General features: G+C 32.9%; 8 protein-coding genes and 1 pseudogene across 16 annotated transcripts; 3 read left to right on the top strand and 6 right to left on the bottom strand.

Moving 5' to 3' along the window:
- The first annotated feature begins 5824 nt into the window (after positions 1 to 5824).
- LOC107907174 (profilin-2) lies at positions 5825 to 6975 on the top strand. Its single transcript, XM_041093107.1, has 3 exons — positions 5825 to 6164; positions 6256 to 6393; positions 6483 to 6975. Exons 1-3 carry the CDS (start codon positions 6036 to 6038, stop codon positions 6615 to 6617), a joined length of 402 nt encoding a protein of 133 aa, XP_040949041.1. The 5' UTR covers positions 5825 to 6035; the 3' UTR covers positions 6618 to 6975.
- A 2128-nt stretch (positions 6976 to 9103) lies between these two features.
- On the top strand, positions 9104 to 11213 carry LOC107907176 (profilin-2). The gene is made up of 3 exons (XM_016834430.2): positions 9104 to 9618; positions 10141 to 10278; positions 10788 to 11213. Exons 1-3 carry the CDS (start codon positions 9496 to 9498, stop codon positions 10920 to 10922), a joined length of 396 nt encoding a protein of 131 aa, XP_016689919.1. The 5' UTR covers positions 9104 to 9495; the 3' UTR covers positions 10923 to 11213.
- Positions 11214 to 11424: 211 nt separating this feature from the next.
- On the bottom strand, positions 11425 to 14213 carry LOC107907175 (glucan endo-1,3-beta-glucosidase 13). Its single transcript, XM_016834429.2, has 4 exons — positions 14066 to 14213; positions 12003 to 13355; positions 11877 to 11900; positions 11425 to 11705 (listed from the first exon to the last, which is right to left on the bottom strand). Coding segments are annotated over exons 1-4 (1434 nt in total). The 5' UTR covers positions 14121 to 14213; the 3' UTR covers positions 11425 to 11703.
- Positions 14214 to 15283: 1070 nt separating this feature from the next.
- Positions 15284 to 22967, bottom strand: LOC107902834 (glucan endo-1,3-beta-glucosidase 13-like; annotated as a pseudogene).
- Positions 22968 to 25872: 2905 nt separating this feature from the next.
- Positions 25873 to 29757, bottom strand: LOC107907178 (glucan endo-1,3-beta-glucosidase 13). Its single transcript, XM_016834431.2, has 6 exons — positions 29619 to 29757; positions 26787 to 28043; positions 26670 to 26693; positions 26282 to 26545; positions 26171 to 26194; positions 25873 to 26076 (listed from the first exon to the last, which is right to left on the bottom strand). Coding segments are annotated over exons 1-6 (1623 nt in total). The 5' UTR covers positions 29671 to 29757; the 3' UTR covers positions 25873 to 26074.
- A 2722-nt stretch (positions 29758 to 32479) lies between these two features.
- On the bottom strand, positions 32480 to 35636 carry LOC107907179 (arginine--tRNA ligase, chloroplastic/mitochondrial). Of its 2 annotated transcripts, none has more exons than XR_005913582.1 (11): positions 35474 to 35636; positions 34913 to 35091; positions 34475 to 34559; positions 34079 to 34262; positions 33828 to 33897; positions 33639 to 33708; positions 33339 to 33428; positions 33111 to 33179; positions 32921 to 33025; positions 32597 to 32790; positions 32480 to 32555 (listed from the first exon to the last, which is right to left on the bottom strand). XR_005913582.1 is itself a non-coding variant. In XM_016834432.2 (11 exons), exons 1-10 carry the CDS (start codon positions 35621 to 35623, stop codon positions 32619 to 32621), a joined length of 1113 nt encoding a protein of 370 aa, XP_016689921.1. In that variant the 5' UTR covers positions 35624 to 35636; the 3' UTR covers positions 32480 to 32555; positions 32597 to 32618. The 2 variants fall into 2 exon arrangements, 1 of the variants encoding a protein (XP_016689921.1); XM_016834432.2 differs by having other exon boundaries at positions 32597 to 32729.
- Positions 35637 to 36401: 765 nt separating this feature from the next.
- On the bottom strand, positions 36402 to 45580 carry LOC107907180 (glucan endo-1,3-beta-glucosidase 13). The gene is made up of 6 exons (XM_016834433.2): positions 45466 to 45580; positions 37314 to 38666; positions 37197 to 37220; positions 36809 to 37072; positions 36698 to 36721; positions 36402 to 36603 (listed from the first exon to the last, which is right to left on the bottom strand). Coding segments are annotated over exons 1-6 (1722 nt in total). The 5' UTR covers positions 45521 to 45580; the 3' UTR covers positions 36402 to 36601.
- A 2684-nt stretch (positions 45581 to 48264) lies between these two features.
- Positions 48265 to 54204, bottom strand: LOC107907181 (arginine--tRNA ligase, chloroplastic/mitochondrial). 7 transcript variants are annotated; one of them, XM_041093105.1, is made up of 19 exons: positions 53955 to 54201; positions 53625 to 53682; positions 53403 to 53473; positions 53176 to 53315; positions 52943 to 53018; positions 52738 to 52839; positions 52383 to 52598; positions 51984 to 52064; positions 51494 to 51577; positions 51301 to 51405; positions 50725 to 50903; positions 50287 to 50371; positions 49891 to 50074; positions 49640 to 49709; positions 49451 to 49520; positions 49151 to 49240; positions 48923 to 48988; positions 48730 to 48834; positions 48265 to 48538 (listed from the first exon to the last, which is right to left on the bottom strand). In XM_041093105.1, the coding sequence occupies exons 1-19, from the start codon at positions 54072 to 54074 to the stop codon at positions 48428 to 48430; spliced, it is 2013 nt and encodes a 670-aa protein (XP_040949039.1). In that variant the 5' UTR covers positions 54075 to 54201; the 3' UTR covers positions 48265 to 48427. The 7 variants fall into 7 exon arrangements, with proteins under 7 accessions (XP_040949039.1, XP_016689923.2, XP_016689926.2 ...); XM_016834434.2 differs by having other exon boundaries at positions 48923 to 48991; positions 53955 to 54200; XM_016834437.2 differs by having other exon boundaries at positions 48923 to 48991; positions 53403 to 53477; positions 53955 to 54091.
- A 4828-nt stretch (positions 54205 to 59032) lies between these two features.
- On the top strand, positions 59033 to 67271 carry LOC107907182 (serine/threonine-protein kinase VPS15). Of its 2 annotated transcripts, XM_016834439.2 has the most exons (11): positions 59033 to 59567; positions 59749 to 59871; positions 59969 to 60014; positions 60113 to 60273; positions 60587 to 60666; positions 61179 to 61284; positions 61514 to 61690; positions 61776 to 64934; positions 65356 to 65603; positions 65689 to 65788; positions 66768 to 67271. In XM_016834439.2, the coding sequence occupies exons 1-11, from the start codon at positions 59295 to 59297 to the stop codon at positions 66942 to 66944; spliced, it is 4650 nt and encodes a 1549-aa protein (XP_016689928.2). In that variant the 5' UTR covers positions 59033 to 59294; the 3' UTR covers positions 66945 to 67271. The 2 variants fall into 2 exon arrangements, with proteins under 2 accessions (XP_016689928.2, XP_040949038.1); XM_041093104.1 differs by lacking the exons at positions 59033 to 59567; positions 59969 to 60014 and having other exon boundaries at positions 59743 to 59871.
- Positions 67272 to 69556: the final 2285 nt, after the last annotated feature.

Raw genomic sequence — 69556 nt, 5'->3', positions numbered from 1 at the left:
AAACGACGAACAGAAAACAACAGATTCTGAATTTGATATGTTTCAATCATAGCCATTAATCTTTTTTCTTTTAATAAATCAATGGAAGTGATCGTAGAAAAATTAGATAATTTTTTTAAAATAATTAATTTTGAATGATCTATCATTGCGACTTTTGATCCATTGATTTGATTTAAGATGATAATGCATTGTTGAATTTTATTAAAACAAACAAGGCTATCTAATCCAACTTTATTTATTAAGAATCATGGTATGATTGAAATAAAATAAATGAGATTTTTGTTAAAATGATAAGTTATAAAAATCTTTAAAATCATAATATTTTATGTTTAAATTTGTATATTTTTTAGTTTTAATATAAAAGATATAAGAGTATTTTTAAAATAATATAATTTTAATGGTAAAATAACGATATTCTAATTATTATCAAAATGAGTTAATTACGATGAACTTTGTGACAACATAATATAATATACATTAAGCTTTCGCTGGTATTGTTTTTTATATGAAAATTTCAACCACAAAAACACCAAAATATAATGACCCAAAGTCTTGGATCAAATGCCATGCAATCTTCACTTTTACCCTTTTGTTTTTTTCCCACCTTTCATGGAACCCCAGTCTTTTGGTAATCCCAACATGATTATTTACCCATTATTTCACCTGTCCTTTTTGCTTCTTTTTCAAACCTTATCCCTTTTATTTTTACCTTTAATTTTTTTTCTTCCATAATCTAAGACCGACACCCAACTATTTGTTCCATTACGGTGTATGTGGGAGGCAAGCGTGAAGGCCTAGCATGAGCATCCCCCCCAATCCCCATTGCTTCTTTATTAACTCTTTTCATCCCCCCCCCAAATCATCTTTGTTTCGTTACTACGCTACTATATGCTTTCATATTGGTCCATCCTCAATTTAATTTAGAAATGATAACCTTTTTAATTTTTTTTTTTTTGCATTTTTCCTTATTTATCGATGTTTCAAGAGTCTAGTTGAAAATGGGTGAGATTCATATTGTAGAATTTGGGTTGAGACTTGATAGAGGGAAATGGTGGGTCACGTGGGTGTCATGCATGCGTGGCAAGATGACATGGCAGGATAGGATTGGTTATTATTGGGAGTTTGTATGGACTATTGCTCGTTTGATGAGGGACCAAATTAAAGGGGATATATCTTTTCATAACTTGAACGAAAATAGTAGACTAGAGAATTAATGAAAGGATTATTATCCATGGCCCAGTTGCCCCTACCTAGGTCGTTACTTTCACTGTTTCTTCTACCACTTTCCCTTCCCTTTTTCTCGAGAAAATAGATTAATACTTGGACTAGTGCTATCTATATCTAACTCAAAGAAAAATAACTTCTCTCAGTTAACTTTTCATGTTATCATCAATGCACCAGTTATTTTATTCTTGATTATTTGTTTTCAATCTGTTGAAGTCTTATCAACTGTCAAATTATACAAGAATTTTACCTCATAATTATAAGGGTCGGTTTATATTTGATCCAGTAGGTACACATTAAGAAAAGTCATCAATAAATTAATAATTTTTGTACTAATAGGTGTTATCTTTAACCTATCGAAGTAAAACGAACGCAGTAGAAAATATTGCAGAGAGTGAAAAATTTTGTCAACTGTTCATTAAAATATGCAAAGTATTGAAGAAGATATAGGACATTACATGTGTGCAACATCAATGGGTTTTTTTTTTAACGTTGTCAAGCTTCACATCAAGACAATATACTTTGTCTTCCCAAAATTTCTTTTATATTTTTATTTTGTTAAACCAATTAGCTGTCTGGACCCATAGGAAGATTGGAGAGAGAAAGCAGGAAATCTTGTGCAAAAGTTGTTTTAATTTGATCTGTATTATGGGTCTATGCCTCTCTTCTCCGGTCGTCGTGTTTGGTCGTTCTCTACGGTCCATAAAAATCGCAACCCGACGAGGGAAAAAGCAATGGTAAAGCATTATTAACATGATGATACCAGCTATGAAGCAAAACAAGGAGTTGGCGGACAGGCAAGTGGTGAATTGGGTAGTATCTTATAGTCTGATTTCGTGCAACAAAGAGAAGGGTCCCTCTTTAAATATTGGACCTACCACAGTCAATTATACTGATAATCATGATCTTAAGGGTTGGTTCTCTGTTTTTATTTTATTGTTAAGGCAAAACATAAATTATGCTGCTTTTTTATTAAAAACAAAGATGAGGGGGATTCTCTCTTAAGAACTCTCCATGCCGGGCTGTTATAATCATAATTTGGTTCAACGAATGTTGCGGTCTTAATCTTATAAACATGTAGGGCATACAAAGTGAAGAAAATAGTGAAAAAGGAAAAAGAAAAAAGAAAATCTGTTTATGAATGACTTGTGTTACTTTAAGAAAAAAAATCATGGCAAAAAGTGAAAGATCAAGTGTCGAAATTACAAATCATAATTGCTTCGATTAGTTGCTTAACGAGGTCAAGCTTTCATTATTTCACCATAGGAATAGTCAAATAGAAAGCTATAATACATCGAAAATAGTCAATTCTGTTCGCTTTTATTGATGGTAGATTTTCATCTGTTCCTGATTTCTCGGTTGGTTATTTAGAAACTCAAGTTACTAAGAGAAAGAATTGTATGAAGCTGTGATTTTACGTCATTTTTATCTTTTTCTCGGTTGGTTATTTAGAAACTCAAGTTACTAAGAGAAAAATTGTATGAAACTGTGATTTCACGTCATTCTTATATTTTTCTAATAGTAGAATTACAAATCAGATTTTCAGTTTTTTCCTCTTAAAAACAATTTAAATCCAACTAAAAATACTAAAAATTAGGAGAAAAAAATCTAATTTATCATTCTGCTATTGGAAAGTGATAAGAATGACATAGAATCACAGTTTCATACAATCTTTTCTTAATTACTAAATGCGGCTTTTATGTATGAAATAATATTTGTGGTGTTGGACTTGGAGCTTAGGCTCATACTCGTGGAATGGTGACCTGAGAGGCATCAGATTTTAGCCTAACTAGCAACAGAGTTGAGAGTAAAAAAGGTTTCAGGCCTTTTATCTCTAGGGTTTATATGCTTAAATTATGTCTGCATAACAGGCCAGTTGTGGTAACAAACAAGAAACAACTTACTTTTGGGCTCTTGGACATAGTAACAACTAAGTTTTTCTATTATTTGGGCTTTTGGACCTTGCTTTGCTTTGGGCTTAAATATAACTAGTTCTGGGTATAATTTGTAATATCCAAGGATGGGTAGATTTTTTTTTTTGTTTTTTTTGCAACTGATCATTTCATTCTATAGAAATTAAACAGTAAGCCCGAGCAAAAGGAGACTAAGGACTCCAAATAGGGTAATTATCAAAATTATATATGAATTTTTATTTAATAAATTTTAATTTTATGTAATTTTATATATGAAATTTTGATTTGATTCAATTTTCATAAACTATTGATAACATTATTGAGTCAGTACCGTTTTATATTTTATACTGTTATATTATATACCCAAACAATTATAATAATTTAATATAAAATAAATATATGCATTCATGAACCGCAGTTTATAAATAAAAATCATTACAGTAGTGAAAATCATAAATAAAACAAAAAGAAAGATCGACAAGCACAACATTTAAGAATTAAAAAAAAAAAACATTTCCTTTGATTCAAATTCGAAAACAATCAATGCAGAAAATCTCTTTCACTCAAAAATAAAATAAAATAAAAACCCTACGCAACAAAATCAAAACTTCTAAAAAGGAATCACACAAAACTCAAAGAACATTTTTGTCATTTTACCTTGACAAGTACTCGAGTGGAAGAAGCAAGGGTAGATCTTTTATGTTTAAAGTTTTGATTCTCCATATAAATGGTGAGATCCCATTTTGTTTATAAACATCATATTTAGTATTATTTTTAGTTTTTATCAATATTGTTATACAAATAATATAAAATGCTTGATATGTTGGCTCTCCGCTACCAATTTGAAGAATTTGCTCGTTATTTTTATGGTTTTACCTTTTTTTAAGAATATTATTTAAGATATATGTAACGCATTACACCTAACTACCTCTAACACGTCACATCAGTGAATCGTACATTATATATATATGTGAATGAATTAAGGGGCACAGTAGAACAAATACTCAGCAAATATAATATAAATAAATAAATATAAAATTTGAATGGATATCATTTAAATACCAAACAAAAACTCTATTTATTAGGTGAAATTCTTTTTAGTCAATCACAGGATAATTCTCTCATAACATGCTCATATTTTCTAAACTGCAAGTTTAGAGGATAAATTCTAACTTCATTTTCACAGGGCAAATTTCCAATCAAGTTTGGTCTACACCTTTTAACGATGGATCACTTTTTTGAAAACTTTTCTTTTTTCGCGACACCTTTTTAAATCTTACAATCATTTCAATAAGTTGAAACCAAACATAAATAATATATTATAATTACATATAGTTTTATACAAAATATAACGGACTAAAATTTAAATAAAATTCACACATAATTAAATCTAAATCTCATAAGGTAGGAAATATCCTATTATTATTATTATTTATGCAAATAACAAACTATTATTATGTGAGACGGATGTAATTCTTTAATTTAAAAAAATGGTTATCGAATTAGTGTCGATCTAACAACCACACAAGCTTATATAAAATTATTTTAAAAAATAAAATCTAATTTAAATTATAATAATCAAATTTATTGCTTAAAAAAAGAGCAATCAAATTTATCTATTGTCTTTAGTCTATCTTCTATATTTATCTTAACTATCTACTTATAACATCCAAAAAAAATCACAAATATTATTATCTTTTAAATATTTTTATATAATATATCTTTGAAAAAACTTAATCAGTTTTCTTATAGAAACTACATCCTAAAATATTTACAATTTTTTAAATAGAAAACAACTACATATTCTCAGGAAAACACTTTCATCAAAAATTTAAAACCACCAATAATTTAAAACTTTTATATGCATATCTACATATACGAGATAAAGGATTAATTTATCATCCATGTACTAAATGCAAGATATTCTAGTATCTTTTAAATTAGGGTGAATTTCACTCCAAATTATTAAATTATTAATAAGTTTAAGTTTTGATCATTTAACTTCAAAAAGATATGAAATGGTCATTGAACTATTCAAAAAATTTTATTTAAGTCACTGGACTGTTAAAATCGATATTTTATGACATTCTCTATTTGTACCGCCTGTACTAATAAAAAGTTTTCATTCTCTTTTCTTTTACAATTCAATTTTTTTTCAATAAAATAATTTTGAATGTCATGAATTTGCGAACCAAAATCTAAAAAGCTCTATTTTCCAAACTTTGATATTAATTGTTAGATTGACTTGGATTTAAAAGCTTGTTCTTCTACTCATCGATGGGTATTAATCCATCATACCAATCACCCAATTGATGCTTGGAACTTACTAGCCAAGCTTTTTTAAAAAAAAATTAATATACCATTAACTTAAATAAAATTTTTTGAATATTTCAATTATTTAAATGAAAACTTTCAAATAATTTAATCACTATTTTTTAAATTTTTAAAATTTAATATTCAAAATATAAATTTATTAATAATTTATCAACTATGACCAAAATTTCCCTTAAGAAATGGTGCAAATGACGTAAACGTAAAAATAGAAGAAAAGAATGTGGGCAATAAGACACGTGAAGAGTCAGAGAGAAAAGGAAAAATAAAGGGAAAAAAAAGTGTGGGGAACTTGGGAAGGGTCTATGGGGGCTTATATGGGTTGCTAAAATAAAGGCGGACGTGACTGGTAGTAATGAAAATAAGCAAAATGGACGGTTGAGAAATCATCAAATCAGCTTTTTCAATGCCCTTCCACCTATCTTCGCTTCCTTATTTATCGTCTCCCTCCCCCCCCCCTTCCCTTCCCCATTCACCATTACCCTTCTCCCCCTTTCCTCCCATATTCCTCTTTCCCAATACCCTTTCACCCTTGCTAATAAAACCACCTTATTAACATACCTAACCATGTCGTGGCAAACCTACGTTGATGAGCACTTGATGTGTGACATCGATGGCACTGGTCATCACCTTTCTGCCGCTGCTATCGTTGGTCACGATGGCAGTATCTGGGCTCAGAGCTCTAACTTCCCCAAGGTCATGATCACTCCTCTTTCATTATTTATTCCCCATCTTAGATCATCATCATCGTTATCTGGTTTAAGTTTTCCTTTGGTTTCGATTGCAGTGTCAGCCCAAGGAGATCACTGACATCATGAAAGATTTCGACGAACCAGGTCACCTTGCCCCTACAGGCTTGCACCTTGGTGGCGCAAAGTTTATGGTCATTCAGGGTGAGCCTGGTGCTGTCATTCGTGGAAAAAAGGTGATTATATATACATGCATGCTAGCTTTAATATATTATACTACAAAAAATCTAAAAAAACTGTGTGTTTTAATATATGATGTGGGCAGGGATCTGGAGGGGTGACTATTAAGAAAACAGCACAAGCACTTGTGTTTGGGATATATGAAGAACCAGTGACTCCGGGGCAATGCAACATGGTTGTGGAGAGGTTGGGCGATTATCTTGCAGAACAGGGCCTGTAGTCGACCACCTAGCTTTTCATATTCAATGCCTTAATTCCCCCATATGTTTTTGTTTCTTCTTTTTTAAGTCTTGGATTCCGAGTAATTTGCGTTTTCTTCCATTGAAAAACTATATACGGTTTGATAAGATGGTTTGACTGGCATTTGGACTTGGGTTGATCTGAGTTGTTTTCTTTTCACCATATCCGTTTGTTTTGTTTTCTTAATTTTTCGTTCTTGGGTTCTGTTTGTATTTATAATCCCCCATCAGCCATCAGTGATTGCGGGGTTTTTGTTTTTGGTTTTATTTTTTTCCTTTTGGGTGGCACTATTTGATGCCACTATATATATATAAAGAACGTTTGAACTTTTTTGAATATTCCCCTATGTTGTTCGGAAGAAAAAAAAGAATATGCCCCATGAGAGTATCAGATTTCAGGTTCCTTGATCACCATTTCTTCCACCTCAATATCAATGTTTTTTTTCTTTATTTTTATAGTCTGTTCCACGTTTTGACTTCTAATTTCCGAGAATATCTGGATTTGGATCACTTCAGAAAATACCATGATAACTTTCCTTTCACTCCCTATATATCAGGATTCAGTTAACTGATATTATAGATATTGGTGGCTAGGAATACATTTCCAGCCTATTTTTTTAATCTTTTTTTATATCTTTATAGTATATTTCTCAATCCTTGAATCTGTTTTGAAATTTTAAATATTATCAAATAATTTTTTATAATTTATTTAATTATATTTTATAAAAATGAAAATTTTATGATTTTTTATTTGTTTTTTTAAATATATTTAAATACATTATCCTTATTAAAATAAAAAATAAATAAAAGCATCAAGGCTGGCTACTTACCTGCAGGACTTAATTCACTACCATCAACTTAACTTTCTTACAATTTAAATTTGCATCATTAAAATTATTAATATCTCCTTCTTCCATTTACCCTTTGAAGTATGAATGGTCTCAATTTCACCTATAATTCAAGTTATAAAAAATGCAAAATGCCATTACTAAGGTGAAGTTAATATGAAAAATATTTTTTTGGAGCAACAAATGTTTCTCAACCACATTTCGAAGCATATGTCTCAAATTAAAGAGTTTGTGAGCTATCTATGATTCTTTGTGTCTAACCGCATTCTCTTAAATGGTATCATACTCCATGATATAGTGTAAGAAAATTTTTTGTATTTTTATAATTAGCATCAATCTTATAATATTTGGGTTCACAATTCAAATAGTATGCAGCTTTAATTATAAAAATTTATGTAAACTTAATTTGAAAAATACTTAAGCTAGGTTATATCTCTTTTTACAATACATATATTAAGTAAAATGTAATATTTAAATTTAAATTTTTCCCACTAAAAATCAAAGCCCCAACAACAACTAATATTTAATAACAAAGATGAAACAAATGTAAATGCAAAAAAAAAAAAATGTAAATAGTATTTTTATAAAAGTATATGACCATGATGACGATGAAGAGGAAGAGGATGTGATTAAAATGATAAAATTATAGTTTTGGAAGCTTAATGTCTTGGATTCAATTATCAAAAGACATTTTTTTAGATTTATTTGAGGTTTAGTTTCTCTTTTAAATTTTATATAAAATGTAAAAAAAATATTATTGTCCTAATATTTATTACCTTTTAGAAAAGAAATAGTTTTTTAATCATTTCCATAATTCGTAGTACCAATTCAGCTATGTACTTAAATATAGAGGTATATCAAGAAAGTTTAGATCGAGTTGTTTTAAAATTTGAATTATTTTGAGCTTAAATAAGTTTGAACTTAAATTTTTTAAAATTGATTTAAACTCAAAATAATTTTTTTAATTAGCTCGAAATTTGATTTTATTTATTAATATGAATATACTTTTCCAAATAAAAAAACAACAAAATATGCATTAAATATTTATTCATGCACATATTTTAATCAAAACTTCATTATAAATCTGATAACAAGTTTTATTCCTTGTTCGTTAGAGCTTTACATTTTGAAAACTGGCCTTTATAGGTGTAAAATGTAGGGAAATCACCAATATTATATTTGATTCAAAGGGATGGTGCGGTATAATTTATGAAAAATAAATATAAATTGGATATCATTTTCTAGAAATAGAAATGAATGGACCCCATAACCAGAAGAATTGCAAAGCAAGTTGATAACTACATGGGCCATGCATTGGGTGTGAAATTCAACCAAATATAACCAATCTTATGATCTATCTATCTTTTGGACACTGACGCTAGATCTGTCCCTGGAAATATTAACATTTTCAAAAAAAATATAAAAACCACATGGATAAAAAAAAAAAACTCAAACAAGAAAGAAAATAAGGGATTCAAAACTCAATTATTCTGGAGAAACTGAAATTCGAAAATAAATAATTTATTTTTTTAGAAAATATGTATACCTAAAGCTCGATTCTCTTTTTCCTTTAACAAATTTGCCTTATTATAAAGAAGCTTAGCTGTTTTGTTTGCCACAACTCTTTCAAGTTTCCACTTGCTTTTGGGTTTTCCAAAAGAATAAATAACTAAATGAATTTAAGAATTATGATATAATCTTGGATTTTACAATAACTCATATTCAGGATTATGAGTTGGAGGTAATAAATGTTTTTAAAATTGAAATTAGTTGTTAACAAAATCAGCCAATTTCAACCGTAATAATTTCCATATTAAATAATTTGAAAAATAATTAAAAATCACTGTAGCAGATCTCGTTGTTTTAACGCTATATCCCCGTGTCTCTCTGCCCTAGCGCAGCGTGAGTCAAATACTTTCTTGGTCTTCATTTGTTTTCCTCCAAAAGGAACAACAGAGAAGAAAACTTCATCAAACAAGGAAAAAACTTGAAGTAAAACAATTGAGAGAAGATGTCGTGGCAAGCGTATGTCGATGATCACTTGATGTGTGATATCGAGGGCAACCATCTCTCTGCCGCCGCTATCATTGGCCAAGACGGCAGCGTTTGGGCCCAGAGCTCCAATTTCCCTCAGGTTGTTTTCTTCTACTTTTTAAACTCTTCCTCCCCATATCCTTTCCTTTTGATTTCTCATTTAACTTGAAGGTTTCCAAAATGCTTTTGAGGAAGGAGATCTGATTCTTAATGCTTGAAATCTCTTTTTGCATGATTTTCAAGCTGATCTGATTTGCTCCTAAGGATTGATTTTTGTTCACTCTTTGCTGAAAATAAAATTGTCGCTTTTTTATATGATTTATTAGTTTATCTATTATGGGGATATTGAAAGATTGTTCTTTTTTCATGCGTGGAAATTCGAAAATTCCTTATAAGTATGATTTCTGGGTTTGTTGCTGTTTGTTAGTTTTATAAGTATTAATCATCATTTTAGTAAAATGAATTAAGCTTTGTAAATGGATCTCTGCAAATGACCATAATTTTAGCAATCATGATAAACAAAATAAGCGTGAAATTTTCTGCTAAAGACAATGAAAGTGAAATTAGCAAATGACCATAATTTCTGCCAATCATTGTTTCTTTGGTTCTATGTTAATTTCAGTTCAAGCCAGAAGAAATCACTGGCATCATGAATGACTTTGCTGAACCTGGATCGCTTGCTCCGACTGGATTGTACCTTGGTGGCACAAAATACATGGTGATCCAAGGTGAACCCGGAGCTGTTATTCGAGGGAAAAAGGTGATGCTGTCCATTTGTTCCAAATTTTATTTTGTTTATGACACTGAAAAATCTCATGCTCACATGCATTCTTACATTTTGTTTAATACAAATAGATTTCTTACATTTTGTTTAATGCAAATGGATTTCTTACATGTTCCAAGTGTAGTTTTTAGTTGGATAGCTAAAAAAAAGAAAAAGAAAAGAAAAGGAAAAACCTACATTGCAAATAGGTTTTCAAGCACAGAACACCTGAGCACATTGTGAAGTGATACTATTGTTGATTAGCCATTCAAAACTAGGTAAATTGATATTATGGTCGCATATCTATTTGGTTTGCAATTGCCTTTTGCTGTTACATTTTTCTATGCAGCTGTTTAGCTTGTGCCCTTGAACCCTGAGAGAGACACCTTGAGGAAGGAAAGGAAGGAGAGACATATAGCTGCTAACGCATAACGTTTCAGCCACCTTCATACTTTTGGTTTTATGTCATGGTTGTACTCTGAGCCTTTTGTCATTTTTAATTTCAGGGCCCCGGAGGTGTTACTGTTAAAAAGACCAACCTGGCCTTGATCATTGGGATCTATGACGAGCCAATGACTCCAGGCCAGTGCAACATGATTGTGGAAAGGCTTGGTGATTATCTCATAGACCAGGGTCTTTGATCACTTTGGTGTAACCTTAATTGTTGCAATTCTTCCTGGCTTCTTCTATACAAAAGTGCATCTACCACCACCTCTTGTAATGGTTGGCTGCAATTAAATAATAGTATTACTAGTATTAAAGTCGTGGGGAGCCTTTTCCAGAAACAATAGGCTTGGTGTTTGTAATGGTGATAATGCTTGTGATCCTCTTGCTTTGTTTCTGTGCTTGTTTGATGGATGGTATTGTCAACATTGTGGAGTGAGGTACTTTGTCTAAAATTTACAATGAATTGTTCTAGTTGATTTGGTAAATCAATTCGAAGCTTTTTGTCTAATCTTATTTGCTAAAAAGCATTAAGACATGCAACAAATGGAACATTGGTTCACGCATCTAGAGTCTTGCAAGGTGCAAAAAAGCTATCAGCAATGACCTGGTTGTTGATACTGTATGCTTGGCCTGCCAACTGCAAAGTTGGTGGTCATTATTGAAGAATTTGCCGAGTTTTAAATGAGGAATATTGGATTGAGAAAGGAACCCTTGGCCTTCAACTTGCATGAATAAAACAGGATAGGAGAGCAATGGACACCATGCATTCTCATTATTCAGTGCCCTTATTAGCTCTATCAAATACAAAACAAAAACCAGAGGCTACCTTCACATAAGTTTCACATTGCCCTGGTTTTATCGAAGACATTAAAACTAAAAAAACCAAATACAAAGAACCTAGCAATCCATGCGCCGCCGTCCATAACGAGAAAGTTGTAGTAATGGCAGTCGTCCTACTGGCTGCAGTTTTGGTAATCCTGCATGATGGTTAGAACAATCATTCCTTTTTTTTCTTGATGTATCCTCTTTTTTATGAATCGAAAGACAGGGATCAAGTTAAGGGAAGCATGTAATGATGAAATATAACAATAGAAAGGGAGATAAAACGAAGGGTATGGTAAATAGCATGTTTCAGAATTTGTACTTACAGTTATAGATGCAGTTTCCATAGCCTGCACAAATAATGAAAAAAAAGATCATGGAAATTAGTTTTTTAGACTTTGAGAAATAGCTCAATCTTTTGACCAAATTTCTGCATAAAGTAATGGACTTACTAGGGTCCGTAGAAACTTTGATCCCAGTTCCTCCAAAACTGCATGCATCATCGGTGGCCCCATTTTTCTGGTAGTAATTGTTGAATGCAAAAGAGGCATGAGAAACTAGGGTATCTGGCTGAAAACATCGCTGGCCAGGCTGAATTGCCGAACAATCTGCTTTTCCCTGACCGCAAGCCCAATCTAGTGCATTCTGTAAAGCCGAATTTGAAGCCTGGCTAGAAGCAACGCACCAGCTTTTTCCGGTTCCTTTTCCAGGAAAGTTCAGGTTATATACACTCCTCATTTCGGGATCAAATAAACCAAAGTTTCTCTCTATTTCCGGTCCTTGCTTCAGGTTCTCATTAAACAAGGAGAAAATGTACACATCTAGGTTTGCACCAGGCATAGCAGGCGTACCGGAGCCACCCATAACATGACTAATTAAGTTGGTGTTGTAAGTCTGGGCATTGTCAATGTTAGCGTAGTCGTCGACACTGTCAAGACTAGCACCATAGTTATAAGTCTTGGCATTGTGAGTACTAGCATGTGGTGGCCTAGAACCATGTGTAGGCCAGCCGGTTTCCGTAACAATAATGTCGTTTATTCTCGAATTCGTATTGGCCAAGGTAAAATGAACAGTATCTGGCTGAGCATCAAATGCGTTCCTAGTTGTTCTGAAATTCAGATTGGCAATGGCGTAAAAAACAGCGTCTAGCTGAGCATCAAAAATGTTCTTGTAACTAAGACCGGTATTCTGATCTACGAAAATCGTAGAGGGTGACTTAAACAGAACAGCATCCAAAGAAGAATCTCCAATAGCGTAAATAGGATATAAATTGACCATAAAAGGTGATTGGTTCTCTTCTAGGAAGTCCAACAAAAGTCTCAAGACATTTTCATAGCCACTGTTAAATGCCCCTTCGGAAGGTGGGAAGGATTTGGATAAAACCCCAAAGGAGAGTGGAGTTGAAACCTTGATTTTACCTTGCAGGTTGGCCGATTTCAATGCTGAGACGACATTTCTCATGGCGGGCACAACCAAGTTGGCGGTATTATCTGGGTAATTAGTCACTTCAACACCTACAGTAATGTGGGTGATCTTTGTGGCTGGGTAGTACGGGAGGATGCTAGTCCTCAGCCAGGAATCTACATATGGTTGGGACTGGAATTGTGATAAGTCTGCATTAGGAACTCCCACCATAAGTTCAATACCGGTGTTTGAAAAGGCCTTCAACACTTCGGGTCTGTAATTATAAATCCTAAGGTACTGAATGTTGTGATTTCGAACCAATTGTGCTACTTGATCAGGGGATGGAAGGTTATCAGCATCCATTCCATAGTCAACTCCAACTTTGCTTCCCCTACAAAAATCTGCCCATCGAAATTGAATTTTGATATTTGATTTAAATTCAGATATTCTACAAATATTAATACGAATTTAAATAATAAAATAATTATATATATTTTTTGAGATATCTGATAAATGAAACGATTCAGACATTTTGAAAATTTACATATATCCCATCTGTTATTATAAGAAAGAGGGAAAAGAATGAAAGCACACAACACAAGCAGAGTACTCAGAAAAGCTGAGATTGTTTACTCAAACCCAGAGATTAAAAGCCTGGAAAATAGAATGGTCTAAGCAAAAATGAATAGAAGAAAAGATGGCTAAAAGCTTGAATCTTGAAGCCATGGACGGCCCATTGTGTATGAAATCCAATAGCTACCGCCAAACTATCTTCCTTCTTTAAGGCACATTGATGATTGACCAATGACCTCACAATATTATATTGTTTCGTTTACTTGTGTGGCGTATGTAGAAAAATAGAAGAATTAGGTTCATTGACTCTAAAATGGTTGTCTTTATTCTTTGACTCTTTCCACTTAATCAAATTTTGCTCCTAAAATTAAGCAAAAGAGAGACAAGATCTAATAAAATTTTTAGATAGAGGTCATATCAACAAAAGAATTAAGTACAAATATTACATATAATTAAAATCTTGAACATGACGTTAATATATTGACCAATTGAGAAATAAATACTACGAAAAAAAAGAGAAAAGAAAATATGAGAATACCTAACAGAAGAAGCAACAAAGAGAGTGCAGAAACAAGCTTAAATCTTGAAGCCATCGATTTTAAAAATTGATGCCAAATAATGTTGTTCTTTCCTTTACACTAACTGGCAGTGGCATCCAAGCTTCTTTTTATAGCGAAAAACTAGCCACCAGATTGGAAATCCAATGGTCACATAAAACATTGACCAAAGACCAAAGTCGATGCCGTCTTTGATACCTCACAACTCTCCTCCACACAATTGTATAACATTAAATTGTTTCATCCGGTTGTGTACGTATAAAAGGAGGGAAAATAGGGATATTGACTTTATAATCACTATATTGTCTTTATTTTATGAAGTTTTTTTGAAATTAAAAATAAAAATAAAATAAATATCAAATTAAAATTTTGATTCGATACAATTATATACACGAAACTTGATTTGTAGTTCATATGTATATATAAAAATTTTATTTTAATTCAATTGTATACATTTAAAGAAATGAGTACATACATTTATTTTCATATTGGATTACTATAATTGCTTGTGTCTGCAGTATATCAGAGTAAAACTGCAGATTCAATAATATTAGTAATAATATGTGAAAATTGAACCAAATCAAATTTTTATTATAAAACTGGACGAAATCAATGTTCATGTATGACATATTACACATTGAATCAGAGTTAATATATAGTTATAATATTTATCTTTAAAAAATTAAAGTGTTGTTTGACTCAACTTAAAATGATTGAGTTTGCAAATTTAATAAAAAAAATTAATTAATATATTTTTTCAGTAGAAAGTATAACAGTCTTGAGCAAAAAGAATAAAATTAAACAACAATTTTAAAAACATATCTATCCGATTGTAAAATCTCCTTAACCAAAATTTGAAGAATTGTCAAAAACATGAAACAAATCAAAAAAAATTGAGCATACTAGTGTATGTATTCTACCACATACATGCATTATTGAAGACCAAACAAAAACCAGAGGCAACCTTCATATATGTTTAAAACTAGTCAACTATCTTCCAGATGATCCATCTAACAAGTTGCCCAGCTTGAGAAACTAAAAAACCATCACTAAGAAACTAGCTAGCAATATCCATGTGCACACCTCAGACCGTATTGAGAAAAGAAGTAGCAGCAGCAACGGTAGTCGTATTACATGCTGCAGTTTAATTTGGTAGTCCAGCATGATAATCACAACAATTGAACGTTGGTAACATTAGCTTAGCTCATGCACTCGTCCACGATAATCACAACAACTACTTTATTCTCATGATACCTCCTCTTCTGTACAAATCGAAAAAACGGAAGCAGCATGTAATGATGAAATATAACAATAGAAAGGGCGATAAGACAACGTGTAGGGTACATAGGATGTTTCAGAATTTATACTTACAGTGATAGATGCATTTACCATAGCCTGCACAAATAAATGTAACAGATAATGGAAAGTTTTTTAGCCTTGAGGAATCATGCAATTTTGTTATTAAATTCTGCATAATGTAATTGACTTACTAGGGTCCGTATAAACTTTGATCCCAGTTCCTCCAAAATTGCATGCATCATCGGTGGCCCCATTTTTCTGGCAGTAATTGTTGAAGGCGAAAGAGGTATGAGAAAATAGGGTATCTGGTTCAAAACATTGCTGGCCTGGCTGAATCGCCGAACAATTCGCTTTTCCCAGAATGCAAGCCCAAATTAGCAAATACTGTAAATCTGAATCCAAAGCCTGGCTAGAAGCAATGCACCAGCTTCTTCCTCCTTTGTCAGGAAAGCCCAGGCTATATACACTCGTCATGTCCGGATAAAATATGCCAAAGTTTCTCTCTGTTTCCGGTCCTTGCTTCAGGTTCTCATTAAACAAGGAGAAAATGTACACAACTAGCTCTTCATGAGGCCAAGCAGGCGTACCAGGGCCATCCATAACATGACGAATTAAGTTGGTGTTGTAAGTCTGGGCATTGTCAATACTAGCATAGGGTGAACCTCTCGTAGGCCAGCCAATTCCCGTAACAATAATCTTCATTCTGCTAAAATTCCGATGGGCCAAAGCAAAATGAAGAACATCTAGCTGAGCATAAAAAATGTTATTGTAACTTAAACCGTTATTTCCGTCTACGAAAATCGAAGAGGATGACTTAAACAGAACATAATCCAAAGAAGAATCTCCATTATTCATAGCGTAAAAAGGATATAAATCGACCATAAAAGGTGATTGGTTCTCTTCCAGGAAGTCCAACAAAGGTCGCAAGATCATAGCTACTGCTAAATACCCCTTCGGAAGGGGGGTACGGTGGGGATAAGACTGCAGAGGAGAGTGGAGTTGAAACCTTGATCCTATCTTGTAGGTTAGCTGTTTTCAATGCGGAAACGACATTTCTCATGGCGGGTACAACCAAGTTGGTGGCATCGTCCAGGCTATCAACCATTTCAACACCAACAGTAATGTGGGTGATGTTTGTGGATGGGTAGTATGGGAGGAAGCTATTCCTTAGCCAGGAATCTACATAAGATTGGGACTGGAATGTTGATAAGTCTGCATTACGAACTCCCACCATAAGTTCAATGCTAGTGTTTGAAAAGGCCTTCAACACTTTGTATTGGGAATTATCCATATTTATGGAAAATCAAATATATGGGTATCAAATAATAGAAAGTCAAAGATATGGGTATCAAATATTGGAAAGTCAAAGATATGGGTACCGAGATATTGGCATAATAAAATCTGAGATATTTGCAATATATGGTCCTTAATTGTAAAGTGACTTTGCAAGTTGATCCCTGAACATCAACTATAAATAAGCAGGACCATCTCTCATTCTGTATCTCAAACTTGCCATTCTCTACTTAAGGCATTGTTTTCTCTCTCTCTCTTTGTAAATTCTCACTTGTATTTTGGAGTGAAATATATTTGGTAGTGCCCGAGGACGTAGGCAAAATTTGCTGAACCTTGTTAAATTCTTGTGTTCTTTATTGTATTATTCTGCATGAATTGTGAGTGTGATTGTAGTGATTTATTGTGCTATTAAATTACGATTGAGGGATATTCTGGCTAGGAAAGACCTGGCACTTAAGCGATCCTTGTGATCCACCTCTCTTTCCTGGGAATTGAACTTAGTGTGATTTTTAGTACAATAATTTTACTCTTTTACACGCTTCCGCACAACAATTGGTATCAGAACTAGATTCGCACTTGGGGAATACGATCGTTCACGGCACTGTTCACGTACTGTAGTTGGGATTGAGGAGAAAAAATGGAAAAGGCATCGTCATCAACAAAGACTACTGTGACCAATGCGAAATTTGAAGTAGAGAAATTTGATGGTACCAATAATTTTGGTATGTGGCAATGTGAGATCCTGGATGTCTTATGTCAGCAAGAGCTGGATATAGCCCTTGAAGAAAAACCTGACAAGATGGATGATAAGGAGTGGACCAAGATCAATAGACAGACATGTGGAACAATTCGCCTATGTTTGGCCAAAGAACAGAAGTACTCTGTCATGAGGGAGACATCAGTGAAAAAGTTGTGGGATACACTGGAAGAAAAGTTTCTAACAAAAAATCTTGAAAATAGGCTTTATATGAAAAAGAAACTTTATCGATTCACGTATGCACCCGGTATGTCGATGAATGACCATGTGAACTCATTCAATAAAATTTTAGCAGACTTGCTAAATTTGGATGAGAAATTTGAAGATGAAGATAAGGCATTACTGTTGTTGAATTCTCTTCCTGATGAATATGATCATCTTACCACCACATTGCTTCATGGGAAGGATACAATAACATTTGATGCAGTCTGTAGTGCGTTGTATAGATCTGAGACTCGAAAGAAAGATAAAAAAGATCACAGAGATACAACTACAGAAGTCTTAACAGTAAGAGGTCGTTCGCGCAGCAACAAATCTGGTAGAAGAAGTAAGTCCAAAGGGAGACCTGCCAAAGATGAATGTGCTTTTTTGTCGTGAGAAAGGGCATTGGAAAAAGAATTGTCCTAAGTTACAAAAGGGTAAAGCTATTTCTGATGCATGTGTAGCGGAGCATGATGAGGAGTCAGACTTTAGCTTGGTTGGCATGGCAATGGCATGTCATACAGATGAGTGGATTTTGGATTCGGGATGTACTTACCATATGTGTCCTAATAAGGACTGGTTTTCTAGTCTTAAAGAACTAGAAGGTGGAGTTGTTTTTATAGGCAATGATAGCGCTTGTAAGACAATGGGAGTAGGTACAATCCAATTGAAGAATCACGACGGCTCAATTCAAGTCTTGACAGATGTTCTCTACATACCTAGCTTGAAGAAAAATCTTATCTCATTAGGGGTCCTAGAATCTAAAGGGCTCACAATCACTTTGAGAGATGAATTACTAAAGGTAGTAGCTGGGGTATTGACGGTGATGAAAGGCACAAGAAGGAATAATCTGTACTATTTAAATGGAAGTACAGTTATTGGATCAACATCAATAGCTTCTACGAAAGATGCAAATTTAGAGGCTACCAGGTTATGGCATATGCGATTGGGACATGCTGGTGAAAAAGCTTTGCAGAGTTTGGCGAAGCAAGGCTTGTTGAAAGGTGCAAATTCTTGCAAATTGGAATTCTGTAAACATTGTGTTCTGGGCAAGCAGACGAGGATAAAATTTGGTTCAGCAATTCACAATACAAAAGGAATTCTGGACTACGTTCACAGTGATGTGTGGGGACCTACTAAAGTGGCTTCTTTGGGAGGTATGCACTATTTTGTTACTTTTGTTGATGATTATTCAAGAAAAGTATGGGTGTATCTAATGAAAAGGAAAAATGAAGTTTTGGATGTATTTCTGAAATGGAAGAATATGGTGGAGACCCAGACTGGTCAAAAAGTCAAACGACTTCGATCAGACAATGGTACTGAGTACAAGAATGATCCATTTCTACAAGTATGTCGCGATGAAGGTATTGTACGACACTTCACTGTTCGAGATACATCACAACAGAATGGGGTGACAGAACGTATGAATCGGACTATATTGGAGAAAGTTCGATGTATGTTGTCCAATGCTGGATTGGGCAAAGAATTTTGGGCTGAGGCAGTTACATATGTGTGCCATCTAATTAATCGGTTGTCATCAGCTGCAATAAATGGAAAAACTCCTATGGAGAGGTGGGCTGGTAAACCTGCTACTGATTATGATTCTTTACATGTTTTTGGTTCAACTGCATATTATCATGTAAAGAATCTAAGTTAGACCCAAGAGCAAAGAAAGCATTATTCATGGGTATAACTGGTGGAGTAAAAGGATAACGTCTCTGGTGTCCTGATACAAGGAAAATTATTTTCAGTAGAGATGTGACTTTTGATGAATCAACCATGATGAAGAACAATGATTCACAAAAGGATAACACAACCAGTGGCACTTTGCAGCAGGTGGAGTTTGAAAAGGTTAATAATGATCCAGCTAATATTGAAGGAACAAATGATGAAGGAGTTTCGACCCAAGAACTTCTACAGCAACATGATTCAATTGCATATAGAAGGCCAAGAAGAGAGATTCGTATGCCTGCTCGCTTTGATGATATGGTAGCCTATGCACTTCCAATTGTAGATGATGATGTTCCTTCTACTTACACAGAAGCAAGAAGTAACCCTGATGGTGTAAAGTGGAAGCAAGCTATGAATGAAGAAATGCAGTCTCTTCATAAAAATAGGACTTGGGAGTTGGTAACACTACCCAAAGGAAAGAAGGCAATTGGATGCAAATGGGTATATGCAAAGAAGGAAGGATTTCCTGATAAAAATGAAGTTCGATACAAGGCTAGATTGGTAGCAAATGGTTACGCTCAGAAAGAAGGAATAGACTACAATGAAGTATTTTCTCCAGTTGTGAAGCATTCGTCTATTCGGATTTTGCTAGCCTTGGTTGCGCAATATGATCTTGAACGAGTTCAGCTCACTGTGAAGACCGCATTTTTACACGGTGATTTGGAAGAGGAAATCTATATGACTTAGCCAGATGGATTCAAGATTGCTGATAAAGAAAATTGGGTTTGCAAACTGACAAAGTCGCTTTATGGATTGAAACAATCTTCGAGGCAGTGGTACAAGCGATTTGATCAGTTCATGAAAGGGCAAAGGTATACAAGAAGTAAATTTGATCATTGCGTGTATTTTCAGAAGCTACAAGAAGGATTTTTCGTATACTTGCTCTTATATGTTGATAGCATCTAAGAGTAAAGTTGAAATTGAGAGATTGAAGACTCAACTCAACCTTGAGTTTGAGATGAAAGATCTAGGTGAAGCTAAGAAGATCCTTGGCATGGAAATATGTAGGGATAGAGCTCATGGCAGAGTTAGTTTGTCTCAAAAGCAATATTTAAAGAAGATACTACAGAAGTTTGGCATGAACGAGCAGACTAAAGCTTAGGTAGCTTGATGTATGCAATGGTGTGTACAAGACCCGACATTTCACAGGCAGTTAGTATAGTGAGCAGGTATATGCATAATCCTGGAAAAGGACATTGGCAAGCTGTGAAATGGATTCTACGGTGTATTCATAAGAGCATAGATATTGGATTACTGTTCAAGCAGGATACTACACTTGGTAAAGGTGTTGTTGGGTACGTTGATTCTGATTATGCCGGTGATTTGGACAAACAGAGATCAACCACTGGTTATGTGTTTACTCTTGCTGGAGGACCAATAAGTTGGAAGTATACACTGCAGTCTACAGTTGCGTTGTCAACCATAGAAGCTGAATACATGGTTGTAACAGAGGCTGTAAAGGAAGCTATTTGGTTACAAGGTATGGTTAAAACCTTGGGATTGGTTCAGGAGCATATTAATGTGTATTGTGATAGTCAAAGTGCTATTCATTTAGCAAAAAATCAAGTCTATCATGCACGTACAAAGCATATCGACGTACGTTTCCATTTTGTGCGGGAAATTATTGATAAGGGGAAAATTCACCTTCAAAAGATTAAGACTGCAGATAATCCCGCAGATATGATGACCAATGTGGTAACAACAATCAAGTTCGAACATTTTTTGAACTTGATCAATATTCTGCATGTTTAACAGTTGAAGAAGGCACTATCAAGTGTTGTTGACAAAGGCAGAGAGAATTGTGTGAAGATAAGATTACTCGAATCAAATCTTCAAGGCGGAGATTATTGGGAATTATCCATATTTATGGAAAATCAAATATATGGGTATCAAATAATAGAAAGTCAAAGATATGGGTATCAAATATTGGAAAGTCAAAGATATGAGTATCAAATATTGGAAAGTCAAAGATATGGGTACCGAGATATTGGCATAATAAAATCTGAGATATTTGCAATATATGGTCCCTAATTGTAAAGTGACTTTGCAAGTTGATCCCTGAACCTCAACTATAAATAAGCATGACCATCTCTCATTCTGTATCTCAAACTTGCCATTCTCTACTTAAGGCATTGTTTTCTCTCTCTCTCTTTGTAAATTCTCACTTGTATTTTGGAGTGAAATATATTTGGTAGTGCCCGAGGACGTAGGCAAAATTTACTGAACCTCGTTAAATTCTTGTGTTCTTTATTGTATTATTCTGCATGAATTGTGAGTGTGATTGTAGTGATTTATTGTGCTATTAAATTACGATTGAGGGATATTCTGGCTAGGAAAGATCTGGTACTTAAGCGATCCTTGTGATCCACCTCTCTTTCCTGGGAATTGAACTTAGTGTGATTTTTTAGTACAATAATTTTACTCTTTTACACGCTTCCGCACAACACGTTGGGATCGGAATCATAAATCCTGAGGTACTGAATATTTTGTTTTTCAACCAATTGTGCTACTTGATCAGGTTGTGGAAGATTATTAGCATTCCTTCCATAGGCAACTCCAACTTTGCTTCCCCTACAGAAATCTGCCATGAAATTGAGCAACCTCTTCATTGGTTAAAAGATAGAGCGGAAGATGAAGTAGTAAAAGTTTCTCGTGTAACACATATGGGAAAAACATGTTTAATGTATTTTCTACAGCCAAAACATAGTATTTACAGGAAAAAGAAAAGGTTTTAACAAGTTTCCGTGATTTAGTTGGTTTTTTCCTTGGGGGACAAAATGAATATTGCATTATTTTAATCAATATATTTTTCTATATCTCATTTCCCACAGTACTTTTTCATAGAATTCTTGTAGCATTTCTCATCACAATTTTAAGTACATTGTTTTTGTTCAATATTCAAGTCTTGGAAAACAACAACGCTTATGGAATGATAGCACAAAACAAGCAGAGTGCTGTGAAAAGCTGAGCTTTTTTACTCAAAATCAAAGATTAAAAGCCTGAAAAATGCAAATAGCCTAAGCAAAGATGAATAGAGAAAAGCTGAAACAAATGGGTTATGGGAAAGAAAATAAAGCAGAAACTGAAGCAGTGTTAAGTGAGTGTAGTATTAATTCCAGAATCAAACACGATGAAGAGAAGAAAAGATGCCTAAAAATTTGAATCCTGAAGCCATTGTTTATGAAATCTAATAGCTACTCCCAAAAATATCTTCTTTGTTAAAGGTACATTGACCAAAGACCTCACAATATTAAATTGTTTCGTTTACTTGTGTGGCGTTGTAGAAAAGGAGTAAGAGTTGGGTTCATTACATTGACCGGTTGAGTCTTTCTTCTCTCTGTGTTCATTTAAGAGGTATCAACTAAAGAATTAATATAAATATTTTATAACATATATATATTAAGTTTGTATTAAGTTTATACGTAAAGTTAGAATCCCAAATATGATGCCAATGAATTTAAAATCACAATAGCATATTTGCCAATTCAGATATTAATTGCAGAAAAGAAGACATACCTAACAGTTGAAGCAGCAGAGAGAGTGCAAACGCAAGCTTGAATCTCGAAGCCATTGTTCATGAAAATTTATTAGTTATTGCCAAATAATGTTCTTCCAAGCTTTTTCTTATAGAGAAAAGCTATCCTCTAGATGGGAAATTCATGGCCACATAAAATAAATTGATTTTTAGATACAACGACCAAAGACCAAGGTCGATGCAGTAGTTGATACTTCGCATTGCTTCCCCCACGTAATTGTATTACACTAAATTGTTTCATCAACTTGTGTATGTATAAAGAGAGGAATATATTGACTCTGGATCATAAAAGTTGAACTTAGACCGAAGCCTCAAGAGAGAAGGTTGAAGGGTCTCGAAGTCGATATGAAAAATTACGTGGTCACGTCAAGTAACCATGGGTTTAAACTTTCTTGGAGACTACATCTTGCGAGTTACGCTTGGTCAAGTGCCGATCCTTCTACTACCAACATGCATATTCAAATCCTAGTAACACAAATTCGGATAAGAAAGGAACCATTGGCATTTTAACTAGCTTGAGTAAAACGTAATATAAGATAGACAATATATATATCATACATTCTCATAATTATTCAGTGTCTCATAAAGCATTAATGATCACCAAACAAAAATTAGAAGCAACTTTCATATATGTTTCAAGCTTGTCAACTACTTTCCAGATGATACATCTAACACGTTGCCAAAAAAGAGACAAAAAAATTCGATATTGTGCCAAATTGACAGATTTATGTGCTTTATTTTGATAAAAAATTTAGACACAAAGCTACTAAATTTGGTGTTTATTGCCTAATTTTGATGTAAGTGCAGTGAATGTAACGATCTAAAAGTTAGTAGTGTCGAAAAATACGATTTCGGGATCCCATTTTCGTAAACTAAATCCATAAATATGTTTCTTAAATATTTACAGAGTTACATGAACTAAGGACTAAAGTGGAAATTATACCACTTAAGAATTAAAGTGTACGGTGGCTATATAATTATATAAGGAAATATGTTATAAAATTTATAAAACTTGTAATAAGAATAAAATAATGTACGTTAAAAGTGTGGTGGAAGGAAAGACAAGGCATTTCTTCCTTCTTCCTCGTGCAACTGAATTTGACAAAAGATAAGAGAAGTTTCGGCCATAACGGTTTCAATCTTAGGAAGCTTTAACTGGTTAATACAATCCAGTCTTTTTCTTATAATTTTTATATTTTTGAGATATTAGAAGTTTAATCTAGTTAATTTATATTTCGATTCGTAAAACTGTTAAAATTTTGAAATTTGCTGTAGTTGAGAATTGAAAGTTTTAGGTGTTAAATTAATAAATATTAAGCTTAATAGTGAAAAAGATTAAATTGTAAAATTAATTGATAATTTCGTACATTAGGGACTAAACTAAATAAATTGTAAAATTTATTGTAGAAATAAGAAATAGGAGGTCCCTAATGGATTATAGTGAAACCGGATTTCAATTTGGAGTTTTAAATTGGAAGTTATGTTAGTCCCGATTTTACGGACTAAATTAAATAAAATGCAAAGGTTGTATAAAATTACAATTGATTGTGAATTTGGTTGTATATTGATGGTATTATGTGTTTATATTAATCTGTAGCTAACGTCGAACCGAAATCCTCGAAAGGGAGAGGAAAAGCTAAAGTCGTCGACAAATAGCTCAAAGTTTATCGTTTATATTTCTATAATTCAAACCACTTTAGTTGTTGCATTTCTATTATGTTTTTTTATGTCTTGTGATGTTTAATGCAGGTTAAGAGGGATTGTTTTGGGTATAAATGATATAAGGTTGTGAAAAGGTTAGCAATAGATATTAATTGGTACATTTTGGCCAAAAGAGCTTGTGAGGTCATGACATCATTCAAACATCGTTACGATGAGGAATGACTTATAGGGTCAAAGTGCTATGAGAGACTCGTTGTCTCGACGAGGCCATTACAGTGAGTGACGTTGCAACATCAAGTGGCTTGACGTCATGATGTGACAAACTATTCATCGTCGTCTCGACGTCGATCCTATGTTTTTAGCTCGGGTCAACTCTATAACTTACGTAAGATTGTATAAGACCTATGATTGACTTTATTTCATGTCAAATGTATGTTTTAACTGAATTTTTATTATTGACCATCATGAATTGTCCGTGCTTTAATTGTAATTGCTCTAGTAACGAATGTAACATATTGTAACTTAAACCCGGTGATTGGGGTGTTACAGTATAAGTTCAAAATGTCGGAAACAAGTGAAAATATGAAGTCACATGAAAGATTTGAGATTATTTTATATAATATTTATTTTTATTATTTTTATTTAAATAATATCTGTAAAAATATTCATTAAGAATTTAATTAGGATTAAGTTTTATTCCTTATATTTTATTTAGATAAACTTTATCTTTAAAGTTTTGTATAGGAGTAAATACTATGTATCAATTTTCAGCATAAATACTGGAAATTGAAGAAACAAAGGGTGCATTTTTTCTTGCTTTTGTTTTTTGGGGGAAGAGGTTTTTGCTTTAGCTTGCGCTTACTTGCCGTTTCTTTCTTTTTATTATTTTAGCTTTATTTCTTCTTAATTTTTTTTGTTTGTTTTTTTACTATCAGCAATTAAATTATTTTCAGTTAAAAATTGACTAAATTTTGAGATTTTAGTTGGGAGATCTGAAATTACACTTAAACTCTTTTCATTTGAATATTATTTTTTCGGTTTAAAAAATAGATAAGATCATCTCATAGTATTATTTTTTATGTCATTTCAAAAATAATCTTTGGTGAGGTGTTGGAAACAATACCATGGGTTTTTATTTACTATTTTACTGATGTTTGATTTTTATTTATTTAATTTTATTTTACTTTAATCCTTTTATTTATTTTACCCAAGAGAGCAAGAGTTGTGTGCACTAAACTGTTCACGGAATGTTCTGGTTATAAAAAATTCAAATGAGGGCAAACTAAAATCCTTGTGAGATCGATCCTTCTCCCTATTTTTTAACTGTAAAAGTTATTTTTGATAGATTCACTTATGAAAACCATTACAAAGAAGTAGCAATGGTAGTCGTATTACAAGCTGCAGTTTTGGTAATCATGTGATAATCGCAATAATTATACGCTGGTAACATTAGCTTAGCTCATGCGGTCGCCCACGATAATCACAACTACTTTATTCTTATGATAAGTCCTCTTCTGTACAAATCGAAAAAAACGGAATCAGCGTGTAATGATAATATTAACAATAGACAGTGTATGGAACATGGGATGTTTCAGAATTTGTACTTACAGTGATAGATGCAATTACTATAGCCTGCACAAATAAATTAGATAGATATATAACTGTTTGCAGTTTGGAAAATCAGATGAGTTAAATTGAAGGGTCAAACAAGAGACTTACTAGGATCCCGATCAACTTTGATTGCATTTCCACGGAAACTGCAGGAAGCATCTGTAGCACCATTTTTCTGGTAGTAATTGTTGAAGGCGAAAGAGGCATGAGCAAGTAGAGTATCTGGCTGAAAACATCTCTGGTTAGGCTGAATTTCCGAACAATCAGCTTTTCCAGGACCGCATGCCCAATCTAATGCATTCTGTAAATTCGACCTAGAAGCCTGACTAGTAGCAACGCACCAAGTTCTTCCATTCGGATCCCTACTTTTTACTGTGAAAATAAAAAAATCCCAGTTTCTCTAATGATATCAAATATGCAAAAATAGAAAGTGGGTGGGGGGGGCGCAAAAGAAAAATAGGTATGGTACATGAGATGTTTAAGAATCTGTACTTACCATTATAGATGCAATTACCATAGCCTGCACAAATAATGGAAAATAGTTTTTTAGATTTTTAGAGTTGAGAAATCATGCAATATTGTGATCAAATTCTGCATAAAGTAATTGACTTACTAGGGTCGTTATAGACTACGATCCCAGTTCCTCCAAAACGGCATGCTTGAGCAGTGAGCCCGTTTTTCTGGTAGTAATTGTTGAATGCAAAAGAGGCATGAGAAACTAGATTATTTGGTTCAAAACATTGCTGGTCAGGCTGAAGGGCGGAGCAATCCGCCTTTCCCGGACCACAAGCCCAATCTAGCGCATTCTGTAAAGCCGAATTTGAAGCCTGTCTAGAAGCAACGCACCAGCTTCTTCCGGTTCCTTTTCCAGGGAAGACCAGGTTATAAACACTCGTCATGTCGGGATAAAATAAACCAAAGTTTCTCTCTGTTTCCGGTCCTTGCTTCAGGTTCTCATTAAACAAGGAGAAAATGTACACAACTAGCTCTTCATCAGGCCTAGCAGGCGTACCAGAGCCATCCGTAACATGACGAATTAAGTTGGTGTTGTAAGTCTGGGCATTGTCAATACTAGCATAGGAGTCGTCATCATTGTCAAGACTAGCCATCGCTAACCTATGTCTTCCTGAACCTCTCGTAGGCCAGCCGGTTTCCGTAACAATAATCGGTATGCTTCTGGATTTCCGTTTGGCCAAAGCGAAATGAACAGCATCTAGTTGAGCATCAAAAATGTTCTTGTAACTAAAACCGGTATTCGGGTCTACGAAAATGGAAGAGGGTGACTTAAACAGAACAGCATCCAAAGAAGAATCTCCAATAGCGTAAAAAGGATATAAATTGACCATAAAAGGTGATTGGTTCTCTTCCAGGAAGTCCAACAAAGGTCCCAAGACATTATCATGGCTACCGTCAAACGCCCCATCGGAAGGTGGGTAGGATTTGGATAAAACCACAAAGGAGAGTGGAGTTGAAACCTTGATCCTATCCTGCAGGCCAACCTTTTTCAACGCTGAAACGACATTTCTCATGGCGGGCACAGCTAAGTTGGCGGCATCTGGGCTATCAGTCACTTCAACACCTACAGAAATGTCGGTGATCTTTGTAGCGGGGTAGTATGGGAGGATGCTGTTCTTCACCCAGGAATCTACATAAGATTGGAACTGGAATTTGGATAAGTCATCATTATGAACTCCTACTATAAGTTCAATGTCAGTGTTTGACAAGGATTTCAGCACTTTGGGATCAGAATCATAAATCCTGAGGTATTGAATGTTGTGTTTTTTAACCAAATCTGATACTTGATCAGGTGATGGGAGATTATTAGCATCCATTCCGTAGTCAACTCCAACTTTACCTCCCCTACAGAAATCTGGACAGCGAAATTGACCGGTTTTTACGTTGTCGGTAGAAATAAAGATGAAACAACACGATTAGCACGTATTTTCCTAAGGCAAAAACAAAAATACTGCATTTCTTTTCTGCAATGAAATGGAAAAGTATAGTAAGCAATTGGCTTATCATCGTCATCACTGCTTCTTACATCAATAATCTCACTCAAATATGGCGAACGAAATTCTTTGCTTATTCCCCTTTGATAGGAAGTAAAAAGAGCCAACAAAAAAAATGTTAAATTCTATGTGTAAATTTTAATTTAATCATTTTATTTTTTTTATATTTTTGGAAAATATAGAATTTAACAGCTATAATTAAGTTTGAAATTTTAAAATTGAAGAAGTAAATATATTTTTTTAAAATCAAAATAAAATAGATGGATTAAATCAATAATTTTCGTATAACACAATGACTAATAGCAAAATTTTATCAAAAAAAAATTTATGCATTTTTTGTGAATATTTCAATTATGTTATTTGTATGTTACTTTTTCTAATTTAATCATATTTTTATATTTCAATCTCGGTTAAGTTTAAAATTCTTTAAATTATATTTTTGCACTTTTTAAATAGGAATAATATTTGATGCACTGTCAGTACATAAGTCTTCTGCACCATCAATGAATAATAGTATGACACATCATCATTAAATTAAATAAAAAAAATATAGAGAAGACTTATAAATAAATACTAATAATTTTATTTGAACATAATTAATCGTAACTATTATAAATAAATATCAATAACTCTCAAATTTAGGTTCTAGGGTTTATAGCGTAAGGTCTCAAGTTTAGGGTTTATTTATAATTAATTATTATTTAATTATATAAATAAAGTTATTAGTGTACATTTTATAAGTCCTCCATTATTTTTGTTTCATTTAATGATAATGTGTTATGTTATTATTCATCGATGGTACATGAAATTTATGTACCAACCCTTTAAATATATTATATATTCAATTCAAATTTTTACAAACAACAATGCTACAATCATAAAATTGAGCCGCCGGAATTAATATTGAATATAACTTTACAAATTTGTTTTTTTTATGCATTTTATTTAGTTCACAATAGTAAAGAGAATTTTAATTGATAAGTCTGGCTTGAGACCCTCCATGTTTATGAATATTTTTTCTCAACTATCATTAGTCTAACATTTTCACCATCTTCTCTTACTTCTTTGTTTCATATATATATATTAAGTTATTTCTTAAATAATAATAAAAAAACTCCTAAAAACAAGAGAAAATTGTTGACATCAATAATACACATCTAAGTGTACCCAACCTTACACTCTTCTGATTGTTTTTGAATAAAATTTCGTTAACAACAATGCTACCATGTGTTACTACCATTAAACCTTCCTATTAACTACAAGAAAAAGAATGAAGCACAAAACAAGCAGACTCAAAATCAGAGATTAAAGCCTGATATATATATACACACAAAGGCGTAAGCCGAGATGAATAGCAAAGCCATTCTTCATTGTGTTAATTAATATTATTAATTGCAGAAACAATACAACACATAATGTAGAGAAGAAGAAGATACCTAAAAGCTGAAGCAACAGAACAGCAAAGACGAGCTTGAATGTTGAAGCCATTCTTCATTAAAGATTTTTTTAGTAATTAATGCCAATATCTGATTCCAAGCTGCTTCTTATAGAGAAAAAGAACCAAGTTGAGAGGAAACTACGTCCATCTCTTTCATGCTTATACTACTAAACAAAATTGAAAATGGTTCACACCACGGCCCACCCACTTCATTTCATTCAACAATATCCTCCATTAATATCCTTTTTGGAGATATTAAAATATCCATTCTACAGCAACTCAACTTCTTTATTTGTTTCCATCTTAGGATAATTAAATTTGGTTTTTCCGAATTTATTTTGGTATTCTTCAAGCCCATGTTCGGGATTTGTGGTTAACCCACTAATAAAAAATGAGACATATGGTAATTTTTTAATTATGTCTGTCAAAAAAAAATACACTACAATATTAGTAGCTCATTAAACTTAATGTATTTTTCAATTAATATATGCAAGGGTTTTTTTTTTAAATGTTAGCGGTGTAATCACAATTATAATTACAAAAAATACTTTCAAATAATTATAACCGAAACTTATCATTTGGCAACCAAAATTTATTTAAATCTAGATCAAAATATACGGTTTACAAAGAGTAAACCCGAGATCTTGATATCCATTAAGGCATCCTTGGTTGTAAGTTTATTTTTATAAAATTAATATCAATGATAATTATATTTTGTTTTTTGTTTTTGTCTTCTCTTTTACATTTTGTTATGCAAATACATGTTAAATATATACATTTAATTGATATGTTATTAAATTTTTATTATTTTGTAAATAAAAATAAAGAATTGAATAAATTAAATAGCAATATATAAATAAATAATAACAAGAACGTAATTAATTTTTATTTAAAAAATTATAAAATATATTTTAAAACCGAAACGAGGAAACCAGTTTCTTAAAATCATATGGTAAGTCATAAGTGTCTTTTACCTCTACTTTCCTTTGCCATCATATTTGTATCGATTTATCGATTTATAAAATCAAAGTTTTAATAGATTTATCGATTTATGGTTTTGTTCCCGTAGAGTTGAATTTAGTCTCGTAAATGAATAAAGCATTTGAGTTATTTATTACTCTTATTTGTTTATTAAATTAAATATGTGTATATGTACAAAACCTTGAGTTTTATTTATTAAATGAATTCCACATAAACAAAGTTTATTCAATTTACTTATATTTTTGTAAAAAAAATATTATTTATGTTCATTTATATCACTGGTATAATAAATCATTTCAAAGTGTTCAATTTCATATAATTAATATTATTAATAATATAGTTTTGTGTATTTGTTTTAAGGAAAAAATTCGGCACACTATCAATTAAATTTTTAGACTCTACAAGTAAAGTTAGAAGATTGACAAGTGTCATAAAGAAATATAATAAAATATTAAGAAACACTTAAAAAAGAACACATGACAATTTTTTAAGATTGTTTGTAGAATTAAAAAGAGTGTGTCAAATACTAACCCTTCTTTTTATATATTTATATTATTTGATACACTATCAATGAAGTTTTTTATAGTACTCCACAAATGGGTTGAGTGTATAACAAGTTTCAAATTAATTTACATAAGGAAAAAATATTTAGTACACTGCAAATGGAATTTTTAGGCCCCACAAATAGGGTTAAGGGGTTAACAAGTGTCCTATAAGAGTATAGTATAATATTAAAAAATAGACATTTAAGATTACTTGTGGAATAAACAAAGTAGGCTACTAGTGTACCAAATACTCACTCTTTTATCTAAATTATTTTTTTATTTTTTTTATTTTTTTACTACACCCTATAATATATATATAGCAAACCCTTTACCTGCTAGTGTAATCTAAAAATTTTTATTGTGTAATAATTTTTCTTATTTTATATATAAAAAAGGTACGTACTTATTTATTGTTTGCTTTATTATTTATGAATATTATTAATTCATCTAACTTAAAACAAACAACATGAATAAAAATACTTTTGAATAAATACAGACATAATTTGGATTAAATAAAGCGGGCAAGATAACTCAATGAGCAGTATAAGTGTACAACTGGGAAATAAATGAATAATTAATAGCAAAATGGGGAATTGATTAGGCTCCAACCATGTTAGGTTGGGTGAGTTTTGATCATTCCATTCCACTTAATTATTCATCAACTAGCTTCAATTTTTAACCAACAAGTGGATTTATCATTCCATCCCACTTTCAATTTTGGGTGGGACGCCACCAGATTTCTGACTAGTCACTTCCTGTTGTTTTGTTGACTTTTTGTTCAAATATATTTATTCGACTTGTTTTATTGTGTTATAAATATAATTCGTAGAAATACAAATATATGTCGTACAAACATATTAGAATCAAAAAATTTTACATTAAACTCGATTGTAAATATTCAAAGATTAAACACCTCCATCAAGACATAAAACATATATTATATTATGACACTCACAATGTAATTGAAAAAAAAATTTATTTGTTAAAAATAATGTAAAAATTAGGATAATTTAATTGAAATGTTTAAAATTAACACCTCTTATCATAATTGAGTTTCTATTTATTTCTTATAAAAATCTAAAAAACAAAAATGCTCCCACAAAATATAGCTACCATATATATAGGACATTTCAATAATTTATCAATTTCAATTACATAATTTAAATATGAGTAGATATTAACATGAATATTAAGGTTTGGAGTAAAAAAAGTAAAGTAATAATATTTCATGACAATCCTTCAGCAGCTGAAAGCGATTAGTGTTTTAAATAGGTAGATAAATTAGTTAATTAGGCATTGCTGCAGGTATGAATAAATTCATAGCTAAAACATATAAGCACAATCAAAACTGTCCAAATAAATAAAGTAATGAGATCTGAATACAATTGTCGCGGTACATAGGATTTTATATGAACTAAAATATAACCCACCATTCTCAAGAATAGGTTATATGTAAAGCTTTCAAAGTACAATCATATCTTGTAAATAGGTGTGATTCCCAGGAGATTGAAGCATTTTCTCATAACCACTGCGGTTGCTTCACATAATAGTAGTCTACTTGTTTCCTTATCTGACCCGATAACCTGCTCATTTCATCAATATATGCCACATGTCATCTTAAAGTTTCATTGCAACATCTTTTACCTAGAATTCACTCCGCCATTAGAACTTTCCTAGTTTCAACACTAGGTGAACGGCCCTGTGAGGGCAGGGTGACGAGCAATAACAAGGTTTATTTTACCAAGAAACCATATAATTAGATCATTGATCATACCTTGCACTCAGGGTTGCTGTAAAATTTGGAGAAGATTTCGGATAAATTATAGAGGTAGTCACACACAACATTCGGTAACAAATTGGTAAAAGCCTCCTCAACAACCTCAAAGCAAGATAAAAATTTGTCAGACCGAGCCTGAGTCAAGAAACAATAAATAGATTGTTCTTTTTTTTCCTTAAGTTCTTACCTCAGCAAACTGCAGCAAATGGAGCCCCAAATCGCGCTCATCCTTATGCTCCAATACTAATGTCCCCTTCTATTAAAAACAAAGAGATAATGGGTAAAAGTTGCAGCTATTGAATCTGATACAAAAGAGTAGTTCTACTTAGCCTAATAACAGCATACTAATGTCAGTACATAAAAAGGCAACTAAAAGATTTACAACGCTACTTCTTCAGATTGAGGGGGAACTTACATTCTTCACCTCCTCCACATCTTTACCAGATCTCCTGATGATTGAACATATTCGAGCATGAGCATATAGCAAATAAAAAGCAGTGTTGCCCTGCCATTAAAAAAATTTAGAAGGCAAGAATCAGATGCTAATAGTGATTGAAGTAATAGCAACAGTAATGACATTAGTAGGAGCAGAAAACTACAATCAGAAGCAGCAGAAGAAACATGGGAAACTTTCATCATAAAAAGTTCACTAGAGACCAAAATGATGAAACCAGTTCCACAATATTTGCAGTCTAAATAAAAAACTATTAGGCACCTTATCGTTAAGCATCTGGTCAAAATTAAATGTATAATTGGTCAATCTGTTGTTCTTCAAGTCAGCATACCTGCAATCAGATTTAATGAATATTAAAAAGAAAACAAAATAGTACAAGAACTACTGAGAAGAACATAGCAATACTAATTAGATTACATAAATAACTTGATATAATAATAAGTAGCTTACTTTACAGCACCATAACCAACTGCATCAGCAGTACTCTCAATCTCCTCCTCGGTCCATTCTTCACCCTTACCTGATTGGCACACAAAGTAACAATTTCAGATACAAGAGGTTGAAAAGTTCAAAGGCTACACAATTTAACAACCGAAAGAACTTGCAGTAACAAATTCATCACTAATAGACTGACAAACATGAGGTAGTTAAAAAGAGCTGAAAAACATTTGTAACAACAGAGATAGGGTTTAATATCATACCACGCTCGATAAGTGCTGCTTTACTTCGGTTCTTGGCTTCATCAAGTAGATCAACTAAACGAACTACTTCAGTGTTACGGGTTCGAAAACGCTTGCCATCTTCTCCAAGAACGAGTCCAAAACCAACATGGCTAGCTTTGGGATAATTATCACCTTGAGGAAGCAACCCTGCACGTTTGGCAGCCTGAAAAATAACCAAAATAGTTTCAGAATATACAGCAAAAGACTAGATGTCAAAAGCCGGAATAACTCTTTATGATCATTATAATGGTATTCACAAACATCAATATAGTCCCAGTAAGTTGAATAAGAACTAGGAAGTGAAGTTTCACTTCATTAACAAAGGGTTTTAAAATATTACACAACAGAATTCAAGAAACAACTTCGAGAACATACTTTGAACACCATATCAAAATGCTGTTGTTGGCCTACATCAGTAACATATATAATCCACTCAGCTTTCTCTTCATTGAGGCGATACCTACAAAATTGAAACTAAAAAGATCGATAAGGAAGCTAATTAATTCCTATGCTAGACTAACACGTTCCATGTCAACGCAGTAAGATTGCTCCATAATTAGTAAAAAAGTACAATTATCAAAACAAATTGGCCTAACAGAGTACCCAATGAGATCAACATGAAAAAGGAAACAATAAACAATAAATCATCTAAAGTTTAAACGCTCAAGAAATTTCGAACCAAGAACCACTTTTGTAATTCTAGCCAGGGTAATTTCGGTAATTCTCTTGGCTGGCACATAATTCTGACATTTGGCAAGGAATGCCAAACAAAAACTACAGGCTCGTAACATCAAATAACGGAAGAAAACTTACCAAAGAGCAGCCAGGTCAGTTGATGCATAGTTGAAACCACCATCACTCTTCACAACAATAAGAGGTATATTAATGCCTTCAATAAAGATCACACGAGCTCCCTGACTTTCCTCAACTAATCCTTGTTTGGTCAACCCTTCTATAACCCCAGGAATATAAGGATTATAAAAGCTCTCTCCCTGTCAACAAGGAAATAATCATAAATAGGTCAATCAGGAGCACCATTTGCACTAGGGACAAAACATTCTAAAATGAGGTTGTAGAAAACTTGACTAGCTTGGTGGAATATGTCAAAGTAGCATAATGGTGTACAATTGCACATAAGCAAGACCTCTGTCAATTATATAAATGTTAAAATCAATAAACACAATATTTACGGTTTGTACAAGATTAAAGATAATTATATAAATAGGTCCAAGATATAAAGAAAAAATCGAAAGTAAATCATAAAAAAAGGAACTCCAAGTCATAGAGAAGTTTTTATGTAGAAGTGCACCTGAAAATTAACTAAGCTGACCAAAATATAACAATACATAGAGGTTGACATTTGACATTACTTACTTTTTCCTCTAAATGAACTCCAAGTCGTTGATAGACCTTATGAAATTCAGTCCGGCTGATTTCACATATTTGTGCCCATGCCCTGCGACACTTTTCTTCTCCACCCTTAAATGAGCACAAAGAGATAAGTCTAAATGAATACAAGTACATCAAGAGAGAGAGAGTCAAAATGTCGGGAACAAGTGAAAATATGAAGTCACATGAAAGATTTGAGATTATTTTATATAATATTTATTTTTATTATTTTTATTTAAATAATATCTGTAAAAATATTTATTAAGAATTTAATTAGGATTAAGTTTTATTCCTTATATTTTATTTAGATAAACTTTATCTTTAAAGTTTTGTATAGGAGTAAATACTATGTATCAGTTTTCAGCATAAATACTGGAAATTGAAGAAACAAAGGGTGCATTTTTTCTTGCTTTTGTTTTTTGGGGAAGAGGTTTTTGCTTTTCAATTGTAGCTTGCGCTTACTTGCCGTTTCTTTCTTTTTATTATTTTAGCTTTATTTCTTCTTAATTTTTTTTGTTTATTTTTTTACTATCAGCAATTAAATTATTTTCAGTTAAAAATGGACTAAATTTTGGGATTTGAGTTGGGAGATCTGAAATTACACTTAAACTCTTTTCATTTGAATATTAGTTTTTCGGTTTAAAAAATAGATAAGATCGTCTCATAGTATTATTTTTTATGCCATTTCAAAAATAATCTTTGGTGAGGTGTTGGAAACAATACCATGGGTTTTTATTTACTATTTTACTAATGTTTGATTTTTATTTATTTAATTTTATATTACTTTAATCATTTTATTTATTTTACCCAAGAGAAGAAGAGTTTTGTGCACTAAACTGTTCACGAAATGTTCTGGTTATGAAAAATTCAAACAAGGGCAAACTAAAATCCTTATGAGATCGATCCTACTCCCTATTTTTTAACCGTAAAAATTATTTTTGATAGATTCACAGATGAAAACCATTACAAAGAAGTAGCAATGGTAGTCGTATTACAAGCTGCAGTTTTGGTAATCATGTGATAAATCGCAATAATTATACGCTGGTAACATTAGCTTAGCTCATGCGGTCGCCCACGATAATCACAACTACTTTATTCTTATGATAATTCCTCTTCTGTACAAATCGAAAAAAACGGAATCAGCATGTAATGATAATATTAACAATAGACAGTGTATGGAACATGGGATGTTTCAGAATTTGTACTTACAGTGATAGATGCAATTACCATAGCCTGCACAAATAAATTAGATAGATATATAACTGTTTGCAGTTTGGAAAATCAGATGAGTTAAATGGAAGGGTCAAACAAGAGACTTACTAGGATCCCGATCAACTTTGATTGCATTTCCACGGAAACTGCAGGAAGCATCTGTAGCACCATTTTTCTGGTAGTAATTGTTGAAGGCGAAAGAGGCATGAGCAAGTAGAGTATCAGGCTGAAAACATCTCTGGTTAGGCTGAATTTCCGAACAATCAGCTTTTCCAGGACCGCATGCCCAATCTAATGCATTCTGTAAATTCGACCTATAGGCCTGACTAGTAGCAACGCACCAAGTTCTTCCATTCGGATCCCTACTTTTTACTGTGAAAATAAAAAAATCCCAGTTTCTCTAATGATATCAAATATGCAAAAATAGAAAGTGGGTGGGGGGGGCGCAAAAGAAAAATAGGTATGGTACATGAGATGTTTAAGAATCTGTACTTACCATTATAGATGCAATTACCATAGCCTGCACAAATAATGGAAAATAGTTTTTTAGATTTTTAGAGTTGAGATATCATGCAATATTGTGATCAAATTCTGCATAAAGTTATTGACTTACTAGGGTCGTTATAGACTACGATCCCAGTTCCTCCAAAACGGCATGCTTGATCAGTGAGCCCGTTTTTCTGGTAGTAATTGTTGAATGCAAAAGAGGCATGAGAAACTAGATTATTTGGTTCAAAACATTGCTGGTCAGGCTGAAGGGCGGAGCAATCCGCCTTTCCCGGACCACAAGCCCAATCTAGCGCATTCTGTAAAGCCGAATTTGAAGCCTGTCTAGAAGCAACGCACCAGCTTCTTCCGGTTCCTTTTCCAGGGAAGACCAGGTTATAAACACTCGTCATGTCGGGATAAAATAAACCAAAGTTTCTCTCTGTTTCCGGTCCTTGCTTCAGGTTCTCATTAAACAAGGAGAAAATGTACACATCTAGGTTTGCACCAGGCCTAGCAGGCGTCCCGGAGCCACCCATAACATGACTAATTAAGTTGGTGTTGTAAGTCTGGGCATTGTCAATGTTAGCGTAGTCGTCTACACTGTCAAGACTAGCAGAATAGTTATAAGTCTTGGCATTGTGAGTACTTGCATGTGGTCGCCTAGAACCACGTGTAGGCCAGCCGGTTTCCGCAGCAATAATGTCATTTATTATCAAATCCGTATCGGCCAAGGTAAAATGAACAGTATCTGGCTGAGCATCAAATGTGTTCCTAGTTGTTCTGAAATTCAGATTGGCAATGGCGTAAAAAACAGCGTCTAGCTGAGCATCAAAAATGTTCTTGTAACTAAGACCGGTATTCTGATCTACGAAAATGGAAGAGGGTGACTTAAACAGAATAGCATCCAAAGAAGAATCTCCAATAGCGTAAAAAGGATATAAATTGACCATAAAAGGTGATTGGTTCTCTTCTAGGAAGTCCAACAAAGGTCTCAAGACATATTCATAGCCACTGTTAAATGCCCCTTCGGAAGGTGGGTAGGATTTGGATAAAACCCCGAAGGAGAGTGGAGTTGAAACCTTGATTTTACCTTGCAGGTTGGCCGATTTCAATGCAGAGACGACATTTCTCATGGCACGCACAACGCAGTTGGCGGCATTATCTGGGCTATTAGTCACTTCAACACCTACGGTGATGTGGGTGATCTTTGTGGCTTCGCGGTACGGGAGGATGCTAGTCCTCAGCCAGGAATCTACATATGGTTGGGACTGGAATTGTGATAAGTCTGCATTAGGAACTCCCACCATAAGTTCAATACCGGTGTTTGAAAACGCCCGCAACACTTCGGGTCTGTAATTATAAATCCTAAGGTACTGAATGTTGTGATTTCGAACCAATTGTGCTACTTTTTCAGGGGATGGAAGATTATCAGCATCCATTCCATAGTCAACTCCAACTTTGTTTCCCCAACAAAAATCTGCCCATCGAAATTGAACTTTGATATTTGATTTAAATTCAGATATTCTACAAATATTAATACGAATTTAAATAATAAAATAATTATATATATATTTTTTGAGATATCTGATAAATGAAACGATTCAGACGTTTTGAAAATTTACATATATCCCATCTGTTATTATAAGAAAGAGGGAAAAGAATGAAAGCACACAACACAAGCAGAGTACTCGGAAGAGCTGAGATTGTTTTCTCAAAATCAGATATTAAAAGCTTGGAAAATACAATGGTCTAAGCAAATATGAAAAGAAGAAAAGATGGCTAAAAGCTTGAATCTTGAAGCCATGGACGGCCATTGTTTATAAAATCCAATAGCTACTGCCAAAATATCCTCCTCCTTTAAGGCACATTGATGATTGACCAATGACCTCCCAATATTATATTGTTTTGTTTACTTGTGTGGCGTATGTAGAAAATGTAACAGCCCAAATTTGGGGCGGAATAATAGTTTCGGGACCACAAATTTGACGAGAAAAAATTTATTTTTATTATATTTTTATGGTCTATAATTTCACAAAATGATTTCGTAAAATTTTCCTTCAAAAATTTTGACGTTTGGGCACTGCAAAAGTTGAGTTCTATATGTTAGAGGTGTCCAATTGTTATGAAATTTTAAATTGGAGGTCTTTATATGGAATTAGACCATTGGTTAAGTTGGTAGAAAAAAATAGACATGGTTAGGCATGTTTCTAAAGTTTTTCATTAAGGGCACTTTGGTCATTTAGTTATTAAAGCGAATTAAAAACAAAATTAAAAGCCAATTTTTGTCCATCTTCTCCATAAGGCCGAATTTAGCAAGGGGGAAGCCATGGTTAGGGTTTTCAAGCTTTCAAGCTCTATTGTAAGTCCGTTCTAACCCCGTTTTTAATTTTTTTTATGTTTATAGAGTCCCCGTAGCTCAATTTAGTTTATTCTACCATTAATTCATGTTAGGGTTCATATTTGGAAAAATACCCATAAGTGAAATGTGTTTATTTTGATGTTTTATGGTAGAATATGAAGTTTGAAATTATGTTAAACAACCTTTGCTAGGCGATTTTAAGTGAAAACGAGTTAAACGACATAATCGGTAAAAATACCTAATGTTCATAAGTAAGTGTTAGAGTGGAATTTGATGTTACCATAGAAGGTAAAAATGTTCAGCATGTTATAAAACATAAAAATAAGGGATGATGTTTAATTTCCAAGCTTTGGGGCAAAAGTGAAAATATGCAAAAGTTTAGGGGCAAAACGTAATTTTTCCAAAGTATGATTTTTTGACTGGAATGAATAGTGTGAATGTTATATAAGCAAAATGTATTTTTATAAATTAAGAAAGACGAGAAATTGAAATTGATTGATAAAAAGAAAAGTGAGAAAAAGAGAAATTCTCGAATGAACCTCCGGAATAAAAAGGGATACGAATGAAGTGACAAAAATGATCACGTGTGACACAGACTGTGTGTAGGCCACTATGTAAAAGTGAAAGCGATGGTCACGTGTGTCGTACTATGTGCAGGCTACTACGTGTACCGGAATGATGGGTCGCATGTGTAGTACTATATGCAGGCTACTATGCGTACCGGATAGTTTCGATCACGAGTGTAGTACTATATGCAGGCTACTACATGTATCGGATGGTAATGGTCTCATGTGTAGTACTATGTGCAGGCTATTATGTGAACCGAACATCATTGATTAATAAGGTGGTTGCTATGTGCTGAATCCACCGAGTATCTGTTGTTATTGTTCCAAAGTGTTTATCGGGAAATTAACTAAGTGTAATTGAATAATGAATATAGATATGGAATTGAATTGAATATCGACTTAGAAATGAAAAAGTGAATTTTGAATTGAATTGTGATTGAAAGTGAAAAGTGAAATTATGAAAGAGTACATTTATCAACAAAACAGTTTAGACAGCAACAGTTGTGTGAATTTTAAAAATCATAAAAAATGGTGGAAATTGAATTAGAGGCTGAATAATATATGAAACCAAAGCTGAATAAGTCTATTTTCACATAAAAGAAACAGAGAAAGCAAAAGAGTTATATATTTTGAGATATTTGAAGTTCAGTTAAACAGATTCAGAATGAGTTTAGAATCCCTTGTTCTGATTTTGGAAAATTTTTAAAAATTGTAAAAAAAATAATTACAGGATAAAATTTATATGTTTAGAATCCTCAGTGAGTCTATTTTCAAGAGAAACAAGCAAGAATAATATTCGCATTCTATACAATAAGATAATTAATTTTTAGTGAAGAGAGATCAAAACTGTCAAGCAATAAAATAGGGGAAACTTTAAATAATAAACTGTACTATTTTACTAAACCAAAAATTCTAAAAATTTTATGGTAAGAAGATATGTGAGTCTAGTTTCAGGGAAAATTAACGGATCTTAATTTAGAGCTCTGTATCTCTAGATAAAAATAATTTAGTGACTCTGACTCGGATAAATAGCTTTGAATATACATGTGAGTGAATAGTGAAAATTATAGTTAATGTTATTTAAGTGTGTTATACACACTAAGGATGTGGAATGGAGAGGAGGAGGAGGAAAATTGAGAAATATATGAATGATTTGAGTATAATTGGTCATATGCTCGATTATAATTGATAGATGATGAAATAGAAATGATGCTTATAATGCTTATACTATATGTTTATTAATTTGGCTAGTATGTTTGGTGTGTATGCTTAGGCTTTGGCCAAGTTGTGGCTAGATTATGCCACATTAAATTTATAAAATTATGCAATGTGATGGTAAATGTTTAGATGGAAATATGATTGTGATCATAAAAGGGTGGTAAGGTTTAAAGTTTGTAATCTTTATTAAAATGGTTTGTCATGTGGTTAGTCTTCAAGAAGATTATCTTGCGACTATGGTTGAGTGTAATGTTTATATCTTGTGTGATATGCATAGGAAACGGGAGTGAATGAAATGAAATACTAAGTTCATGCTTGAAGTGTAAAATGACGCAAAAAGGGGACGTTAAACGATAAATATGTATTAGTATTGAACTTAATGAAATTGAACTGTACGTGAATTAAATGGAAATTGCAAATGATATGATTTGAATTAAATGAATTATTGTAGTATTGAAATGTATATTTGTAACAGCCCGATTTTAGGTCTAGTTGGAACAGTGGTTTCAGAACCACAAATCCGATGAAAAAAAATTATTTTAAAATTATGACATGGGTTGCATTATGATAGGAAGGTTGCATGAAAATACTGATATGAAAATTTTATCAATTTAATGATTAATTAAGGAAAGAACCTATTTGTATAAAATTTAGATTTTGAATTCTAGAAGCTAGAAGGGTTAACTAGCTATGAAATTGTAATATCCCGAAAATTTCTACAGTGAGAAAGTAAGATAATATCCCTGATATGGAAAAATAAGGAAATAAATTGATAAAAAGGGTAATTGATTTATGTCAACATTAGGAAATATATTATGACATATTAATTCAAGAAAGGATTAAATTGCAAAAGTGGGAAAAGTTTTGTTACTCAAGAGTAAATACTCAAAAGTTTAGGGGTTAAAGTGTAAATAAGAAAAAGTTGAAGGACCAATAGTGTAAATATTTTAAGGGTAGAATAATCTAGAAACTAAGGAAAATGGATGAATTGGGACCAAATTGAATAGATGAAGAATTATGAGGGACTAAATTATAATTTTACCAAATTAAGTGATGACTCAAGGATGGAATTTTAAAAGATATAAAGGGCAAAATGGTCAATTAGAAGAAAGAGAAATCTAGAAAATAATGATGATGTTGGAGATATTTTAGATTAAATAAATAAATAAATATTAGTTTATTAATTAATATTTTAATTAGATTTTAAATGATATGTTATTATTTTATTAGTAATTTATTTAGTATATATATATATATGGAAGAAAAGATGAAGAATCCTCTTTTTTCCCGTGCAACTAACGTATGAAGAGAAAAGAAAGAAACTTTCTTTTCTTTACAATTTGGTCCTTTTACCAAAAATTCACCATTTTCACTTAGAAATTAAAAGAATTTCCATATCCATCAAGAGAGAAAGATAACAGGGAGACTATGGGGAGCTAGAATATCAAGTTAGATTCAAGAAATAGAAGCTAGAGGAGGGAGAAAATTCAAGTTAAAGATTGAAATCAATGGCATAAGTAAGAACATCAAGATTTTTATATACTTTTGAGTTTGATATTATTGAAAAAGTAGAAATTTAATGTTAAGGAAGAGTTTCATTATATAAGGTTCTATATTCTTGTTATGTTATTAAAGGGAAATAAGAGAAAGTGATGGAAAATATTGAAGAGAAAGGAAAGGAAAGTGTTATAAATTGAGTTATCAACATTTTACACTAAAACAGTTTTGAGACAGCAGCAGTAGTCTGACTTTGAAAATCTATCAAAAATCGTATAAATTGAATTAGAGGGTGAAAAAAATATTAAATTAAAACTTATTGAGTCTAGTTTCTCATAGAAGAAACAGTGTAAGCAATGGAATTTTAGATTATAAGATATAATAGATTTTGTGAGACAAGGTCAGAATGATTTCGGGTTCCCCTGTACTGACTTTGGAAAATCATCAAAAATTGGAGAAAAATAATTAGAGGCTTAAATTTATATGTTTAAATCCTTAATAAGTCTATTTTCAATAGAAATAAATGGTAACATCATTCTAATTCTGTACGATGAGATAATTAATTTTTAGTAAAGAAGGGTCGGAACTGTCAGACAGCAGAATAGGGATGACTTTAAAGAATAAACTATACTTATTCACAAAACCAAAAATTCAAAAAATTTTATGGTAATAAGATATGTGAGTCTAGTTTTAGATAAAATTAACGGATCTTAATTTTTAGTTCTATAGCTCAAGATATAAATAATTTTGTGACTATGACTCAAGTGGACAGCTTTGAATGAATATATAAGTAAATGGTGAAATTATAGATAATGTTACTTATAAGCATGTTATATACATTAAGGATGTGGAATGGAGAGGAGGAGGAGGAAAATATATGATTATTCAACTAGCATGAGTTTTCATTAGAAATGACCAATTTAAATGTTTTAGGTTCAGAGACTAAATTGAACAAATGTGAAACTTTAAGGGTAAATTTGTAAAAAAATGTCAAAAAGTGACCAAATTACATGAAATAAATTGTTTTATTATTTAAATTAGTACATTGAATGAAATATTAATTTAGATTATGATTGGGTGAAAATTCGAGAAAAATATAAATTTTTCAAAATAACCCTGAATTTTGGTATTTCTACAATTTAGTCAGTTAAATTCATATGAACTATATTTTGTATAATTTTAATTGAAGTGAATGCTATTTGGTAATGAATATTATATACATATATGTGTGTTTTATTATTGGAATTGAATTATTATTGGTAATATGTATAATTATTAGATGTTTTGAAATAATTATCGGAAGCTCGATTGGATTGGAAGCTTGTTGGAGATATATCACATTATCCATTGGTTCTATCGGTAATTTTGGATGATTTGATTCTGGTTATAATAGCATGTACAAGTTAAATTGGTTAACATTAGCTCATTAATGTTTTGATTTTGATGGGTTATAAATATGAATGCTAGATAAAAATTAAATGTCTGAAAATTAATTAGTAAACTCTGGTAATGTCTCGTATCCTATTTCAGTGTTGAATACGGGTAAGGGGTGTTACAATATTGTATTGAGAAATTGAATTGAATCGTGAACATGAGAATCGTGAATTAAATGGAATAGAAATGAAGTATTGGATTACATAAGTATGTATTGGGTCTCAGAAGCCCTATTTGTTACAAATATAGTATTTTGAAGTTATAATGTGAATATTTATAAAAGCATGTTAAAATCTGAAGAGTTTAAATTTGAATGAAATTTTATAACTCAGTTTAACATGTTTGTAAGTGTATGTGTTCTAGTAATGCCTCGTAGACTATTCCGGTGTCGAATACGGGTAAAGGGTGTTACAGAAAAGTAGAAGAGTTAGGTTCATTGACTCTAAAATGGTTCAGTCTTTATTCTTTGACTCTTTCCACTTAATCAAATTTTGCTCCTAAAATTAAGCAAAAGAGAGACAGGATCTAATAAAATTTGTAGATAGAGGTCATATTAACAAAAGAATTAAGCACAAATATTACATATAATTAAAATCTTGAACATGACGTTAATATATTGACCAATTAAGAAATAAATACTATGAAAAAAAAAAGAGAAAAGAAAATATGAGAATACCTAACAGAAGAAGCAACAAAGAGAGTGCAAAAACAAGCTTAAATCTTGAAGCCATCGATTTTAAAATTTGATGCCAAATAATGTTGTTCTTTCCTTGACACTAACTGTCACATAAAACATTGACCAAAGACCAACGTTGATGCCGTCTTTGGTACCTCACAACTCTCCCCCACACAATTGTATAACATTAAATTGTTTCATCCACTTGTGTACGTATAAAAAAACTCCTAAAAACAAGAGAAAATTGTTGATATCAATAGTACACCCAAGTGTACCAACCTTACACTCTTCTGATTGTTTTTGAGTAAAATTTCGTAACAGCAATGCTACCATCTGTCACTACCATTAAACCTTCCTATTAAGTACAAGAAAAAGAATGAAGCACAAAACAAGCAGACTCAAAATCAGAGATTAAAGCCTGATAGGCGTAAGCCGAGATGAATAGCAAAGCCATTCTTCATTGTGTTAATTAATATTATTAATTGCAGAAACAATACAACACATAATGTAGAGAAGAAGAAGAGACCTAAAAGCTGAAGCAACAAAGGAACAGCAAAGACGAGCTTGAATGTTGAAGCCATTCTTCATTAAAGATTTTTTTAGTAATTAATGCCAAAATATCTGATTCCAAGCTGCTTCTTATAGAGAATAAGAACCAAGTTACGTCCATCTCTTTCATGCTTATACTAATAGACAAAACTGAAAACGGTTCACACCACAGCCCACCCACTTCATTTCATTCAACAATATTATATATCCTCCATTAATATCCTTTTTGGAGATATTAAAATATCCATTCTACAGCAAGTCAACTTCTTTATTTGTTCCTTCTTAGAATAATTAAATTTAGTTTTTCCGAATTTATTTTATTCGAGATTTGTGGTTACCCGCTAACAAAAAATTTTTAATTATGTCTGATAAAAAAAATACACTACAATATTACTAGCTCATTAAACATAATGTATTTTTCATTTAATATATATATAAAGATTTTCTTTTTAAATGTTACCCGTATAATCACAATTATAATTATAAAAAATACTTCTAAATAATTATAGCCGAAACTTATGATCTGGTAACCAAAATTTATTTAAATCTAGACCAAAATATATGGTTTACAAAGAGTGAGCCTTAGATCTTGGCATCTTTGGTTGTAAGTTTATTTTTATAAAATTAATATCAATGATAATTATATTTTGTTTTTGTTTTTGTCTTCTCTTCTACATCTTGTTATGCAAATACATGTTAAATATATACATTTAATTTATATGTTATTAAATTTTTATTATTTTGAAAACAAAAAAAAAAGAATTGAATAAATTAAATAGCAATATAACAAGAACATAAATAATTTTTATTTAAAAAAATTATAAAATATATTTTAAACCCGAAACGAGGAAGCCAATTTTCTTAAAATCATATGGTAAGTCATAAGTGTCTTTTACCTTTACTTTTCTTTGCCATCATTTTTATATCGATTTATCGATTTATAACATCAAAGTTTTAATAGATTTATCGATTTATGGTTTTGTTCCCGTAGAGTTGAATTTAGTCTTGTAAATGAATAAAGCATTTGAGTAATAATTTATTACCAATTTGGTATGTGTATATGTACAAAACTTTTGAGTTTTTTTTTATTAAATGAATTCGGCATAAACAAAGTTTATTTAATTTACTCATATTTTTGCAAATATATATATGTTCATTTATAGCACTGGTATAATAAATCATTTCGAACTGTTGAATTTTATATAATTTATAATATTAATAATATAGTTTTGTGTATTTGTTTTAAGGAAAAAATTCGGTACACAATTAAGTTTTTAGACTCCACAAGTAAGGTTAAGGGATTGACACGTGTCCAAAAGAAATATGATAAAATATTAAGAAAACGCTTAAAAAAGAACACATGACAATTTTTTAAAACTGCTTGTAGAATTAAAAAGATATATTATTAGTGTGTCAAATATTAACCCTTCTTTTTATATATTTATATTATTTGATATACTATCAATGAAGTTTTTTATAGTACTCCACAAATAGATTGAGCGTGTGACAAGTGTCAAATTAATTTACATAAGGAAAAAATATTTAGTGCACTGCAAATGAAATTTTTAAACCCCACAAATAGGGCTAAGGGGTTAACAAGTGTCCTATAGAGATATAGTCTAATATTAAAAAATAGATATTTTTAAAAAAATTAACACATGCTAATTTTTTAAGATTACTTGTGGAATAAACAAAGTACGTTACTAGTGTACCAAATACTCATTTTTTTATCTAAATATTTTTTTTTATTCTTTTACTACACCCTATAATATATATATATAGCAAACCCTTAATCTCCTTGTGTAATCTAAAAAAATTTATTGTGTAAATTTTTTTTATTTTATATATAAAAAAGGTACGTACTTATTTATTGTTTGCTTTATTATTTATGAATATTATTAATTCATCTAACTTAAACCAAACAACATGAATAAAAATCCTTTTAAATAAATACAGACATAATTTGGATTAAATAAAGCGGGCAAGATAATTCAATGAGCAGTATAAGTGTACAACTGGGAAATAAATGAATAATTAATAGCAAAATGGGGAATTGATTAGGCTCCAACCATGTTAGGTTGGGTGAATTTTGATCATTCCATTCCACTTAATTATTCATCAATTAGCTTCAATTTTTAACCAACAAGTGGATTTTATCATTCCATCCCACTTTCAATTTTGGGTGGAACGCCACCAGATTTCTGACTAGTCACTTCCTGTTGTTTTGTTGACTTTTTGTTCAAATATATTTATTCGACTTGTTTTATTGTTATAAACATAATTCGTAGAAATACAAATATATGCCGTACAAACATATTAGAATCAAAAATTCATACATTAAACTCGATTTTAAATATTCAAAGATTAAAGACCTCCATCTTAAAAATGTCAAGACATAAAATATATATTGTATTATGACACTCACAATGTAATTGAAAAATAATTTATTTGTTAAAAATAATGTAAAAATTAGGATAATTTAATTGAAATGTTTAAAATTAGCAACTCCTATCATAATTGAGTTTCTATTTATTTCTTATAAAAATCTAAAAAACAAAAATGCTCCCACAAAATATAGCTACCATATATATAGTACATTTCAATAATTTGTCAATTTCAATTACATAATTTAAATATGAGTAGATATTAACATGAATATTAAGGTTTGGAGTAAAGAAGTGGATTAATAATATTTCATGACAATCCTTCAGCAGCTGAAAGCGATTAGTGTTTTAAATAGATAAATAAATTAGTTAATTAGGCCTTGCTGCAGGTATGAATAAATTCATAGCTAAATACATAATTACAATCAAAACTGTCCAAATAAATAAAGTAATGAGATCTGAATACAATTGTAATGGTACATAGGATTTTATATGAACTAATATAAAACCCACCCTGCTCAAGAAAAGGTTATATGTAAAGCTTTCAAAGTACAATCATATCTTGTAAATAGGTGTGATTCCCAGGAGATTGAAGCATTTTCTCATAACCACTGCAGTTGCTTCACATAATAGTAGTCTACTTGTTTCCTTATCTGACCCGATAACCTGCTCATTTCATCAATATATGCCACATGTCATCTTAAAGTTTCATTGCAACATCTTTTACCTAGAATTCACTCCGCCATTAGAACTTTCCTAGTTTCAACACTAGGTGAACGGCCTTGTGAGGGCAGGGTGACGAGCAATAACAAGGTTTATTTTACCAAGAAACCATATAATTAGATCGTTGATCATACCTTGCACTCAGGGTTGCTGTAAAATTTGGAGAAGATTTCGGATAAACTATAGAGGTAGTCACACACAACATTCGGTAACAAATTGGTACAAGCCTCCTCAACAACCTCAAAGCAAGATAAAAATTTGTCAGACCGAGCCTGAGTCAAGAAACAATAAATAGATTGTTCTTTTTTTTTTTCCTTAAGTTCTTACCTCAGCAAACTGCAGCAAATGGAGCCCCAAATCGCGCTCATCCTTATGCTCCAATACTAATGTCCCCTTCTATTAAAAACAAAGAGATAATGGGTAAAAGTTGCAGATTTTGAGTCTGATACAAAAGAGTAGTTCTACTTAGCCTAATAACAGCATACTAACGTCAGTACATAAAAAGGCAACTAAAAGATTTACAACGCTACTGCTTCAGATTGAGGGGGAACTTACATTCTTCAGCTCCTCCACATCTTTACCAGATCTCCTGATGATTGAACATATTCGAGCATGAGCATATAGCAAATAAACAGCAGTGTTGCCCTGCCATTAAAAAAATTTAGAAGGCAAGAATCAGATGCTAATAGTGATTGAAGTAATAGCAACAGTAATGATATTAGTAGGAGCAGAAAACTACAATCAGAAGCAGCAGAAGAAACATGGGAAACTTTCATCATAAAAAGTTCACTAGAGACCAAAATGATGAAACCAGTTCCACAATATTTGCAGTCTAAATAAAAAACTGTTAGGCACCTTATCGTTAAGCATCTGGTCAAAATTAAATGTATAATTGGTCAATCTGTTGTTCTTCAAGTCAGCATACCTGCAATCAGATTTAATGAATATTAAAAAGAAAACAAAATAGTACAAGAACTACTGAGAAGATCATAGCAATACTAATTAGGTTACATAAATAACTTGATATAATAATAAGTAGCTTACTTTACAGCACCATAACCAACTGCATCTGCAGTACTCTCAATCTCCTCCTCGGTCCATTCTTCACCCTTACCTGATTGGCACACAAAGTAACAATTTCAGATACAAGAGGTTGAAAAGTTCAAGGGCTACACAATTTAACAACCGAAAGAACTTGCAGTAACAAATACATCACTAATAGACTGACAAACATAAGGTAGTTAAAAAGAGCTAAAAAACATTTGTAACAACAGAGATAGGGTTTAATATCATACCACGCTCGATAAGTGCTGCTTTACTTCGGTTCTTGGCTTCATCAAGTAGATCAACTAAACGAACTACTTCAGTGTTACGGGTTCGAAAACGCTTGCCATCTTCTCCAAGAACAAGTCCAAAACCAACATGGCTAGCTTTGGGATAATTATCACCTTGAGGAAGCCACCCTGCACGTTTGGCAGCCTGAAAAATAACCAAAATAGTTTCAGAATATACAGAAAAAGACTAGATGTCAAAAGCTGGAATAACTCTTTATGATCATTATAATGGTATTCACAAACATCAATATAGTCCCAGTAAGTTGAATAAGAACTAGGAAGTGAAGTTTCACTTCATTAACAAAGGGTTTTAAAATATTACACAACAGAATTCAAGAAACAACTTCGAGAACATACTTTGAACACCATATCAAAATGCTGTTGTTGGCCTACATCAGTAACATATATAATCCACTCAGCTTTCTCTTCATTGAGGCGATACCTACAAAATTGAAACTAAAAAGATCGATAAGGAAGCTAATTAATTCCTATGCTAGACTAACATGCTCCATGTCAACGCAGTAAGATTGTTCCATAATTAGTAAAAAAGTACAATTATCAAAACAAATTGGCCTAACAGAGTACCCAATGAGATCAACATGAAAAAGGAAACAATAAACAATAAATCATCTAAAGTTTAAACGCTCAAGCAATTTCGAACCAAGAACCACTTTTGTAATTCTAGCCAGGGTAATTTCAGTAATTCTCTTGGCTGGCACATAATTCTGACATTTGGCAAGGAATGCCAAACAAAAACTACAGGCTCATAACATCAAATAACGGAAGAAAACTTACCGAAGAGCAGCCAGGTCAGTTGATGCATAGTTGAAACCACCATCACTCTTCACAACAATAAGAGGTATATTAATGCCTTCAATAAAGATCACACGAGCTCCCTGACTTTCCTCAACTAATCCTTGTTTGGTCAACCCTTCTATAACCCCAGGAATGTATGGATTATAAAAGCTCTCTCCCTGTCAACAAGGAAATAATCATAAATAGGTCAATCAGGAGCACCATTTGCACTAGGGACAAAACATTCTAAAATGAGGTTGTAGAAAACTTGACTAGCTTGGTGGAATATGTCAAAGTAGCATAATCGTGTACAATTGCACATATGCAAGACTCTCTGGCAATTATATAAATGTTAAAATCAATAAACACAATATTTACAGTTTGTACAAGATTGAAGATAATTATATAAATAGGTCCAAGATATAAAGAAAAAATCGAAAGTAAATCATAAAAACAGGAGTTTTGCAATGATCCCTGAATGTCATAGAGAAGTTTTTATGTAGAAGTGCACCTGAAAATTACCTAAGCTGACCAAAATATAACAATACATAGAGATTGACATTTGACATTACTTACTTTTTCCTCTAAATGAACTCCAAGTCGTTGATAGACCTTATGAAATTCAGTCCGGCTGATTTCACATATTTGTGCCCATGCCCTGCGATACTTTTCTTCTCCACCCTTAAATGAGCTCAAAGAGATAAGTGTAAATGAATAAAAGTACATCAAGAGAGAGAGAGAGTCAAATACTGAACAAAGTAAAATTTACCTGAAGCCGCACCACTGCCTGTTGAGCTCTCTCCTTAAATGCAGGATCAGAATCAAATCTCTGCTTTGAAGCTTTATAGAATGCCTAAGAGAGTCACCCAAGTTAGGATTACAACAATCACTCAATTTTGATAATCAATCTGATTTCAATTTGTGTTTGGTGAAGAAATTTATAGATAAACAAAAGAGTCACCAATAATTTCTAAATTGGTTCAACCATCTACAAAGAATCTACTTCATAAAAGTCTAAACAAGTTCATGCATAAAAAGAGGAAGTTTCAATTGTTATTCAAGAGATGTAGCTTAATAAAATAAATGTATTTGATTAAAACATCATTAAAAGCTCAGACATAATGAACTTCGTTAAAACCTGTTTTATAGAGAGGTATAGCCTCTAAAAAAAGTGGATCAGCAATTATTTGATGGATCCAGTGCTTAGTATATTTCTGCTTGAGCTTCAAATTCAAAGGAATTTGACAACATTCATTCACCTGTAGATCTCCAATGGCAGTTTCAGTAGCATCTTCAAAGTTAGGAAACTTTTCAAATAGAAACTCAATCAGCATGCCAAACTGCACAACAAATAGGAAAGTCAAAAAAAGGTACAGCTGGGATCATGCTGAAAAGTTATATGATCTTCTGCTTTAACAGTAGCAGAGTGCAAAAGGAAGTGTAAGACAAATTAAGAGCCAAAGTCCATGACAAGAAACTCCAATAAGATAACAGACTATCATGGATATACAAACTTCACAATAAGAGAGATATAAAAACTTTTATGAACAGCAACCAAGATATATATATAAACTTCACAATAAGATGCATGCTTAAGCCTTTTCTGAGCACAAACAATAATGCATGCCTTTTATGCACAAATCCGAAACAACACCAACCTGTGTCCCCCAGTCACCGACATGGTTTCGCCGAAGAACTTTGACTTTCGAAAATTCAAGCATACGAGCAAGTGTGTCACCAATAATGGTAGATCTCAAGTGACCAACATGCATTTCCTTTGCGATATTAGGGGATGAAAAGTCAACAACTGCTGTTTTAACTGGAGGCTGTGGTGCCCATGTATCGATACCTTCAATTAGCATCATTTGAATGCTCTGTCAAACAACAAAAAAGCCAAGCTCTCTTATTAGATCAATGCAACAGCCACAACAAGCAAAGCCAAATCCAAAAGGAATACTATTCAGGAAAGAAAGTCGATGACATAAAAGCAAAACAGAGGAATGTGTGAACCACCTTGGCCATCCAATTCTTTGACAATACTACATTTACAAACCCAGGACCAGCTACAGAGCATGAATCTATCATTTCAGAGGTCGGAAGATTATTCTTGATTGCCTACCAAAAGAAACAAGGGAATTAAATGAACAAAACAATGATTATCCATTGACTCAAAGTATGATACAGGAAAGATGATACTCCAGAATCAAATCATTCCAACCTCTCCAACAGCTGGAGGGCCACGAAACTGAGTACCCTTCCCTTTGATTTTAGACCAAAGGCCCATGGCATTATTACTGCACCAAAAATTTTCCAAGGAATTAGGGAAGAAAAACTATTCCATATTGAAGGCTCTATGAAACTTCTAATAACAAGTTATTTACCATTTCATAACATCAAAACACCTTCTAAGGTAAATAGTATTTTTTTGCAATAAGGGAACCTACGCCATACCATTGGTAATCACCAAATTTGCCAGTGCAGGCAGCTATCAATGGGTCAACATCTGCCTCATTCGGAACTGTTACTTTAAGTGAAACTTCAAATAGTTTTGCTAACTGTGCCTTCACATTACCCTTACATTCTTCCTCTTGCTAAACCGCATTTTGAAATAAAATAATCAGTACCCTTATTTCCAGATAAGACAATCAATGGATGAATATTCAGTTGAATGAACTTACAGCTGCCATGGTCGTTATTGACTGCGTCTTGGTTGCCAAAACAAGTCTTCTAGATACTACTCTCAATAAATCTGTCTAATTTTCAGGTTTATAGAACAAAATTACTACCAACACTCGATGAATTTTAGAAAAATAACAATAAACCAAAGAAAATAGCCAAACATATAAAATTGTTCACTAAAAAAAAGTGCAAAATGCAGTCAACTGGAGTCCCAATATTACATGGACGATAGCAGTGGTCCAATTTAACACCTTCCTTGATGCATTGTAACAAGACATTCTGAACAAAGTACAAAAAAAGAAAATCTAAAAATCATATTTATGTTTTCTTTATTATACAGAGAAGTGATTTTATTTTCAAATCAATAAAAAATAAAACGTGAAATTGAAGCTTCCATCGAAACACACGGTATATAACAATATCGACCATAAGGAAAAAAAGTATCCAAAGCTAATTACAGAAAACTGTGCATGGAGAGAATAAGCAGACAAAGTGGAACAAAGTTGAAAGAATTAAAAGAACAAGCAGAGTGAAAGAGAAAGATGACTGACCAGAGGCGGAGGTGGTGGTGGCGGAGATGTAGGTAGAAATGGGAAATGAGAGAAGCGATTGAAGGAAAACAGTGAAGGAGGAGATGCCGGCGGTACTAAAAGGGTTAAGGGTGTCAACATATCTTTTTCTCTTTCCTTTATAGTTTCAATATATTTTGATTATGCTAACCCCAAAAAACCCTTCGATTCTTTTCCCTCTTTTCTCCTGCTGCTTCTTTCCATGCTTTTTCTGTTTTTAGGGTTTTTTTTTTTGTTGCCTATTTTTTTAGGATATTTTCTTTATCAGTGAGTTTGCCAATAAGATCGTGCCACGTCAGTTATTAAAGGCTGGACCCACTGATAAATTTTTTTTAAACAAAAAACTAAACATGTATGAGACATTCTTTAATACAACTAAACCTTTATTAGGAAACAAATTATGATATTTTTAGGTTAAGGTTTAAAACTTTTTTATAAAACAAATTACAATTTTTTAGGTTAGGGTTTAATCTGTAATGTTTGCATTTCGCAGGGAATGAAACAAAAGTACTATATTTTACGAAAATCAGAAATTTGGATCTTTTAAACTAATTATGAAGGTATCATGATGTTTAATTTTATTTTTTATTATATTGTTGGTAATCCATTAAGATATATATCGATCTTATCCAACAACATTTCACAATTTTCTCTTAAAAGGAGCCCGTCCCCTTGATAAATCTTAATGCATTCCATACTTATGCCATTGAGCATTTGTGATTGATAAACAAAAAAAAAAACATATTAGCTATGCTCTCCTTGATATTTTAAGTGCTTGTCTCGGTTATAATGTATTCCGAACACGAAGGATGATTAAATTAAAATGTTAAAAAGTTTTGTCCTCTCTCAAAAAACCTAGCCCTTATTTTTTCATATTGAAACCACCTTTTGTTTTTTTGTCGGATCAGTCGCTTATTTCCTCTATTTTCTCATTTCCACCTACTTTTCCCCTTTTCTCTTCTTATTCACTTGTTCTTAGCAGTGAAGTCAATGGGGCTGGTAGGGATTTCCCCCCTCTAAAATAGAAAATTTTGTATTTAAATCCATTTATAATTTTCAAAGGTTTAAATTAGAAATAGTAGAATTGTATTTTACACTCAAAAAATGATAAATTTTTAATTTAATCCTTTAAAATTATAAACGTATAAACTATTAAGATGATAAATTTATATTTTTACTATTATAAAAATATGCAATTTAATTTTGGCCCCAAAATAATTTTTAACTTCGCCCCAGTTTGTTTTTCTCCTCCTCCTAGTAGCTAAAGCCAAGTTAGATGACTTGGCTCCAAATATTGTCTTTCTTTCAATTAGTCCATGGCGGTTTCAATGCTTCATTTGCCATGATATGATTTCCTAAGTTGGAGGCGTGCATTTTGGTGATTCCAACAATGGTGATGGCAACTCTTAACTCTTGTTGGTTTGTTTCTATGATTTAGGATTCCTTATGTACATTGAGTTTTGTTGAGTAATATTTTGCTCATATTTTTATTGATAGGAAGGTCGGGGTATTTATATATGTTGTCACTGGTACTATTATAGCTCATAACAGTGGTCACCTACTTTGTCTTAGCTCAATTGTCTCCTGCGCTGACATTCCCTGCTCCTAGTTTTGACATTCTATGAGCTCCAAGCCTGTTGGACACGTGTCTACGGAGCACGCAGTCTTTTATGCTCATGGGGCTAATACCTTGGGTGGGCTCTGTACTTGCTGGACATGCGTCATGGTGGGCTGTAGGGCGAGTGGTCCTGTCTACAAGTCCCTTGGACATACGCGAACTGAAACCATGGTATTATCTGGATTCTTGCGAGCTAGATCAATGACCCTGTCTTCTAAGCTGTTTTCGTAAACCCCTCAGCGATTTGTATCTGTGAGCTCTCATTGTGAACTGCACTTGCGAACTTGCCTTGCTGCGGGACTCGTTCGGGTTGTAGGTCAAAGGCCTAAATCCTTTCTAGGATTCGGGTCAGCGATTACTAATGTATAACAATCTAGTCCCCCTCTCAGTGGGCCTATTGAGTATTACCACACCAATTGTTGAGTAATATTTTGCTCGTATTTTTATTGATAGGAATGTCGGGGTATTTATGCATGTTGTCGCTAGTACTATTACAGCTCATAACAAGGACCACCTACTTTGTCTTGGCTTTATGGCCTCCAGCGCTGACATTCCCTGCTCCTGGTATTGACATTTTGCGAGCTCCAGGCCTGTTGGACACATGTTTACGAAGCACACAATCTTTTTTACTCATGGGGCTAATACCCTGGGTAGGCTCCATACTTACTGGACACATGTCATGGTGGCCTGTAGGGCAAGTGGCATTGTTTGCGAGTCCCTTGGATGTATGGAACTGAAACCATGGCCTTTTCTGGATTCTTGCAAGCTTGATTTGCGACCCTATATTCCAAGCTGTTCCTGCGGACCCTCTAGAGAACTGTATCTGCGAGCTCTACTAGCGAACTGTACCTATGAACTCACTTTGTTGCGAGACTCGTTCAAGTTGTGGGTCGGAGGCCTAAATTCTTTCTAGGATTCAAGTCGGCAATTACCAATATTTAACAAGTTCTCATTGGGTTAAGTTAAAAATTGTGACTCTTTATATATAAGCTTTTGAGTTTAATATTTTTTGGACCTCCAACCTACCATGTACCATTTCCTTTAATGAAAGCTAAATATTTTAAAAAATACTACTAATGATTTGCCATGCTTATTATCCCTTCCACATTTATGTTAAAATTATCTGTTATAATTTGCATAAAGAATAAAATTTGTCTTCCAATTAGTATTTTTGTTATAAAAACTTCAACTATATGCTGAAGCTTTGCTAAAACAATATGGGGCCACCGAATCGGGGTGTAATGGATTAGCCATTACACCCAACCAAACATGGTGTAAATAACCGCAATAAATTAACCCCCAAATTATATTGTTATTATCTACAATCTATATTTATAATATATAATATATAAGCATGAGCTTCAAAAAATATTTAAATGGACAAGAATATATTTTATTTTATAACATATTATTAAATTAACAATTATAATAATATTAAATTTATAATTATTAATAATTAAAAAATTGACATAAAATAGAATTTGTGATAATTATAAATTTAAAATAATTTAAAATTAATAAAAATTGTGATAATTACACATTTAAAAAATATATAATTTAATTTACAAACTTAAAGTTTTAGTTAAAATAAGTATAGTCGAAATAAAAATTGCACAAATTTTTTTTACAATTACAATTATTTAAAAAAGTTTTTTACTTTGATATTTTTTTCTATATATTAAATATATATTATTTTAAAAATGATTACAGTCAATTTATTTACTATTAAGAAAATAAAAATAAAAATTGAAAGTGAATCAAATTTTATTGATTGTACAAATACTTTAATGATATGAATTTTTTATTAGTACTATATTTGAATTATCAAAAAAAATTAATATATTTTAATTATATTTATCAGTTATTATTTTAAACAATGATTACATGAAATAAAATTATACTGTATACCGGAAATAGTACAAATGTTTTAATTATGATTTAATTTTTTAATATTTTTTAATATTATTAAAATTTTATTGATCTACAAGATATTTGAAAATTTTGTTTTTATTATATTTGAATTGTTAAATAAGGGTTTGTTGGATAGATCATTGAAAAAATTAAATCAATTGAAAATTAATATTTTTAATAATTTAATTTTTTTACACATGTTTGATAATCTAAAATAAAACAATCTTATTAGAATTTTTTAGTGTGAAAACAATAAATATATAAAGAGTTATTTATCACTTAATTAAGAATAAATTTAATTAAATAAAATTTGTTTTATTTATTTTAATATTATATTATCTTATAAAAAATTTATGTTTAAAGTTTAATTTTTGTTTACAACAAGTTAAAATGTTTAAAATTTAAGGATAAGTTGTAGAATATGTATTTTTTATAATTTAAAATCTACATTTATCAAACAATTTAAGTATATCCGATAATTAATTTTAAGTAATATATCAAACAATATTATAACTTAAATCTAATATTTAAATTTTTAATATTTATTTTTTAGTTTATTAAACAACACCTAAATTAATATATTTTAATTATATTTAACAATTAAAATAATTAATTAAATAATTAAAAATATATTATTTAAAATTTAATTAAAAAATCAAGCCCATAAAATCACATATAGCGCATGTGACATTATAAATTAGTATATAAAAGAATATGAATGCAAATGATTTGTTATGTTAACGGTGTTGATGTTTTTCGATGTTGATTTGTTATTAGAGACAATTCTCGGAGAAAGATGGATCAGATTTAAAATTTATACGTTTTTATAAGACGAGTATATTATTTAAATGCATCAAAACTTATATTCCAAGATGTATTTTGATATTTAAACCTATAGAAAATAAAATTGAGATGGAAAAGGATGACTTAATAACGGTAAAAAATCGTAAAGCGGGATAAATAGAATAAAAATCATAATTTGATATTTATACCTAATGCTCAAGGGTTATTATGCATGATATGTCTGACCATGCGGTTTATTTGAAACTTTGAATGCTAAAATTATTTTAGAGCAAATTATGAGGTTTTAATAATTAGTTTTGTGCTAATTTCTATAAAGAAAGAAGTTTTCTGCTACCTTCAAAAAGAACTAGTTTTGTGCTAGGTGACTTTATTTTCTTAGTTAACAATTGGACCATGTTCAAGACATTACACTATGATTTAATTTATAAAATAAGAAATAAAATAAATATAAAATATTTTAAAAAATAATTTGAATGGATTTTCAATTTACACAATTTTCATCTTTTTCAAGTTAATTTTTCCTAGCCGTGTCATGTGTAAACATCTGAAATCTAAAAAATTGATAAAAGTTGGATCCCAACCAAGCATACAATGGAGCCGTTTTTACGTAGATCTCATATCAAAGATCATCGCATCCGTTAAAGTCTGAATGGGCCCCAGATGGATTACCTATCTTCTCACGCCACGTTGTTTAGTACTCATCTCAGCTCCAAACTCCTAACCTACTCTATCTCAAAATCACGAAACCCGAACCCAAAAAAACTTTCAACCCCATACCAAAAAAGAAGCCAAACTCCAGCAGGAGAAAACTATTTTTTGCCCTTTTAAATTATTTATCTATTAAACAAAGAAAAAGAAAGAAAGAGAGAAGAAAATCCTGCCATCCGAAGCGCCCATACTCCATATTTGCTTTGAGACGATGCTCCGATAGAAGAAAAAAAAAAGAAAAAAAGAAATTTGCAAAGTCGCGGCGAAAACTCAAATGCTAAATGGGGAACAAGATCGCGCGAACGACGCAGGTCTCGGCGACGGAGTATTACCTGCATGACCTGCCGTCTTCGTACAATCTGGTGTTGAAGGAGGTGCTTGGTCGAGGCCGATTCTTCAAGTCGATCCTATGTAAGCACGACGAAGGTCTCGTCCTCGTTAAGGTCTACTTCAAGCGTGGCGATTCCATCGATCTCCGTGAGTACGAGCGTCGACTCGTTCACATCAAAGAAATCTTTCGCTCACTTGAACACCCCCACGTTTGGCCCTTCCAGGTCACCGGTTGTCTCTTGATTTTTTTACTGTTTGATTTGTATTTCACTTAGACCTAAGTTTAATTATATAAAACTGTTATGGTCCGAACTATCTGCATGACACTAATTCTTGAGATTGAGATTTAGATTAACCAGATAAAAATTTGGAAATTTAATTTCTGAATGTTTGATTTTCGAACAGTTTTGGCAAGAAACGGACAAAGCGGCCTATTTGTTAAGGCAATACTTTTTCAATAATTTACATGATCGATTAAGTACTCGGCCCTTTCTGAGTCTCGTTGAAAAGAAGTGGTTGGCGTTTCAGGTCTGTTTCCATTACTTTCTCCTTGCATCTTACTCTCTTAGGCTTTGAAGAGTAAAATTCGTCTCAGTTTTTTTTTTTTGTGTGTGTGGTGCTGTAGTTGCTTCTTGCAGCGAAGCAGTGCCACGAGAAGGGGATATGCCATGGTCAGTTCAGTTAGTTACAGAGGAATTTATTTGTTATATCTTCTGATTTCATTTGTTCTATGCTGTTTTTAATTGCTGTACTTTCAAAATTGTTTTAGGTGATATTAAATGTGAGAATGTGTTGGTTACCTCGTGGAACTGGGTTTATCTTGCTGATTTTGCCTCATTCAAGCCCACATATATTCCTTATGACGACCCTTCAGATTTCTCCTTCTTCTTTGACACCGGAGGAAGAAGGCTGTGTTATCTTGCACCAGAGGTTGGTTCTAGTTTCACTTATTTTATTGCTGTGGTTTGAACCGATCATTGTTTTGTTTGTTTCTCATGATAGATTTTTGGATGAACAGTCTCATGTTATCAATGCATCATACAAGGATGATTTGCAATCTAAATTGATGACATACATGTTCTTGTATTTGCACCTTTCGTTTTTGGCTAGCAAATTTGCCCTGTTCTTTTGACTAGCAAATTGATGACATATACGTTCTCTACGCGGTGGTCAATAAATTCCTTAAAATATAGCTATTATGCATTCTTTGTTTTGATACTGTTTTTTCCTCTTTGTTATATAGAGATTTTATGAGCATGGAGGTGAAATGCAAGTTGCTCAAGATGCACCTTTGAAACCATCTATGGACATCTTTGCTATTGGGTGAGCTTTCTTAATCTAGTAGCTTCATTTTTTTTTTGAAACTACACTACCTTCTGAAATTATTTTTCCTTTTCAAAGACATTCTGGTCTCTTATCTGAAATCATATGTCACTAGATAAATGGTTTCAAAAATTGAGTTTCATTTTAAAAGTGTAATTTTTTGAGGCACCGATTGGTGAGATAGTGCTACATTGTGAATTACCATACATAGTATCTTGATATGCCAATCTGTACTATGCCTTTTAAAGATTTTAGCTTAAACATACTGATAGGATTGAATCTTCAAAACATTTAGTGGTATTGCCTGATGTTCAGTCTTCTAGTGAAGTAATGATAATCTGCCAGATGTGATTGCTGTGAAATTTTGTTACTTTTTGGTTTGCGAGTGTTTTTGATATAGTTTGATCTTTCATGTGAAATAGTGGTTTCGATATAGTTTTTAACAAAATGTAAATACCATATCATTTTTGTCCAACAATATAATAATATACACTTGCTATGCCACTGTTTAGATGTGTAATTGCTGAGCTTTTCCTTGAGGGCCAGCCGCTGTTTGAACTCTCTCAGCTTCTTGCATATCGCAGAGGGCAATATGATCCTAGTCAACATCTTGAAAAGGTGCTAATTTCCTTCCCTGCCTTTCTGCTTGATGCACTTGCTATCCCTTTCCACTGATTTTCCTTCTTCATATTGAGTTTTATTTGATCTTATTGCTGCTATTCATTTTCCTGCACAAGACTACTAGCAGTGCTATTCTTGTTAGTCGTAAGAATTATTCTTACTTTCTTCTTGTTAAATTCAATTCATCCTTAACTTTCTTTTCTAATAATATGCACTGCATGTGCAGATCCCAGATATTGGAGTGCGCAAGATGATACTTCATATGATCCAACTTGAACCAGAGTCTCGCCTATCTGCTGAAAGTTATCTACAGAATTATGTAGCTGCTGTATTTCCTAGCTACTTCTCCCCATTTCTGCACGGATTTTATCGTTGCTGGAATCCTCTTCATTCTGATATGAGGGTAAACATATTTTTAATTTGGAACTTGGAAAATCTATCCTTCTTGCATCTAATATATGCATTCCTGCTCTGTAATTCTACTGTAGATTGCAATGTGCCAGAGAGTGTTCCCTGAGATGCTGAAGCAAATGATGAGCAAGAGGTCAAGTGATGAGATGGGAAAAGGACTTGGCAAGTCACATACCTTAAGTGGTCATTTGTCGCAAGAAATTGTTGCAAAACAACAGTCAGAAGAGATTGCTCCAAAACAAAAGTTAAGCTCAGCAAATCACTTGTTGACAAAAAGAGAAAAGATAGATAATGCTTCTATTAGGGATCAGTTCAAGCTTCCTGGAAACATTAATACCCTACTTGGGGATGTTGAACAGAGCAATCATTACCTTGGGGAGAAGTCAACAAGAGGGGATACACCTAAATATGAACTTTCCCAAGATTTTAAACAACATGGCATGCAATCTCCTGTCCTTCATCAAAATATTTCTGATTTGTTTAGGAAAAATGATCACCCTTTTTTAAAAAAGATTACCATGGATGATTTAAACTCATTGATGTCTGACTATGACAGTCAATCAGACACGTTCGGAATGCCTTTTCTGCCATTACCTCAAGACAGTATGAAATGTGAAGGGATGGTGCTAGTCGCCTCTCTGCTTTGTTCTTGCATACGTAACGTTAAGTTGCCTCACTTAAGGAGAGGGGCTATACTTTTGCTGAAGACTTCTTCACTATACATCGATGATGAAGATCGCTTGCAGCGAGTGCTTCCGTATGTAATTGCAATGCTTTCAGACCCAGCGGCAATTGTGCGGTGTGCTGCCCTTGAGACTTTGTGTGACATTCTGCCCTTAGTTCGAGAATTTCCTCCAAGCGATGCCAAAATTTTTCCGGAGTATATTCTTCCAATGCTTTCCATGCTTCCTGATGATCCAGAGGAAAGTGTGAGAATTTGTTATGCAAGCAATATAGCTAAGCTGGCTCTAACAGCTTATGGATTCTTGATTCATTCAATAAGGCTTAGTGAGGCTGGGGTTCTTAATGAAACGAATTTGCCACAGAAGTCATTAGCGTCATCTGGTGAGTCATCTGGGCGTATTCAGAGGTCAAACAGTGATGCACAGTTAGGCCAATTGAGGAAGTTGATTGCTGAGGTAGTACAGGAACTTGTAATGGGTCAAAAGCAAACTCCAAACATTAGAAGAGCACTCCTTCAGGACGTTGGCAACTTATGCTGCTTTTTTGGCCAGCGACAGAGCAATGACTTTTTGTTGCCCATACTTCCAGCTTTTTTGAATGATAGAGATGAGCAGCTAAGGGCAGTGTTCTATGGGCAAATTGTGTTTGTCTGCTTCTTTGTGGGCCAACGAAGTGTAGAGGAATATCTTTTACCTTATATTGAGCAGGCTTTAGGTGATGCAAGAGAGGCTGTTATTGTCAATGCGCTGGATTGTTTGGCCGTTCTGTGCAACAGTGGTTTTTTGCGGAAAAGAATATTGATTGAAATGATAGAGCGTTCTTTTCCATTGCTATGTTATCCTAGTCAATGGGTAAGGAGGTCAGTTGTCACTTTCCTTGCATCTAGCAGTGAGTGCTTGGGAGCTGTAGATTCTTACGTTTTTCTTGCTCCAGTTATACAGCCTTTCCTACGTCGACAACCTGCATCTCTGGACTCTGAAAAGGCTCTTCTTTCTTGTCTGAAGCCACCAGTCTCAAGGGAAGTATTTTATGAAGTCTTACAAAATGCTAGAAGTTCTGATATGTTGGAGAGACAGAGAAAGATATGGTACAATTCATCAGCACAATCTAAACAATGGGAAATTGCTGATTTACTCGAGAGAGGGACTGGGGAATTAGACTCAATGAAGTATTGGTCTGAGAAACAACAGTCTAATGGAAGTCATAGACCTATTGATAGTGTCTTGCAGCAATCAGGGCTAACAGAAGCTGCTGATGACGATGCCAAGCTGAGAGCACTGGGGTGTAATACACGTAATGCTTCTAGTGCAATCGACATGCATGATCCATTATGCTTAGAGAAGTTACAGTTTTCAGGCTTAACATCTCCGCAGCTCAATGGTTTAAATAGTTTCATGTGTGATAAATCGTCAGAAGGTATACCTTTGTACTCTTTTAGCATGGACAAGCGAGCTACGGTAGCTCCTTCAGCAGCTTCTGATACTCCTTTGCCTTGGATGGATCCAATTAGTAAATCATTCAGCCTGGCTAGTTCAGTTCCAACACCTAAGCTTGTTTCAGGCTCCTTTGGTATAACTGCCGGTTCTAAACAGTTCTACAGAGTTGTGCATGAACCAGAAAGTCGGGAAAATGATCAAATAGCCAATGCTAATAGTAAATTTCAAGACATGGGATTATCCGGTACAGTGAAAGGAAGTTCGGTTAGAATGGAAGATGCTTCTACTTCGACTGATTTTACCGGACTACCCTCTTTTTCTCGGTCTTCATCAATTCCAGATTCGGGTTGGAGGCCTCGTGGGGTGTTGGTTGCACACCTGCAGGAGCACCGATCTGCTGTCAATGATATTGCAGTTTCAAATGATCACAGTTTCTTTGTGAGTGCATCTGATGATTCCACTGTCAAAGTGTGGGATTCAAGAAAGTTGGAGAAGGATATATCATTTAGGTCGAGGCTGACTTATCACTTGGAAGGAAGCCGAGCACTATGCACTGCAATGCTCCGAAACTCTGCCCAAGTTGTTGTTGGAGCTTGCGATGGGACAATACATATGTTTTCTGTTGATCATATTTCTAAAGGTCTAGGAAATGTTGTTGAAAAGTATTCAGGTATCGCTGATATAAAAAAGAAGGATGTGAAGGAAGGTGCAATACTTACCCTTTTGAACTACCCCATAGATAACTGTGGCATTCAAACGTTTATGTACAGCACCCAAAATTGTGGTATTCATCTTTGGGATACAAGATCAAGTTCAAATGCATGGACGCTGAAAGCAATTCCAGAGGAAGGCTATATATCGTGTCTGGTAGCTGGCCCTTGCGGCAACTGGTTTGTTTCAGGGTCTTCTAGGGGTGTGCTTACCCTTTGGGATTTGAGGTTCCGTATTCCGGTGAACTCATGGCAGTATTCTCTTGTATGCCCGGTAGAAAAGATGTGTCTCTTTGTCCCTCCTTCAAGTGTCTCAGTTTCTACAACTGCTAGGCCTCTTATTTATGTTGCTGCTGGCTGCAATGAAGTCTCACTTTGGAATGCAGAGAATGGGACCTGCCACCAGGTAAACAGGCTATTGTTCTATGAATTACTATTTTTAAATGCATGTATAATTGAAATAAATGATTGTGGTATTTGGAACAATAATTAGAAAATTTTCCAGTAGCTTTATATTAAAACTGTGTTTGATAGGAGAAAACATTCTGAGGATGAAAATGGGCAGGTGGAAAAAGGGTTTTTATCATGGTTGGTAGGATAGAAAAGTGAGGTTCCTTCCAAATTGCATTAGGAGAAAATGGAAGAGATGTTATTATTGTTCTAGTTATATCTTTTTAAAATCTTCTTTAGAGGTTATGCACAATGGAAACTGATTTGAAGGGATATTAAAAAGCCTGTATTTGGCTCTCTATAGTGAGAATTGAAAACTGGTTTTGTTCTTATCATTCACCATGATTGAATTTTTTCCTTCCAACTTCTATCTCCAGGTATTTAGGGCTGCAAATTATGATAGTGATGCAGAAATGTCTGATTTACCATGGGCATTGGCTAGGCCATCTGCTAAAACAAGCTCTAAATCTGATCCGAGGAGGAATGCAAATCCAAGGTATCGAGTGGATGAACTAAATGAACCACCTCCTCGTGTTCCGGGTATCCGTTCATTACTTCCTTTACCTGGTGGTGATCTGTTGACTGGGGGCACTGACTTAAGAATTCGCCGCTGGGACCATTTCAGGTTTTTGTCGAATTCCTTTTTTCTTCTAACCTTGTTCAGTGATCTTATGGAATTTTATTCATCATTTACATTGTTTTAATTGCAGCCCTGATAGAAGTTACTGTATGTGTGGCCCAAATTTTAAGGGAGTTGGAAATGATGATTTCTATGAAGCAAGATCAAGTTTTGGTGCACAAGTTGTACAGGTATCTTTTAGTGATAGCTTTACGTTAAACTTCATTCATGTGTTTTCCTTTCAGACTTTTGTTGGGTTACTGTGGATAACGGTTTTCTATTTATCTATCTCGATCAAATGTAGTAAGTAGTATGGAAATGTATCTTACTGATAGACAAGCATCCTTTTTTATTTTAGTCAGAGCTTCAACTATTTTAGTGACACGGGATATACTTGTTACTTATCCTGGGAAACTTTAATTTCTTGCTTTACAACTTATTCTTTGCAGGGGCTTATGTTTTTTAGTTACCTTTCCTTCTCTTAAATATTCATTTACGGATTTTGCTTTTATTACTTGTCACTTAGGGTGTGTTTGGTTGGGTGGATAGTAGAGGGACGGAAGGAAGGAAGGAATGGAAAAGTGGAAAGAAAATAAAATTTGACTGTGCTTGGTAGGGAAGGAAAGTGAGAGGAAAGGAAATAGGAGAGATGATTATTTTCCATCTTAATGCATAAAAACCAATCTTTTTAAATTGGAATGACGAGAGGAGAGGAAATGAGGGAGAGGTGTATGTTAGTTCAAAATTATGCAATTTTCAAATGTTTTATTTTCTTTCCTTTCACTTGCCAACTCTACCAAGTAATGGATGGAAAGATAACTTTTTCTTTCAAATTTTCCATCCTTCCTACCAAGTTCTGTTTTTCTACCCTTTGAATTTTCCATCTTTCCAATTTTTCTTTCCTCTCTACCTAGCAAAGCCTTAGGGAGTAAATCTGTTAATTTTTAATGAAAACTAGGCAAATTACTAAGCTAAAGTTGTCAGCCATGTCATTTTTGAATCGCTGTTCTCGTCTTCTATCATGTTTTTTGTGCAAATTCTCTCAACTATCTTTTCATATTATAAAGCAAGCATGCCTTGTGGAACTTTTATTGCTGTTTTTGTTTGTCTTTTAAAGTTGTTGATTTAGGGTTCCCTTTTAATATTTATTTATTATCTTTTCATAAACAGGAGACAAAGAGACGACCTCTAACAACAAAGCTGACAGCAAAAGCAGTTCTTGCTGCTGCTGCCACTGATTCTGCTGGATGCCACCATGATTCTGTCCTCTCTTTGGCTTCAGTGAAATTAAACCAGAGACTCTTAATCTCAAGCGGTAGAGATGGCGCTATTAAGGTTTGGAAGTGAATAACCCAAAAGCTTTAGTGCTTTAATATACATATTCAGTTACAGAAGTAGTAAAATTGTACATGATATACATTCAAATTCAGATCCTAAATTCTGCAGCCCAACCACTTACTTCCGTTGGTTTGTAGTTTTGTACAGTTTGTAAGCGTGTAGGTTTATATGGGATTATTATTATTATTATTATCAATACCATGCCCTATTTATCAGTGAAAAGGGAAAATACCATAGGTCTTATTCATGTTTAACAGGCAAGAACGTGTATCTCCAGACATTTTCATTTATGTGCAAAGTTCATTGATATTAAATCTGAACCCCTTTGATGTCCAATCCCAATCTTCTTTTGCAGTACTTCAGTTTGTTTGTAGTTAATAAATTAATGTACTCTTGATATGCTGAACCAGAAAGTGTTATCCTGGCAAGCAATTAGATTTCTTCCGTAATCATGCATCATGTTCTTTTGTCATTGTTCCTTTCTATTTTGTTCACTTACAAGCTGATATCTACAAAGGAGCTTAGACTGAAATGAGGATATTGAGAAGGCCAGAAGAATGAAATCAGAAAAGAAAGTATGAATGAGAATGGAGGTAGAACTAATAAAAGAAAATACAGCGTTATTTTAGATTGTTTAGTCATGTTCATGGTCTAGTAATTGTGTTAGATTTGCGAACTTCATGTTGCATCAAAAGCTTTGACTCAGCAGTTTTCAGATCTTTGCATTTTCAATTGCATCACCTAGACTTGGGAAATTTAGCGGGATGTAAATCCACGATCATTCTTCCTTGAGATTGCAAGATATCTGCAAGTTATATTAGTGGAAAATTTAGTCCATTCAGCATTGATACTTGTGAGATTAGATGATATATATTTTCGAGGTTTTCATCTTGGAGCTTTGAGATTTAACTTGTTTGTATATTGAATTAAGCGAAAACAAAGCCTTAGTACAATGAAATTAACTTGTTTAGGTGATGCAGATAAGCAAAGCTAGAAGTGCTTGTTCGTAATTGAAAATAAAACCTTCTTTCACAATTCATGTTAGTTCTCCATTGAGGACTTTGGAGGCATGCCTGACAGCTCTAGAAATTCTCCAGAATTATCATGTTGGACGTAGGGTTACAAATACAGCTTTAATCCGAGACCTAGATTTGAACTTTAATGATATCTTATGATCTTAGCCATCGATCTATATGTCTAATAATTAATAAATGAGATTGAAATAATAAAATAACATAATAGTAGTAGCACCTGCACCAATTATACTTCCATTACATGTTCTACTGTCAATTATTACTTTTTTCATCTGCAAACTTGATTTATGGAAACTATAGTGTTACCATTTTTCTAGCCATTTATCTTGGTGAATGGTGACTGCTTCTGATGGCTCATCGATGGACTTGAACAAGGGAGAAAAGGTTTTGCCCTCATCTAAAATCTCATTTTCCAGAAAAATAAAACTTCGTTTTGTCATTTAATTGTGTGAGGTTCATTTTATTATTAAAGTTCTAGGATAACGAAATCTTTGACACTCAAATCCAATTTATCAAAGCTTTTATTGTAGTGTGAATATTAATCAATGATGAGGAAAAAAGTTTTGATGCTACCGTGTATATAAGGAGAAGTGGATAAAGTTACGTTTAATTTATGTTCTGAGGCAGATAAAAAATCTAGTACTATGTGCATATATGAATGCCTTGGTCTCTAGGTTGGATTAATGTCTAATGAGCTGCATGCATGGAGTATGAGTCACTCTTGATGATAAATTTGAATTTATTGGCAATCGTTTCAGGTTCTACCGTCTTTATCAGAATACCGGTTGTTCTATTTTCTTTTGTCATTAACCTTGTGGCATTGTCTTTTATCAACCTGATGCGAATAGAATGAATTGTTTCTTTCAGTACAGTGAATGGAGACGCTACTTGGTTTGCAAGGTTTGATATTTATTGTTCGTGTAGTTGCGAGATCTTCATATCTGCCTACATTAGTCTTAATTACTGATTTTTATGTATGCCTTGTTGAACATATTGGAAACTTTGTGCTGTTTATTTTAAATCTTCACTTGTTCTGTGCAGGATAATGGATATATTACTTTGATGTAGACATGTAAAGTATAGGTTATCTAGTTTTGTTATGTTACCCGAGTAGATTGTTCCTGCTTGAACTCCGCTTGGTGGCATCCATTTGTTGTCTGGAAGCCACTTTACATCTCCTCCCCTGACTCGCCTTACTCCCATATCTTTCAATGTCTTGTAGTTCACTGATTAGCCCGTAGTCTACATAAATCACCGTTGCTGTCACAGAACCTGCATGGTGTATTCATATAATGTAGGCGGCAAGGGATTACCCTTGTACTTTTTTTTGCTTCAGATGTAAAGTTATAGGTTGCTCTGGAGAACCTGTCAGAGTGGATGAACGTGAAGCTGGGTAGGGTAGTAAAGTTTCATAGGAGGCAATGTGTCTCCATATTGCAGGAGAGTTTGGAAAGGGCACAGGCTTCAGGGCAGGGTTAGCTTGAAAGCTAGCAACATGTGGCCAGCAGGTGAGGGTATAGAGGTGGTGAGCTATTTTGACTGGGAACGAAATAAACGCTTGAGAAAGTCCAGAGAGAAAGGGAGTTC

The sequence above is a fragment of the Gossypium hirsutum genome, chromosome D05 (assembly GCF_007990345.1).
Source record: "Gossypium hirsutum isolate 1008001.06 chromosome D05, Gossypium_hirsutum_v2.1, whole genome shotgun sequence".
Taxonomy (NCBI): Eukaryota; Viridiplantae; Streptophyta; class Magnoliopsida; order Malvales; family Malvaceae; genus Gossypium; species Gossypium hirsutum.
Note: the sequence above shows the minus strand (reverse complement) of the source record. Positions and strands in the feature narration are given on the sequence as shown.

Coding starts and splice junctions, on each gene's coding strand:
- LOC107907174 (XM_041093107.1), top strand. CDS start 6,036: ATGTCGTGGCAAACCTACGTTGATGAGCACTTGATGTGTGACATCGAT. Junction 6,165..6,255: donor AGAGCTCTAACTTCCCCAAG/GTCATGATCACT, acceptor TTTCGATTGCAG/TGTCAGCCCAAGGAGATCAC. Junction 6,394..6,482: donor CTGTCATTCGTGGAAAAAAG/GTGATTATATAT, acceptor TGATGTGGGCAG/GGATCTGGAGGGGTGACTAT.
- LOC107907176 (XM_016834430.2), top strand. CDS start 9,496: ATGTCGTGGCAAGCGTATGTCGATGATCACTTGATGTGTGATATCGAG. Junction 9,619..10,140: donor AGAGCTCCAATTTCCCTCAG/GTTGTTTTCTTC, acceptor TGTTAATTTCAG/TTCAAGCCAGAAGAAATCAC. Junction 10,279..10,787: donor CTGTTATTCGAGGGAAAAAG/GTGATGCTGTCC, acceptor TTTTAATTTCAG/GGCCCCGGAGGTGTTACTGT.
- LOC107907175 (XM_016834429.2), bottom strand. CDS start 14,120: ATGGCTTCAAGATTTAAGCTTGTTTCTGCACTCTCTTTGTTGCTTCTT. Junction 13,356..14,065: donor TTTGTTGCTTCTTCTGTTAG/GTATTCTCATAT, acceptor TTCGATGGGCAG/ATTTTTGTAGGGGAAGCAAA. Junction 11,901..12,002: donor CAAAGTTTCTACGGACCCTA/GTAAGTCCATTA, acceptor TTATTTGTGCAG/GCTATGGAAACTGCATCTAT.
- LOC107907178 (XM_016834431.2), bottom strand. CDS start 29,670: ATGGCTTCAACATTCAAGCTCGTCTTTGCTGTTCTGTTGCTTCAGCTT. Junction 28,044..29,618: donor TCTGTTGCTTCAGCTTTTAG/GTATCTTCTTCT, acceptor TTCGCTGTCCAG/ATTTCTGTAGGGGAGGTAAA. Junction 26,195..26,281: donor CAAAGTTGATCGGGATCCTA/GTAAGTCTCTTG, acceptor TTATTTGTGCAG/GCTATAGTAATTGCATCTAT.
- LOC107907179 (XM_016834432.2), bottom strand. CDS start 35,623: ATGTACTTGTATTCATTTAGACTTATCTCTTTGTGCTCATTTAAGGGT. Junction 35,092..35,473: donor GAGTTCATTTAGAGGAAAAA/GTAAGTAATGTC, acceptor CCTTGTTGACAG/GGAGAGAGCTTTTATAATCC. Junction 33,898..34,078: donor AGCAGCACTTATCGAGCGTG/GTATGATATTAA, acceptor TGTGCCAATCAG/GTAAGGGTGAAGAATGGACC.
- LOC107907180 (XM_016834433.2), bottom strand. CDS start 45,520: ATGGCTTCAACATTCAAGCTCGTCTTTGCTGTTCCTTTGTTGCTTCAG. Junction 38,667..45,465: donor TTTGTTGCTTCAGCTTTTAG/GTCTCTTCTTCT, acceptor TTCGATGGGCAG/ATTTTTGTTGGGGAAACAAA. Junction 37,073..37,196: donor TGGTAATTGCATCTATAATG/GTAAGTACAGAT, acceptor TTATTTTCACAG/TAAAAAGTAGGGATCCGAAT.
- LOC107907181 (XM_016834434.2), bottom strand. CDS start 54,074: ATGTTGACACCCTTAACCCTTTTAGTACCGCCGGCATCTCCTCCTTCA. Junction 52,840..52,942: donor GCCCTCCAGCTGTTGGAGAG/GTTGGAATGATT, acceptor TTCTTTTGGTAG/GCAATCAAGAATAATCTTCC. Junction 48,539..48,729: donor ACAGCAACCCTGAGTGCAAG/GTATGATCAACG, acceptor TGAAATGAGCAG/GTTATCGGGTCAGATAAGGA.
- LOC107907182 (XM_016834439.2), top strand. CDS start 59,295: ATGGGGAACAAGATCGCGCGAACGACGCAGGTCTCGGCGACGGAGTAT. Junction 60,274..60,586: donor TGTGTTATCTTGCACCAGAG/GTTGGTTCTAGT, acceptor TTTGTTATATAG/AGATTTTATGAGCATGGAGG. Junction 64,935..65,355: donor AGAATGGGACCTGCCACCAG/GTAAACAGGCTA, acceptor TTCTATCTCCAG/GTATTTAGGGCTGCAAATTA.